The sequence below is a fragment of the Salmo trutta genome, chromosome 12 (assembly GCF_901001165.1).
Source record: "Salmo trutta chromosome 12, fSalTru1.1, whole genome shotgun sequence".
NCBI classification, from domain to species: Eukaryota; Metazoa; Chordata; class Actinopteri; order Salmoniformes; family Salmonidae; genus Salmo; species Salmo trutta.
Genome location: NC_042968.1, coordinates 26316997 through 26389085, shown reverse-complemented (window position 1 = coordinate 26389085; position 72089 = coordinate 26316997). Strand labels below are relative to the sequence as shown.

General features: G+C 43.8%; 3 protein-coding genes and 1 long non-coding RNA gene across 5 annotated transcripts; 2 read left to right on the top strand and 2 right to left on the bottom strand.

The window, feature by feature from the left end:
- Nucleotides 1-4944: 4944 nt before the first annotated feature.
- Nucleotides 4945-20987, top strand: LOC115203273 (xaa-Pro dipeptidase). Its single transcript, XM_029767819.1, has 15 exons — nt 4945-5040; nt 10305-10488; nt 11884-12011; nt 12164-12227; nt 12393-12440; nt 12562-12623; nt 12731-12775; nt 13506-13581; nt 15288-15334; nt 16809-16877; nt 17053-17130; nt 19196-19344; nt 19602-19786; nt 19933-20124; nt 20382-20987. The coding sequence occupies exons 1-15, from the start codon at nt 5000-5002 to the stop codon at nt 20496-20498; spliced, it is 1485 nt and encodes a 494-aa protein (XP_029623679.1). The 5' UTR covers nt 4945-4999; the 3' UTR covers nt 20499-20987.
- A 3368-nt stretch (nt 20988-24355) lies between these two features.
- LOC115203270 (thrombospondin type-1 domain-containing protein 4) lies at nt 24356-64372 on the bottom strand. 2 transcript variants are annotated; one of them, XM_029767816.1, is made up of 12 exons: nt 42290-42492; nt 30657-30864; nt 28743-28918; nt 28536-28626; nt 28189-28386; nt 27888-28017; nt 27402-27606; nt 26801-26974; nt 26236-26409; nt 25654-25833; nt 25360-25504; nt 24356-25105 (listed from the first exon to the last, which is right to left on the bottom strand). In XM_029767816.1, the coding sequence occupies exons 1-12, from the start codon at nt 42368-42370 to the stop codon at nt 24963-24965; spliced, it is 1905 nt and encodes a 634-aa protein (XP_029623676.1). In that variant the 5' UTR covers nt 42371-42492; the 3' UTR covers nt 24356-24962. The 2 variants fall into 2 exon arrangements, with proteins under 2 accessions (XP_029623676.1, XP_029623677.1); XM_029767817.1 differs by lacking the exons at nt 24356-25105; nt 25360-25504; nt 25654-25833; nt 42290-42492 and adding exons at nt 62759-62895; nt 63918-64020; nt 64290-64372 and having other exon boundaries at nt 26072-26409.
- Nucleotides 26344-29986, top strand: LOC115203272 (uncharacterized). Its single transcript, XR_003880137.1, has 2 exons — nt 26344-26429; nt 29083-29986. It is a non-coding gene; the product is annotated as an uncharacterized LOC115203272 (long non-coding RNA).
- Nucleotides 64373-65150: 778 nt separating the features above from the next.
- On the bottom strand, nt 65151-69242 carry LOC115203271 (thrombospondin type-1 domain-containing protein 4-like; the record flags this gene model as incomplete). Its single annotated transcript, XM_029767818.1, has 5 exons — nt 68997-69242; nt 67904-67960; nt 67618-67687; nt 65968-66335; nt 65151-65460 (listed from the first exon to the last, which is right to left on the bottom strand). Coding segments are annotated over exons 2-5 (777 nt in total), but the record flags the coding sequence as incomplete, so codon positions are not given.
- Between the last annotated feature and the right edge of the window lie 2847 nt (nt 69243-72089).

Sequence of the window (72089 nt, the reverse complement as noted above, 5' to 3'; positions counted from 1 at the left end):
CATATATTAGAGCCTGATTAATTTATTTCAATTGACTGATTTCCTTATATGAACAGTAACTCTGTAAAATCTTTGAAATTGTTGGATGTTGTGCTTATATTTTTGTTCAGTGTATATGGTTTTATTTTTTCCTATTCAACAAAAGTGGGGCAATAGGACTTGAAATGACTGAAATTCTTTCTACATATGGTACCAATCAAATGATTTAATAGTGAATACTAGATCCAGTCCACAAGTCAGCTCTGATTAGAGAGTGGAAACGGAGAGCAGACAGATGGGGCTTTTTGGCATTATTTGTCAGTCAGAACTGGTCCAGAACCACTGAAAAACTAAACATCTAAGAGGGTATTAAAAAGATGATGGTGTTTGAAAGGGGAACTCTTGGACAGCCTCTTTAACATGCCCACTGGATTCTTCTTGAACGTTTGTCTTAGAGGTTGAAAGTTGAGCAGGTTTTAAATATTGATACACAGAAGATGGATCCTTTAGAGTCTTATATCACTGAGTGGCTCTCCCATGGGTTTACTCATAAACATAGCACAGCTTGACTGTATTTGAACTTGAGGCAGGCTGCTGTGTGTATAGGGATACTGATGGAGATTTAAAGTGGCTGTGTGGAGCGCCCATGGTGACACAACATGAGCACCTTTAAAAGGCAAACCGCCTCTGCTCAAAACTTTTATTCATTCTGATGTGCATGCTGGGAACTATTTATTTTCTGTTTGACATGGGTGGAGAAAGCACTCTATGAGGCTTTGCTGAACTCATCATGGACCATCATGGCTCTCATTAAACCAGGTCATTAAACACATGCACACTCACAAATATGTCTAAATCAAGTGTCAGCTCTCTTCATTCATATATGCTAGTGAGCAAATCAAATGGGCTATGCCTTTAATAGTGAATACTAGATCCAGTCCACAAAACGTGACTGGATGAGTCTTGTGTTTCAGAGGTCAAGTAGACAGAGATGCACCTTCTGGCTGACCGGGTTTGGCAGGAGCTGGTGAAGATTGGAATCCTGCGTGGGAGTGTGGAGTTCATGCTGAATGTCCACATGGGCTCTGTCTTCATGTCCCATGGCCTGGGACACCTGCTGGGCATTGACGTGCATGAAGTGGGCAGCTACCCAGATGTCAGTACTTCCTGAACCATCCAGGGTGACACTGACTGCGGTCCAAATACTTAAGACACACTCTCGTCCACTTACCCTTGCCTTATGCCCTTGGGGGAATCCCTGTCGCCATCTTGGAGGGCGGTCCAAATGATTAGCCAAGCAAGGGAAGTTTGCAACGTAAACCCCTCAACCCTCGTTTTTAGTTGGCTTTGCAAGTGTACAATTATGTTCACTCTGGGGCCTGAAACTCCACATACAGTGGCTTGCGAAAGTATTCATCCCCCTTCGCATTTTTCTTATTTTGTTGCCTTACAACCTGGAATTAAAATGGATTTTGGGGGGGTTGGTATCATTTGAATTACACAGATGCAAAAAATTAAAATATTTTTTATTGTGAAACAAACAACAAAAAAGACAAAAAAACAGAAAACTTGGGAGTGCATAACTATTCACCCCCCAAAGTCAATACTTTGTAGAGCCACCTTTTGCAGCAATTACAGCTGCAAGTCTCTTGGGGTATGTCTCTATAAGCTTGGCACATCTAGCCACTGGGATTTTTGCCCATTCTTCAAGGCAAAACTGTTCCAGCTCCTTCAAGTTGGATGGGTTCTGTCACATCCTGACCATAGAGAGCTCGTATTTTTCTATGGTAGAGTAGGTCAGGGCGTGACTGGGGGGTTTTGTCTAGTTTATTTATTTCTAGGTTTGGTTCTAGGTTCTTTTTTCTATGTTGGGTTTTATGTCTAGTTTACATTTTCTATGTTGTGTTCTAGGTTCTTTTTTCTAGGTTGGAGTTTTCGTATGATTCCTAATTAAAGGCAGCTGGTCATCATTGTCTCTAATTGGGGATCATATTTAAGTTGTTGTTTTTCCCACTAGTGTTTGTGGGAGATTATTTTGAGTTTATGCATGTAGCACCTCTTCGTCACAGTTTGTTGTTTTTGTTTATTGTCTGTCTTGCATAGTTTTGCATAGAAATAAAGATGTGGAACGATACGCACGCTGCGCCTTGGTCTCTTTCATACAATAGCCTTGACAGGTTCTGCTGGTGTACAGCAATATTTAAGTCATACCACAGATTCTCAATTGGATTGAGGTCTGGGTTTTGACTAGGCCATTCAGAGACATTAAATGTTTCCCCTTAAACCAATCAAGTGTTGCTTTAGCAATATGCTTAGGGTCATTGTCCTGCTGGAAGGTGAACCTCCGCCCCAGTCTCAAATCTCTGGAAGACTGAAACAGGTTTTCCTCAAGAATTTCCCTATATTTAGCGGCATCCGTTATTTCTTCAATTCTGATCAGTTTCTCAGTCCCTGCCGATGAAAAACATCCCCACAGCATGATGCTGCCACCAGCATGCTTCCCTGTGTGGATGGTGTTCTCGGGTGATGAGAGGTGTTGGGTTTGTGCCAGACATAGCTTTTCCTTGATGGCCAAAAAGCTACATTTTAGTCTCATCTGACCAGAGTACCTTCTTCCATATGTTTGGGGAGTCTCCCACATGCCTTTTGGAAAACACCAAACGTGTTTGCTTATTTTTTTCTTTAAGCAAAGGCTTTTTTCTGGCCACTCTTCCGTAAAGCCCAGCTCTGTGGAGTGTATGGCTTAGTGGTCCTATGGACAGATACTCCAATCTCCGCTGTGGAGCTTTGCAGCTCCTTCAGGGTTATTTTTGGTCTCTTTGTTGCCTCTCTGATTAATGCCCTCCTTGCCTGGTCCCTGAGTTTTGGTGGGTGGTCCTCTCTTGGCAGGTTTGTTGTGGTGCCATGTTCTTTCCATTTTTTTATAATAAATTGAATGGTGCTACGTGGGATGTTCAAAGTTTCAGATATTTTTTATAACCCAACCCTGATCTGTACTTCTCCACAACTTTGTCCCTGACCTGTTTGGAGAGCTCCTTGGTCTTCATGGTGCCTCTTGCTTAGTGGTGTTGCAGACTGGGACCTTTCAGAACAGGTGTATATATATACTGAGATCATGTGACACTTACATTGCACACAGGTTGACTTTATTTAACTAATTATGTGACTTCTGAAGGTAATTGATTGCACCAGATCATATTTAGGGGCTTCATAGCAAAGGAGGTGAATACATAATTTTTTGAAACAAGTAATTTTTTAAATTTCACTTTAACAAGTTGGACTATTTTGTGTATGTCCATTACATGACATTAAAATAAAAATAAATTTAAATTACAGGTTGTAATGCAACAAAATAGGAAAAACGCCAAGGTGGATGAATACTTTTGCAAGGCACTGTAATTCAATTCGCAACGATTGTACATCTGCTAAGAAAAGTTCAATTGTGCTACTAATGCCCTTGACCGCACAACCACGTCTCGTAAAAAGTAAATATGTTTTTGTTTGGTTATCTTTTGGAAATTGTAGAAATAAAACATTTGCCTTCTTCAGAAGTTCCAGCTAGGCAGGCTAATGTTAGTAAGCAAATTCATTTGTTAGCTATCATACAGTAGGCGTTTATTAATAATTATATATTTAATATAAGTAGACATGCACTCATAATTGACTGTAGCCCATATAAAGCTACCGGTGGCTGAAAACACAAATCACCAGGGGATGAACGAGTGACAAATTTCCGGCCAAGGGTGGTCCATTTAAAAATCATTCCTTCCTCCCTCGCCCCTTGCCCTGCAAGTGTATACTCGTCAGACGTCATGATGCGTCATCAGAAGTGTCCACTTAATTTGAGGGCTGAGGGGATAGGGTGTGTCTTTTAAGTGTTTGGACCGCTAGCACTGATTAATTAGTCTCAATTAAAGGCGCAGTCTGTCATTTCTCTGTACTCCGTAGCATTCAGGCAGAGTACAAGCACAAGCAACTCATTGATATGTTAATTATATTTCTTAATTATAGCAGTAGTTCTAATGGTGTATGTCTGGTGTTGGTCAGGATGTGGAGCAGGGTCCTTGTCAGGAGAATAATATATGCATTTACACTGGCTAGGAAGTACATGCTGTGCGGAGTAAAGTACTGAATTTAGCGGTGGAAAGTACAACTTTACTGCCTGTACTTATCTACCTAGTACACATTAACATGGGTTACTGCATTATAATTACACTGTAATAAGGTCTCTGAAATGGGTTACATTAATCTGTGCAGTTGAGACAAATTCACCCCAGTGCCCTCCTAATCCAAGTGGGGCATGTCAGTCATAGTCAATACTGTTAGGGCTGGGATGCAATTTCAATATATGACAGTCAGACAGCCCAATTCAGATCTTTTTGCCATTAATGGGTATTTTGACCAATCAGATCAGATCTTTTGGCAAAGATCAGAATTGGGCTGCCTGTGTAAATGCAGCCTGAGTCACACAGTATCTGCAAATGCTTTCTTGAACCTTGAACTAAGTGTTGAAATAATTGCTGCTTCTGATAAAATAAAAGGCCATAATAAGTTACATAACTTGTGTGGGATGGGCACTAGAACAGACTTCTGTAGAAGTTCTCAGTGAGAAAATATGTCAAAAATATTCACTGAAGAGTGACAATAAAATTGAGAATGAAATAACACCTCAAAAGTTGGTTCATAATAAAAACTAAAAGCTGAACACGAGGTATATATCCAACACAAACATATATTGTGTGATGTTTACTGATAAAAAAAAAAAGTGGATTTGAAACTGAAACAACTCCCTGAGGGGGTTCTGAAATACAGTTATAAAGACCTTGCCATGCAATACAACCCTAACATATATTTCAAGTTAGTGGATCAAATAAATGGCCATACTATTTCAAGCATCATTCAGGTTCGCCGCTTGATATCACATAATGCCGACATACATTTTGAAACATTTTGTTCAGCACTCTTCACTCACTTCAGCCAAAATCAGCTGATCGGCTTCACGAACGTAGCCACGTGTCACATGACACCTCTAGTCTTGAGCAACATGGCTGCACGACAGGAGTGAGTATATTCTGTTTTGTATTATTTCTGTGATTTCTCTTTGTGTTAAGCGTACTTGGCCACTGATTCTGAATTGAACAAATTATAATGCCAGAATTGTTAGCTCGCTAGCTATCTGCATAAACCTGATCAATTAAGATAACTCTCGTTACCGGAGCTAGCTGTCAAGCACAAGAAAATAGCGGCGTGCTTTTTGCAGGCTGGCAGTCAGGCATCAATGAGCAACGTTGCCATTAACTAACTATGCCTGTCTAACTTGACATTTATTCGTATAATAGGGAAAAAACAGGTGGTTACAGTTCCAGTTTGTGGATAATATTAGCTAGTATCTCTACAGACGGATTGTTTCCGGAATAATTGCCAGGGACCTCACGATACGATAGTATTACGATTGGTAGTAGCACATATTCAAACGAGAACTTTCAAGGGCGAAGTGGAGAAGGGTTCAATGTGAACAGCAGTTAAACATGGGTCAGTCGGTCCTAAGAGATGGGCGAACGTCGTTCGGAAGGGAGGGTCGCGACCGACCCCGGAGAAGCTGGCGGGAGCCCCGGGGAGAGTTATTTTCTTTATGAAGGGCAGGGCGCCCTGAGCAGTGAAAGGGACCAGAACATAGGACCCCACCACTTAAGAATGGTGATGGGAATACAAGAAAAGGGTAAAGCATTGATTGATAACCAAGATGCACACAACACTGAAATGGGCTGTATATACAGCAGCTGAACATGGGTTAAGGACATAAAATATCAAATAAACAAGAAAGATAAAGATAAGATGGAGGTCATGAAATAATGGAGGGCCGTCAAACTACACAGGTCTAAGCCAAGGGACCTTACCTTCTAGTGCATGAGAGGTTAAAGGAGAGCTCAGGATGCACTTCCTGATTATAGAAAAAAGGTGCCGCCAGTGGGTTGGGTTCAACTGGTGAAATCATCTAATGTTGACTCGGCACAGCCACAGAGGAGTGGTCACTCCGAGGTGCCCGGTCCTCCCAGGTTTTCTCCATTGGGCCCGACTAATAGGGAGTTTTTGTTCCTGGCCGCCGTATACTGACTCAAACGCGGTTAGCTCCAAGGAGTACAAGCTGGGTCAAGGGAAGCATTTGAAGTACAATTGTACCCTTCCGTCCAGCCCCGATATGGAGCGAACCAAATCAAAGTTTTTGTCACGTCCGCCAAATACAACCTTACAGTGAAATCCTTACTTACAGGCTCTAACCAATAGTGCAAAAAAGGTATTAGGTGAACAATGGGTAAGTAAAGAAATAAAAACAACAGTAAAAAGACAGTGAAAAATAACAGTAGCGAGGCTATATACAGTAGCAAGGCTATAAAAGTAGCGAGGCTACATACAGACACCGGCTAGTCTGGCTGATTGAGGTAGTATGTACATGTAGATATGGTTAAAGTGACTATGTATATATGATGAAAAGAGAGTAGCAGTAGCGTAAAAGAGAGGTTGGCGGGTGGCGGGACACAATTCAGATAGCCCTGTTAGCCAATGTGCGGGAGCACTGGTTGGTCGGGCCAATTGAGGTAGTATGTACATGAATGTATTGTAACGACCCTGGGTTTATAAGCGCGGAAATCGACTCTGCCGTGCGAGCATGCTTTTGCGGCACAGTCGATAGCGCGCCGGACTTCGGGCTTGAAGGTCGAGGGTTCGAGACCTGCTCCCTGCTTGCTGTTCATTACATTGGTGTCAGAAGTGATCCGACCTTGCATCCACGACAGTGCGTGTGCTTGGCCGGTGAGCGCGTTCCTGTAAGGCGTTGAGTCGCAAGCTAGCGCGAGGACGCGCTCTTTGAAAGGAGGGAGTAGTGTAACGACCATGGGTTTATAAGCGCGGAAATCGACTCTACCGCTTGAGCATGCTTTTGCGGCACAGTCGATAGCGCGCCGGACTTCGGGCTTGAAGGTCGAGGGTTCGAGACCTGCTCCCTGCCTGTTCATTACAGTATAGTTAAAGTGACTATGCATATATGATAAACAGAGTAGCAGCAGTGTAAAAGAGGGGGGGCACAGTGCAAATAGTCCGGGTAGCCATTTGATTACCTGTTCAGGGGTCTTATGGCTTGGGGGTAAAAACTGTTGAAAAGCCTTTTTGTCCTAGACTTGGCACTCTGGTACCACTTGCCATGCGATAGTAGAGAGAACAGTCTGAGGGCCCATTAGTAAGGAATTCCGCTTGGTTACTCAAACCACCGCTCGTTCAACTAACACGGAACCCAAACCGGCTGCGTGCGTGCGCCATCGTGCATAAATATATTTTGGCCCCCCACACTAAACGCGATCACGACACGCAGGTTAAAATATCAAAACAAACTATGAACCAATTATATTAATTTGGGGACAGGTCGAAAAGCCTTAAACATTTATGGCAATTTAGCTAGTTAGCTTGCACTTGCTAGCTAATTTGTCCTATTTAGCTAGCTTGCTGTTGCTAGCTAATTTGCCCTGGGATATAAACATTGAGTTGTTATTTTCCCTGAAATGCACAAGGTCCTCTACTCCGCCAATTAATCCACACACAGAACGGTCAACCGAATCGTTTCTAGTCATCTCTCTTCCTTCCAGGCTTTTTCTTCTCTTGACTTTTATATTGCGATTGGCAACTTTCATAAATGAGGTGTATTACCTCCACTGACCTCGTTCGTCTTTCAGTCACCCACGTGGGTATAACCAGTGAGGAGATGGCACATGGGTACCTGCTTCTATAAACCAATGAGGAGATGGGAGAGGCAGGACTTGCAGCGCGATCTGCATCAGAAATAGAACTGATTTCTATTTTAGCCCATGACAACGCAGACGATCGTTGGCGCAATAATTGAATAACATAGATTTCAAAATGTATTTTGTGAGTGAAGAGAGAACTCCAAACCCCACAAGTGTGTTGCATTGTGGGGAGTAAGTAAGGCCTCAGGTCGGAAGGAAGGCAGTTGATGCACAACTAACAACGCAGAATTGTCAAGCTCGTCGGGTTTGGCGCAAGTGGATGTCAAAGTGAAGAAATCCAACCAGCGGAACTCCTATCACGGTGCTGTGCTCCTCATATCAATATGTAAATATCAGCAACGCGCATGTTACGGCGAGAGCAACTATGACTCTGTTAAGGTAGCCACTTAGCTAGGTGCCGATACAATATGTACTGCGATTCTATATGTATCACAATTTATCACATTTCGATGTTAAATAAATAGTGCTCACTATATGTCTGCGGCAGAGGGACAGGAGAGAAGCATAATAATACAAATTCATTTTGATCAGTCAAGTGCTGAAAACATGTTGGCTCACCATTTAAAACTAAGATTGAAGCTAAATTAATGTTATAGAAAAAATATACGTTTTTGCGTAGGTACAGCCACTAGCAGGTAAAAATAAAGGGAATCGATACTTGGGAGTCATAGAATTGATATATTGTCAAAAATAGTATTGCAATACTCTACTGCAATGGTCACCAACCTTTTCTGAGTCAAGATCACTTTTGCAGTCAAAAAACAAGCGGAGATCTACCACTCAGATTCTTTTAAAAACATGAATAAAAACAGTTCTGTATGAATTAAGTTTGTGCAGTAGGTCAAAAACATTATTTACCAGACGCTCTTATCCAGAGCGACTTACAGTAGTGAATGCCTACACTTCATACAATTTCATACATTTTTTTTTTCTGTGCTGGCCCCCGTGGGAATCGAACCCACAACCCTGGTGTTGCAAACACCATGCTCTACCAACTGAGCTACAGGGAAGGCTATATCACATCATATTGGCTACAGTATATGTGCTTGACCTGGCAATGTTATTCTTCTAAGACCATATTATATTTAAAAACTCGAGCTTTGATAACAAAATAGATCAGTTGTACCACTTGCGAGGCATAGCTGAGCATACATTGAAGTAATTTGCTTTTTTATTTTACTGGACTGACAGTACCTGCATCTGATGGTCAGTCTCAGTGGAGGGAGGGAGAGAGCAGCAGAGGGTCCGCCTCTCACTGTCCCTACTCTCTCCTTTCCTCCGGTGAGACTGGCCAGAGAGAGGACACCATCCTATCACTGATGGTCAATACACTTAGCTACTTATTCATTGCAGCTGTGGCACGAGAGGAAGTAGGGAGAAGTGTGTTTTGTAAAAGTGTTGACAGTGCTGCATAAAAACTTAAACAAACTCACTCATGAAAACAGCAGGGCTTTTCTGTATTCTGACAGTTTATCCCTGGTCATGGTTTTAGAAGTTATGAAATCTCACATAGGCTAGTATCAAACTTTGCTGTGGGGTTGTGGAAGCGTTACTAGGCATGGTGATACAATTTTGAGCTATCTATTTGGCCAGTGCACTTGATTTAACGACAGCTCTTCTGGTCCGCCCGGTAGGTGGAGTTTGAAATGGTTCAGAACACTTTGCCTACCTGGCATGCAGGGCTTCTGAATCAAGTGCACCTTCCGCCAAAAGTGCAAAGTCAAATAAATAAAGGAGCGCAAGCCTTTATTGTTGGCTTTTCTACAGATATGTTTGGTGATCAACTAGGAATGCCTAGAAGATCGACTGGTTGGTGACCACTGCTCTACTGTATCGATTTCCCCCATCCCTACAATATGTCAATACTCCAATTGTTATGAATTAATATAGAGGTGATATGATGCATTATACTCTATCCTCCTATAATAGCTCATGTTTCTTGATTAAATGTACTACATCTCTAAAACAGGAAGTGCACATTGAAACCTACTCACATGATCACAGAAGTCTTATTGTCGAGTTGACAAAATCTGAGGCAGGTTGGTGATCAACAACTCTACGTTTAGTGACCTTTGATCATGTAAATCGGACTTTGTTGTTACTAAATCACACAAGGAAGGGAGCACTCTCCAGAGATCAAGTGTTATCTTTACCACACACTGGGGATCATTGAAACCAGATCCATTTAGGGCAATGCTGTTCTACAGTTTGTGCAAAATCATCTTTTTTGTTGAGTGTAAAACTCTTGAGTCCTAAAAATGGTCAACGTCTATGTCCTCACCACTTCTGCTAAAGTTTCACTAAAAATGTAACTTTCATAACTGTGTGCAGTATAATGATGAACAATGATTTTTTTTACATTGTATTTTTACTAAAGGGTTTGTAAGTATTTTTTTTTTATTATTGTTTTAGATGTTTCAGTTCGGCTGATTCTAAGGCAGGCAATTGGGTTAGCTAACTGAAAATAGAAAACTACTAGACAGTAATGTACAACATATTAACCCATTTCCCAATGCTGTCTTTCTGTAGACCTGTGTATTGGCTGGGTAAAGACACCCTGAGAGTGTCAGCAGCCCTGTTTGCTGAGAACCGGCGGCGGCTGTGCCAAGGCCTGAAGGCCAAGGATGGGGTGGCCCCCAAGTCTGTAGTCGTGCTGCAGGGAGGGGAGCAGAAGCAGAGATACTGCACCGATACAGACATGCTCTTCAGACAGGTACATCGGTGTCCCACTAGCGGGACAACTTCCTGTGAAATTGGAGGGCGTGCAATTCAAATAAATAATCATAAATATTATGGATTTTAAACATTTATGTACATATAAGTGTCTTATATTGGCTGAAAGCTTAAATTCTTGTTAATCTAACTGCAATGTCCGATTTACAGTAGCTATTATGGCAAAAACATGCCATGCGATTGTTTGAGGACGGCGCCTCAGATCAAAATATTTTTCCACCGGCACAGGTTTCATAAATTCACATATAACGATTAAATATTCACATAGTTTTTGAAAATCTTCCTCTGATTTGCAATCCCAAGGGTCCCAGCTATAACATGTAGTGTCATTTTGTTCGATAAAATCCTTCTTTATATCCCAAAAAGTCTGTTTAGTTGGCGCCATCGATTTGAGTAATCCACTCGTTCAACTTGCAGAGAAATGAATCTGAAAATCTACCCCTAAACTTTGTTTCAACAAGTCAAAATACATTTCTATTTACTCCTCAGATACCCTAAAATGTAATCAAACTGTAATATTTATTTCGGAAAGAAGTATGTTCAATAGGAAACCGATTTTAGCAGGTGCGTAATGTCTCCATGGCGCACGCAAACACGAATTTCCAAGACTGTGTCCCTGTACTAAAACTGTTATTTCTTATTCATTTCTAAAGTTACAAGCCTGAAACCTTGAACATAGACTGCTGACACCCTGTGGAAGCCATAGGAATCGCATGCAGGGAGCTAATTTTCAATATGACCTTTCTCTTGCATTTCTAAGAGGATGGTCTCTCCAAACAAAAACAAAAAATTCCAGTTGGTTTTTCTTTGGATTTTCTCCTACCATATCTATTGTTATATTCTCCTACATTATTTTTACATTTTTACACAAACTTCAAAGTGTTTTCTTTCCAATGGTACCAATTATATGCATAACCTGGCTTTAGGGCCTGAGCTACATTTACATTTACATTTAAGTCATTTAGCAGACGCTCTTATCCAGAGCGACTTACAAATTGGTGCATTCACCTTATGATATCCAGTGGAACAACCACTTTACAATACATTTACATTTTACATTTAAGTCATTTAGCACAATAGTGCATCTAATTCTGCTACAGGCAGTTTACTTTGGGCACGTGATTCAGGCAGGAAGTGGAGAAAAAAGGGGCCTAGCCCTAACAGTCAGTTACAGATATGCCATTGTTTATCCTAAAGCGACGTACAGTAATAAGTGCATACATTTTCATATTGATGACCCCAGCGACAATTGAATTCACTATCCTTGCGTTGCTCTACCAGCTGTGCAACATAGGATCACACATTGATGAGATGGATGGAGGTGTGACTGAGCGGACCCTGGCTGACTCTTTTGACTCGTGGTTCTGTTCTGTAGGAGTCCTTCTTCCATTGGGCTTTTGGAGTGACTGAAGCCGACTGCTACGGAGCCATCGATGTGGACACAGGAAAATCCATCCTCTTTGTCCCCAAGCTGCCTGAGAGCTATGCAACCTGGATGGGAGAGTGAGTCAGTGACTGTAACTCAAACTATATGTGAAAGTGATCAGCCTCAGGAGACAGCCTACCACTTTCAGCATCATGGACTCACAAAGACATTCTAAGAATACTCCTTAGGCCTGCTCATTAAAACCGATTGTGTCATTGTCTGTTGACAGGATCCATCCGCGGGAATACTTCAAGGAGAAATACGCAGTCGATGAGGTGCAATACACCTGTGATGTAAGTTAGTGTGTCACGTTTGCGTGCACATACTGTACACCTTACCCATCTTTGTAGTGTTGTAGCTTAGCTTGTGATCTTGTAGCTTCACTCGTTTCCCTCTATTTGAAAGTGTCAGTTCTCTGATCCCTCAACAATTCTGCCTTTCTGTCTGAACTCTTACAGATTGCTGATGTCTTCTCCAAGATGAAGCTTGGAGCTCTTCTCACTTTGGTATGTCCTTAATATATCATGTTGATGCTATGATAGTGGTTTACAGTAGCAATTCATTAGATAAAGTATAATTTTAAGAGACATGAAAGTGGGCCTGGTAATTGTATTATGTTTCTTCCAGCGTGGACAGAACACAGACAGTAGGAGTATCTGCCGCGAAGCCTCCTTTGAAGGAATCAGTCAGTACGTTTAATTGGCATCAATTAATGTCCATTTGAAAGTTGGTATTTCTCATTTTTTTGGTTGAATGTTTTACCTTGATAAATATGATCTTGTGTCTTATATTTCAGATTCCAAGTGAACAACACTCTTCTGCATCCAGTCATTGTGGAATGGTAAGTACTGTATGATACTATATCCAGCTCGTAACCATTGGATACTGCTTCTTTTCTGTTATGTGGAACTATTTTTGTAAAACCTTATTAGTCTACTGTGGCTGTTTCACACTGAGTCATCTGAGGTGGTGACTGCATCTCTAATGTGAAGAGAATCATTAAGACATAAATGGTGGTAGAAACCATAACCAAGAATAGAATCAGAAAAACACCTCACTAACAATATGGTAAGAAGCTGATTTTCCTGAAAGATAAAGAGGTGAGTGTAAGGCTCCTCCAGCAGTGAGGAATGGATGAGTAATACAGGTATTATTTCTGCATTCATTATGAGATACCAAATATAAAGCACACACATAAACACAGAGCTTTAGCTTTGATCATCGTTCTTTTGTTTCTGGCTTGGTGCTATAAGCCAGGCCTAGTATGTGTTAGTGCATGATAGAATTAAGCAAAAATGCCTGAGGGGGTGCGGTATATGACCAATATACCACGGTTAAGGGCTGTTCTTATGCACGCCACAATGTGGAGTGCCTGAATACAGGTTGGTTACCAACGTTATTGAACAGTAAAAAGTAATGTTATGTCATACCGGTGGTATACGGTCTGATATACCACGGCTTTCAGCCAATCAGCATTCAGGGCTCGAACCACCCAGTTTATAATATAGAAATATACACCTGGCCTATTGATCTAAGAGGCCCTTGACTCCTTGTTCCTTCTAATCCTGCAGCCGACTGACTAAGACTGACATGGAGCTGGAGGTTCTGCGATACACTAACCGGATTTCCAGTGAAGCCCATAAAGAGGTTAAATCCTGCAGGACAGACAGATAGACATACCTGCCACAGGGGGAGAAGGAGCTCCAGATTCTGACTCATCTCATTTGATCTGTGCATTTTGGATATTAGGGGATCAAAAGTATTGGGACAAATTCACTTATGTGTATTAAAGTAGTCCAAAGTTTAATATTTGGTGCCATATTCCTAGCACGCAATAACTACATCAAGCTTGTGAATCTTCAAACTTGTTGGATGCATTTGCTGTTTGTTTTGGTTGAGTTTCAGATTATTTTGTGCCCAATATAAATGAATGGTAAATAATGTATTGTGTCCTTTTGGAGTCACTTTTATTGTAAATAAGAATAGATAGTTTCTAAACACTATTACATTAATGTGGGTTCTACCATGATTATGAGTAGTCCTGAATCAATTGTGAATAAAGGTGAGTGAGAAAGTTGGACACACAAATATCATACCTCCCAAAAAAGGCTAACCTCTGTTATTATAATGTTGAGAGGTTAGCATGTCTTGGGGGTATGATATAAAAGGCTAACCTCCGTTATTATAATGTTGAGAGGTTAGCCTGTCTTGGGGGTATGATAGAAAAGGCTAACCTCCGTTATTATAATGGTGAGAGGTTAGCATGTCTTGGGGGTATGATATAAAAGGCTAACCTCCGTTATTATAATGTTGAGAGGTTAGCATGTCTTGGGGGTATGATATAAAAGGCTAACCTCCGTTATTATAATGTTGAGAGGTTAGCATGTCTTGGGGGTATGATATAAAAGGCTAACCTCCGTTATTATAATGGTGAGAGGTTAGCATGTCTTGGGGGTATGATATAAAAGGCTAACCTCCGTTATTATAATGTTGAGAGGTTAGCATGTCTTGGGGGTATGATATAAAAGGCTAACCTCCGTTATTATAATGGTGAGAGGTTAGCATGTCTTGGGGGTATGATATAAAAGGCTAACCTCCGTTATTATAATGTTGAGAGGTTAGCATGTCTTGGGGGTATGATATAAAAGGCTAACCTCCGTTATTATAATGTTGAGAGGTTAGCATGTCTTGGGGGTATGATATGTGTGTGTCTAACTTTCTTACACATCATTATTCACAATTCATTCAGGACTATCCGTAGTCATGGTAGCATCCACATGAATGTAGAAGTGTTTTAAAACATATTCTATTCTTATTTACAATAAAAGTGACTCCAAAATGACACTACTTTATTTACCATTCATTTATATTGGGCACAAAATAATTTGAAACACGACCAAAACAAACAGCAAATGCATCCAACAAGTTTCTAGAGACACAAGCTTCATGTAATCATTGCATGCTAGGAATATGAGACCAAATACTGAACTTTTGACTTCTTTAGAACACATATACAGTATATATTACTTCATTTGTCCCAATACGTTTCGTCCCCTAAAATGGGGGGACTATGTACAAAAAGTGCTGTAATTTCTAAACGGTTCACCTGATATGGATGGAAATACCCTCAAATTAAAGCAGGGAGTCTGAACTTTAACCAAAGTGCTGGAGTACACAGCCAAAACAACCAAAAATGTCCCAATACTTTTGGAGATCACCATGTTGTTATATCATGATTAATATATGAATATAATCAAAGCTAAAAGAATACATCTCAGAGGCATCATTGCCCACTTGCAACCTTGTATATCACAGGTACAGCCAACCTGAAGTGCTGTTGTCTTTCTCCTCAGATCATGAAGCATGTGAGACCTGGACAGAAAGAATATGAAATGGAGAGGTGAGGGGTGCTTTTTATCATGAAGGGTATGCCAGCTATATTGAACTGTTTGTACCATATAAAAGTATATTGTGTGACGAAAGGCTATGTGGTGTACTATGTCCCGTCTGACCATAAAGGTGACGGTAAAACAGTATGTTCCTTATCTATGAAGGTGTGTTCCTCTGGATAAACTACATTCACAGCATGTCTGATCTGATCACTACTGAAGTCATAAGTATTTGGACAAATTCACTTATAGTGTTTTCAAGTAGTCAAAAGTGTAGTATTTGGTCCCATATTCCTTGCATGCAATGACGACATCAAGCTTGTGACTAAAAACGTGTTGGATACATTTATTATAAGTAAGAATAGAAGATGCTTCTGAAAACGTCTATATTCATGTGAATGCTACCATGATAATCGACCATCATGAATGAATCGGGAAAAAGGAAAAGGTTACAAGGCACAAATATCACCCCCTCCCATTTTTAACCTCGTTATTGGTAATGGTGAGGGGTTAGCATGTTGTTTTGTAGCCTCTGAACAGCATCTCACTGATCATTATTCATGATTCATTCATGATTTTTCTTAATCATGGCATTATGAGGATTTATTTAGAAGAAATATCTTTATCTACTCACGATGAATGATGACTAATCATTTTCTTTCTGTTACTATTGGGCAAAACATAATCCAAAACAAACTACAAATGCATCCAATTAATTTGTAGAGTCACAAGTTTGATGTAGTCATTGGATGCAAGGAATATGGGACCAAATACTAAACTTTTGACTACTTTGATACACTATAAGCACATTTGTCCAAATACTTATGACTTCTTCACATGGGGGGGACAATGCATGAACTGCTTTCATTTCTAAATGGTTAAACAGATACAGTATGCATGGAAATACCCTCAAATAAAAGGTGACATTCTGTACTGTCACCTCATGTGAAACATTTGATCTCAAACCTAAAATGCTGGAGTATAGAGCCAAATGGAAAAAATGGCTTCACTGTCCAAATACATATGGAGGGGAGTGTATTTTACAATGTAGTAACAGACACCCACTGAGCTGAATCAATTTCCTGTTTCTAGCTGGCAGCTTTTTGTGTTTTTAATTAAACCTTCATCTGGGTGGCTGAAGAATGTAAATAATCTGAGCTACTATAGCAGTGCCCCTCGCCAGCCCACTATCTGACTAATTGACTGTAGCAAGAACGTGCAGCAGAGAAGATGTAATCACTGACTCAAGTCTCCAGTGAATAGACCAATAATCAAGTGAAGATGAGTCCAAATGCTTTTATCATACTATCCTCCAGTTAAGTATCAGGCGATGGAGATCTTCAAGGTGGGAGGTTTAGATGACTCCCTTCTTGTATTCTAGGCTAATCAATATCAAAAAGGAGGTTAACCCTTGATTACACTTCATTGTTAGAGCTGTGGAGATTCTTGTGTATAGTTGTTCATGTCAGTGCTTTTCTGTTGCAGCCTGTTCCAGCACTACTGCTACTCTCATGGGGGAATGCGTCACACCTCCTACACCTGTATCTGTGGAACGTAAGGCACTTCCCTTTGCTACACAGAAATGGGTTAATTTAATGGAGAACATATCTGAAATGCGTGACATCATCTGTGTTACATTTTGACGTACAGAAATGAGGTGCTATTGTTCTATCTGACGTGTGTTCAGTGCCTCTATAATGAACTACTCGAATGCTTAAATCTTCAACAGTGGAAACAACGGCTCAGTCCTGCACTACGGCCATGCAGGAGCTCCCAATGACAAGACCATCGATGACGGAGACATGTGGTAAGTCGCCGATCATTTCACATGATGTGAAGTTATTCCACTTCTCAATTGTCCTTTTTGGGTTGTTTGCTTGGTTTTATTAGATTCTGTGTTCATTTTGTCTTGGATTTGTATATCAAAAACACTTGCAGTGATCTGTTGTTTTGTTTAATGGAATACTGGACATCTCAGAGAGCTACACCTCCCCTGCTGTCATTAGTATAGTAGGGTGTTGTTTTGTTTAATGGAATACTGGACATCTCAGAGAGCTACACCTCCCCTGCTGTCATTAGTATAGTAGGGTGTTGTTTTGTTTAATGGAATACTGGACATCTCAGAGAGCTACACCTCCCCTGCTGTCATTAGTATAGTAGGGTGTTGTTTTGTTTAATGGAATACTGGACATCTCAGAGAGCTACACCTCCCCTGCTGTCGTTAGTATAGTAGGGTGTTGTTTTGTTTAATGGAATACTGTACATCTCAGAGAGCTACACCTCCCCTGCTGTCATTAGTATAGTAGGGTGTTGTTTTGTTTAATGGAATACTGTACATCTCAGAGAGCTACACCTCCCCTGCTGTCATTAGTATAGTAGGGTGTTGTTTTGTTTAATGGAATACTGTACATCTCAGAGAGCTACACCTCCCCTGCTGTCATTAGTATAGTAGGGTGTTGTTTTGTTTAATGGAATACTGTACATCTCAGAGAGCTACACCTCCCCTGCTGTCATTAGTATAGTAGGGTGTTGTTTTGTTTAATGGAATACTGTACATCTCAGAGAGCTACACCTCCCCTGCTGTCATTAGTATAGTAGGGTGTTGTTTTGTTTAATGGAATACTGTACATCTCAGAGAGCTACACCTCCCCTGCTGTCGTTAGTATAGTAGGGTGTTGTTTTGTTTAATGGAATACTGGACATCTCAGAGAGCTACACCTCCCCTGCTGTCATTAGTATAGTAGGGTGTTGTTTTGTTTAATGGAATACTGGACATCTCAGAGAGCTACACCTCCCCTGCTGTCATTAGTATAGTAGGGTGTTGTTTTGTTTAATGGAATACTGGACATCTCAGAGAGCTACACCTCCCCTGCTGTCATTAGTATAGTAGGGTGTTGTTTTGTTTAATGGAATACTGGACATCTCAGAGAGCTACACCTCCCCTGCTGTCATTAGTATAGTAGGGTGTTGTTTTGTTTAATGGAATACTGGACATCTCAGAGAGCTACACCTCCCCTGCTGTCATTAGTATAGTAGGGTGATGTTTTGTTTAATGGAATACTGTACATCGCAGAGAGCTACACCTCCCCTGCTGTCATTAGTATAGTAGGGTGTTGTTTTGTTTAATGGAATACTGGACATCTCAGAGAGCTATACCTCCCCTGCTGTCATTAGTATAGTAGGGTGTTGTTTTGTTTAATGGAATACTGGACATCTCAGAGAGCTACACCTCCCCTGCTGTCATTAGTATAGTAGGGTGTTGTTTTGTTTAATGGAATACTGGACATCTCAGAGAGCTACACCTCCCCTGCTGTCGTTAGTATAGTAGGGTGTTGTTTTGTTTAATGGAATACTGGACATCTCAGAGAGCTATACCTCCCCTGCTGTCATTAGTATAGTAGGGTGATGTTTTGTTTAATGGAATACTGTACATCTCAGAGAGCTACACCTCCCCTGCTGTCATTAGTATAGTAGGGTGTTGTTTTGTTTAATGGAATACTGGACATCTCAGAGAGCTACACCTCCCCTGCTGTCATTAGTATAGTAGGGTGTTGTTTTGTTCTCCCTGTCAGCTGGATCCACTGAGTGGCTCTCCCATGGGTTTACTCATAAACATAGCACAGCTTGGACTGGGTTTGAACATAAGTCAGGCTGTGTGTATAGGGATACTGATGGAGATTTAAAGTGGCTGTGTGGAGCGCCCATGGTGACACATGAGCACCTTTGAAAGGCAACTTGTATTCATTCTGATGTACATGCTGTGAACAATTTCTCTGATTTATGTTTGGAAATAATGATGCCGGAATGGCTGTAGAGCCCTGTGGGTGAGCAGTAACACTGGTCTAACTGTGACGTGTGGTTTTTCCTTGCAGTCTGTTTGACATGGGTGGAGAATACTACTGCTACTCCTCTGACATCACCTGCTCCTTCCCAGCCAATGGAAAGTTCACTCCAGACCAGAAGGCCATCTATGAGGCTGTGCTCAAGTCATCACGGGCTGTCATGGCTGCCATTAAACCAGGTATGATCCTACTGTACACAGGCAGGACAGAGGAAGCATTCACTAAACAGTACATACTTAGCTTGGGCACAAGGAAGGATTATACATGTAATATATTCATTTGTTCCATGGTTTGAGTAGTGAGTTGTTGAAGACTGAAGACTACCACAGAACATGCCATATCCTCACCACTAGTCATTATCACCTGCATATTAGGCTGCTTTGAAACTTTTAACCTCCGATTTAAAAACCTGACTGAAGGTGGTCTTGTGTTTCAGAGGTCAAGTGGACAGAGATGCACCGTCTGGCTGACCAGGTTCACCTAGAGGAGCTGGTGAAGATTGGGATCCTGCATGGGAGTGTGGAGGACATGCTGAAGGTCCACATGGGCTCTGTCTTCATGCCCCACGGCCTGGGACACCTGCTGGGCATCGACGTGCACGACGTGGGCGGATACCCAGAGGTCAGTACCAGAGAGATGGATACAGTATTCTATTTATCAATGATCAGTGCTACAGAAAGTTCTAAATACACTTCCAAAAAGACACGTCTCTTTCCTTCTAGACAAAGCTAACGTCGGTGTCATGCCGCTTGTTCTTGGTTACACAGGGTATTGAGCGGGTCAACGAGCCCGGTCTGAAGAGCTTGAGGATGGGCCGTCTGGTGCAGGAACGCATGGTCCTGACTGTGGAGCCTGGTATCTACTTCATCAACCACCTGCTGGACCAGGCCTTGGCCAACCCAGCCCAGAGCTGCTTCATCAACAATGAAGTGCTGGCCCGCTTCCGTGGATTTGGAGGGGTACGTTTACCTATCCACAGACAGTTTGTACTTATTAGTTTATGTGCTGGTTTTACTGTCAATGTCAACCACCCAAAGCTTGCACATACAAACTCCTTTGTCTCAATCTACTCCATGGCAGCAAATAATATACACATTATGCTGTTCTGTTAAGTCTTCTGCTATAACTGCTTCCCCTGATTATTATCTGCTGTTGATTATTAACCTTGGCTCTGACCCTCAAATGTGTCTTACTGGATATTTCCCCCTCTGTCCAGGTGCGTATTGAGGACGACATTGCAGTGACTGCCAGCGGAATGGAGCTGCTCACCTGTGTCCCTCGTACAGTGGAGGAGATTGAGGATTTCATGGCCGACCGTGGAAAATCCTTCTAAATAACGTCGCTCATATCCAAGCTGATCTAACCAAATGGTATTTTCACTCCTAAATCTGGAGAATATCTGTCTTCTCATGTAAGGGATGCAGTTTCTCTAATGATATCTTGCCAGTCTACATTATGCCATATATAATCAATAATGGATGCACTAGATGCAGAACTTTTCAATCTTGAAAGGTGTCTGTTTAATCTCAGTGAATGCAGTATCAGTAGCATAACACACTAGTACATAAATGCAGGTTAAACTACCTATACTATTTGAAGCTCTTAGTGATAAAGATGATTATTGTGAAAATTAAGAGAAATGCAGTGAATTAAACTGCTGTGGCCATCTTGCCACGTAAAAACAGTGTTGACGGTTGACAATATTTCAGTGCCTGGTTAATTGCTTTATGACTGTGCGTAATAGAGACTTTATTTTCTTGGACGTTTATACAATTCTCATAAAATACAGTTTAATTGAAGTAAATAAACCCCTCAATTTGCAGTTTTGCGTCCTGTGACATTTGTAGACTGTGCTTCCATTTGTAGATGCCAGGGAACATAAAGTGTCGTGGAACAGAGGGTTGGTTTACTACAACTTTGTAGTAATACTGCCAGTCTTCACTAGATGGGGTCCTTAAGTCATTCTGAAGTTCATGTAGCTCCGGTAAGAGTTGCCTTGCATCGATGCCCTTATTTGTTCCAGATTTGATTTACAACACCAGTGAACTGGTGTTCAAATAAATGGAATGACTACAAATATGCACTAAATAAGTATAAACAGACATTTATTTATTTACCTATTCTCTCCAAAACGGTGTCAATCAAACCTTTCCCATTTCAATAATGAAGTAGTGTAGAGTACATTGCAGATGTTTGCATTAGAATTCCAAATACTAAAGTATAGCATTTCAGTCATACACCATGTCTCTGATTTAAAAAAGAGAAAGATGGTGTTAAATCATAAACTTAAATACTTGGCAGCTGGCAAATTCAGTTAATTCCCTTTAACTCAAAGTTGCATTGAATACACTGTATTATCATGTCTTTAGCTATTGAGTCCATCTGAGACGTAGCATCTCATTACACATACAGTACATACAGGATGAGAACACATCAACCATGATAAATATGTCCTCAAAACCTTTTTTTTTTTTTACAGTGAATGTTACTAGGATGGATGCAATCAAAAGGGAACTCCTTGCTCTTGAGGTACAATACAGGATAACGGACAAAATAATGGGGCATAATACTTTACTGGCGTGATCAATTTATCACCTTTGTTTAGATGTTTACCAGGCCTACGTGAGTAAAAGTTTAAATTTACTCAAATGTACTTTTTTTTAAATTATTTGGGAAAATTGTGGTACATTACTGCAGTTATAAAGTGTCATGAATAATCCAGTATCCTTTTAGTGAATTAATGTTTACATTTTCACATGAGCATAAAAATGTATAATGGTGTAATCTTTTTATCTCACGCAAATGTAGTAGCTCTTTTACCTTCTCTTTAAGAAGTATAGTGTTCTAGAACTTGTAACCATCTGCTTTAACCATCCAGTGGGCTCTGGAATGCCTACATCCCTTTCCTAGGCAGCGATTGGTAGAGAGGTAACAGACGTTTTAACCCTGCAGCCAAAAGGGGCCACTGGTGCCGATAAACCAGCACCCTCCCTGGGGACCCCAACAAATAAATAAAGAGGGCTTTCTGCTCTGTTCAGTCACTGGGAGAATTGCCTTCAGTTAAGCAACTTCACTCAATCATATATATATATATATATATAGTACCAGTCAAACGTTTGTACACACCTACTCTTTCCAGGGTTTTTCTTTGTTTTTACTATTTTCTACATTGTAGAATAATAGTGAAGACATCAAAACTATGAAATAACACATATCGACTCATGCAGTAACCAAAAAAGTGTTAAACAAATCAAAATATATTTATATTATACAAAGTAGCAACCCTTTGCCTTGACAGATTTGCACACATTTGGCATTTTCTCAAAGAGCTTCATAGCTTCACCTGGAATGCATTTCAATTAACAGGTGTGCCTTGTTAACCTGTGGAATGTCTTTCTTTCTTAATGCGTTTGAGCCAATCAGTTGTGTTGTGACAAGGTACATGTACAGTAGGGGGGGTATACAGAAAATAGCCCTATTTGGTAAAAGACCAAATCCATATTATGGCAAGAACAACTCAAATAAGGAAAGAGAAATGACAGTTCATCATTACTTTAAGACACAAAGGTCTGTCAATCTGGAAAATATCAAGAACTTTGAAAGTTTCTTCAAGTACATTCGCAAAAACCATCAAGCGCTATGATGAGACTGACTCTCATGAGGACCGCCACAGGAAAGGAAGACCCAGAGTTACCTCTGCTGCAGAGGATAAGTTCATTAGAGTTACCAGCTTCAGAAATTGCAGGCCAAATAAATGCTTCACAGAGTTCAAGTAACAGACACATCTCAACATCTGCTGTTCAGGGGAGACTGCGTGAATCAGGCCTTCATGGTGTAATTGCTGCAAAGAAACCACTACTAAAGGACACCAATAGAAGAGACTTGCTTCGGCCAAGAAACACGAGCAATGGACATTAGACCGGTGGAAATCTGTGCTTTGATCTGATGAGTCATTGTGAAAATGCGGAGTAGGTGAACGGATGATCTCCGCATGTGTGATTCCCACCGTGAAGCATGGAGGAGGAGGTGTGATGGTGCTTTGCTGGTGACACTGTCTGTGATTTATTTAGAATTCAAGGCTATCCCATCTGGTTTGCGCTTAATGTAACAATTTTTTTTACAACAGGACAATTACCCAACACACCTCCAGGCTGTGTAAGGGCTATTTGACCAAGAAGGAGAGTGATGGAGTGCAGCATCAGATGACCTGGCCTCCACAATCAACCCAATTGAGATTGGGATGAGTTGGACCGCAGAGTGAAGGAAAAGCAACCAACAAGTGCGGGAACTCCTTCAGGACTGTTGGAAAAGCATTCCAGGTGAAGCTGGTTGAGAGAATGCCAAGAGTGTGCAAAGCTGTCATCAAGGCAAAGGGTGGCTACTTTGAAGAATCTAAAATCTAAAATATTTTGATTTGTTTAACCTTTTTTTGGTCACTACATGATTCCTTGTGTTATTTCATAGTTATGATATCTTCCCTATTATTCTACAGTGTAGAAAATAGTAAAAATGAAAAACCCTTGAATGAGTAGGTGTGTCCAAACTTTTGACTGGTTCTGTATATACACAGTACATACACACAGTGATGCAAAATATATGATACACTACAACAACACATTAACATTTTGGAGCTTAATTTGTTAGAGGGTTGCAGTGTAAAACTGGTGAGCTGTCACTTAAAAACACTTTACAACTTAAGTTGTCTTAGCACCATAACTTGGGGCTCTATTCAATCCGTATCGCAGACGTTCAGCGTGTTTGAAATTTAAAGGCAATGTTCCGTATTAGCGGAGACTGCATCACGGTAAACACCGCATATGTTGGCTCAATCAGAAATGACCTTAACATTTATATTGCGCCATCTGTAACGCTTCACCGGTACAGATTAAATAGAGCCATAGATCTGGACTGATTGAGCAATTACTGTTTGACACGTCCTCCTGTGAAATAGTGAAATCTTTGGTCAACTAAACTGCTATGTAGGAGAGTATTGAATAGAGCCCTCATGATACGTAATTGGGGATGATTTAAGAGCAAGCTTGGGCAACTTAATACTACATGTAGCTAATTAGATCATAAATATTGTGGATTTTAGAGCGTAAAGAAGCTTATTAAAATGTGTACAGTCTATACATTATGCAAAACAAACAATCTTGCTTTCCTTTCATACTGTATCTTCCTCTCCTTTAATGTAATCCAAGAGAGCCATGGTAGTCAAGAGTCTCATCACAGATGCGGTAGCAGTCCTTAGTTATAAGAAAGATAACTCCCTCACACAATATTACCTCTGCACCTTGTTTATTTTGTCAACGTTTCGGCCAAAGACCTTTTTCAAGACCTTAATCCATTCAGGTGAATGGCAGCGGCAAACTGCTTCCCACGAAACACAAAAACCCAGACGGGAACTTTTATTGGAGGGGATTCTGGTTACAGTCCATAAAGTGGTTCCAGATTCTTCGGTTTGGTGTTCTGTCTATCATCTCGCCTCACCAGAGCTCCTCCACTCATAGCCCTGTTAAACGTGTCCTTCACAACCATCCTCCACGAACCATTCAGTTTCCCGTATCTCCTCACAAGCCAAAAACAAGTTGGGCTTTCACTTCCTTTCTTTGCAGTCTTTCAGTTTTTCAGTCTGTATTTTCAGCACTCATATTATAGTGTCCAGTCAGTGTCCACCCAGAGACAGGTTCTAGGCTGTCCTCTCCACTGTGGGTCAGTGTGTTTGGCCCAGGGACTGAGGGCCTGCTCTGGGCACTGTGTCAGGCCCCCTAGAGGTCTGAGGCCTGGGGAGAGGGGGCTAGCTGAGTGCCCTGTGTTGTGACTGTCTGTGGGCCACTCGTGTGCAGGAGGCACAGCAGGTTGTCTTGTAGTAGTCGTACACACAGAGACGTGCCTGGACCACCACATTGCAGTTGAAATACTTGTCTCGACAGTTCTCGTCTGAAAATCAATCATATTGAAAGTCAGTGATGATAAGTTTTAGAAATCTTTAAGTATTTTCACAAGTTTGCTGTATGGAATAATATCTTCATAAATGTTGAACCATTTTAGACTAAATTCCCCTCTAACCCTCATTAAAACTGTCTGACAGTAGTTAGGACCAGACCAGCCATCATTAAACAATCCAACTGTATGACATTCCAGAGTTGGTGCCTTGGCCACAGATCCATGTTTACTATTCAGTAGTAACTGACCTATGTGTGGGATGCAGGGCTCTGGGTTGCACTCCTCTCTCCCCACTGGTTTCAGCTCCTCCTTACAGCCCTCACTGGAAAGCATGTCATCAGACAGACAGCGCACCTCCCTCACACGGAAGCCCCCCTCACACATCTTAGAACACTGCAGGGACAGAGAATACAGTGCAAACCTCATTCTCCCTTTCAAGAGAGTATTTCACAAGTATTTCACAACTCCACATAAAAGCGTGTGTCTGTTTTCTCATGTGTGAGTGCGCGCATGTGTGGGCATGTGCGTGTACAGTTACTCACAGCGCTCCAGTCTGTGTGGTACCACATGGCCCCGCAGGGCTTGAGGTGGCAGCTCTGCTGATTAAGAGGCTTGTCTAGAGAAGAACATTCGTAGGGCGGCATTACATTGAACCCCTCGTCAGACTTCATCAGACACACCACTGCCCTCTGCTGGCTGCCCGAGCCACACTCCGTTGAGCACTGGGGGAAGGAGAAAAGACCATAGGTAATACTACACATGGGCATGACATGAGACATCGGAACTGTTTCAACATGTTGTTTTTTTATTAAGAAAAAGAAAGACATCATTGGCTCAGTTGATTGGCCGACCTAAGTTATAGAAGGTACACCTTACTTAGAGGGCCGGCTTCCCGGACAGAGATTAAGCCTAGTCTTGAACTAAAAAGCTATTTAAAATGGAAATAATGGACAATGGCTTTGTAACATCTGAGTGTTCCTCTTTACAACACTAACATGAGACATCAGCAAAAATGTAAGTAATGGATAAGAGACATCTGTAAAATCAGCAGCAAATCCTCATCCTAATCTTTCCCCAGATGTGTCCCTACAAGCCCAGTTTGACCCGGCGTTGTCCTGTCTTACCTGACTCCAGGGGGCTGTAAACCACTCGATGCGACTCTCACAGGGGCCGTGATTACAGACCTGAGAGTCAGTGGGGCGCTCATGGCCACACCCCTCCAGAGGCAAGCTGCTGATGTGATTGGTCAGGCACAGTACGCCGCGGGTCCGGATGCCCATCCCACACTCAGCAGAACACTGCAGAGAGCAAAGACATGGTAAGTGACAATACAAACTGTTGACCTATGCCGTGATTCAATCCGATCAGCGGCAGATCCGTGTATAGTGCACTTGACATTCAAAGGTCATTTCCAATTGAGCCGACATATGCAGCGTTTACTGTGAATGTGGAACATTGCCTTTAAAAGGTGCAAAGCTGACAAAATGCCAACTGATTGAATCCCGGTCCTAGTATCACCCCCATTTTTAACAGTAGTATCAAGTCAATTTGTATTCAATTATAATCTTGCATCTACAATACTGTAGTGGATGCAATCCAATCAATGTCAACAATTACTACAGTATTAGGTTAGAAAAGTGTTAGACAGTGATCTTGAGAGCCCATGTCCTCAGTCCTACACATACATGCCTTATTCCCCCACTCAGTGAAGAACCAACTTTTAGCACAGGGCCCCATGTCACAGTTCTCATTGTCACTGGGTCGCAGCTTCATGTTGCACTCCTCGTCCGACACAAAGTCTCCCACGTTGCTGACACAGTGCACCTCCCTGGTCCTCTGGCCCACGCCACAGGGAACAGAGCACTGGGGAAACACAGGAGGGACAGTAAAATACTATAGGGGTAGTTTTCAGTTCATCTCACACTGTAAACATGGGTCAGTTCTCTCTGATGAATGTAACCTGTTGTCTGTGAAAACAACTGGGAAAATGCTCCATAGAATACTTGCTTGGGTTTCATTTATGATAAGGAATGCTAGCAACTTTAGAGGAATGCTAACATTTATCTAATTGGGGTTCATGTACTGTCTGATACTCCATACTGTATTAGAAGAATGTATGTTAAATCTTGTCTGTGTACTTAGAACTTTTGATTGAGCCTGCCTCAGATGGGTGGGGTAGGTTTACACTTTTAAGACTATTCTAATAGTTCCATGCAAGCGCAAACAAGTGCAGCTAAAGTATTTCAAACAAATACTATTTGAAGCATATTGATTGACAGCTGTCACTCACTGCGCTCCACTCGGTTCGTATCTGCCACTCGCTGCAGATTTTCAGCTGGCAGGTGCTGGTGGTCTCGGGCTGCTCCAGGTGGCGGCAGCGGCTGGTGTGGACGTTGAGGGTCCGGTTGGCATACACCTGCCTGCACAAGACTTGCCGGTGCTGCATACCCAGGCCACATGTCTTACTGCACTCCGACCACTCACCAATGTCCCAGCTGCACAGTAGGACACACAAGGCCCCATGTTCAGAGGGACACAATAGCTATGTGGTACCAACATAGCTAATAAAACATGTGGTCAATTGTCCAATTAGATTCTAATTATGATCTAATTATTAGACTATAAAGAGGATGGGTCAGGAACCTTTCATGAAGAATATAGAAATCTGGGTCCTATGACTTCTGCTAAAGCTCTGTGTATGTATTGAACCAGTGTGTGTAGTGTCTAAGAGCCCTGTATGTAATGTACGTGTGGTTGAGACAGAGGGGTCTCTCACAAGGCAGGGCAGGACTGAAGGTTGCAGGGCTCCTCCTGTGAACTGGGCCTGGTGCTGCTGTCACACTGGTTCTCTGGTACATGCTCATGGCTCAGTCTGTGGACACAGCGGAAGATGGTGTACCTGCTACCTGAAAACCAATACACAGGAGAGCATTAGATGTTCATGCTTCAATACTGCATCGTCACTACTCACTGTGGGAATCTGTTAAACCTAGTTGATTAACTAGTATCAATCAGAGCATCAGAGGTTGAGACCTTTCGGGGCTTCAGTTCAGACAAAGATACATGCCATGTCTTACCTCTGCCACAGGAGGCGCTACATTCTGTTGCCCCAGACAGTTTCCAGTTGTATTCTCTCTGACGTCTGGGTGGCTGGACTGCTGGCACCTGGTTGTTGGGTACCTGGGGAGGGTACTTGCCCCCTCCTGCTGGATCGTACCCATCCTGGTTGGGGTTGCCCCGGTGATCATTCCCACTTTGCCCATGCAGAGTGTTCCCTGGGAGATCGAACATGGTATTTCAGCCAACAAAACCAGGGGAAAACTCAGTCATTGAGATGCTTGTGACCCCCTCCCTTTGTGGACTAATAGTTCATTTAGGCCATACAGTCCCAGTCAGATGCATCAGTAACTATGGGGAGCCTCACCTCCAGGTCTGTGGTCGGGGTGCTGTGGAGGGTTGTCAGAGGGAAGGATGAATTCATAGCTCACTCCTGGGTTGGGCTGCTGGTAGATCACCTGAGGACAAAGCAAAAATTCTTCAGTGAACAAGTTAATTACAACGTAATGTGCCAGTGTAAACTGCCAGAGAAATATGTGCCATTATGAGCTACACAAGTTGACTGATTACATACATAAACATCCAGGATCTCATTGGTTGGCCCCTCAGCCAGGAAGGACTCCCCGGCAGTGCTGGTGACCTCATTGGGTCGTCGGTAGGTGAACATGGTGCCCACCCCCTCATACTTCCCCGGCCGGTCAATGGCCCAGTTCCCATTGATGATGGAGCGACCTGAGCGGCTTTTCAGAGCTGCAGACAGACCATGAGTTGATGGTTGACCGTTAATAAAACTCCACCCAAAAACTATCTTTTGGTATTTGTTTCATTAGTCCATTGTTGACATGGTCACAAAATGTTTTGCTTGCCAGCACTCAAGTTTTCAAGATATGTAACTTTTCTGTAATGTTTTTCAGATGGCCTGTTGCCCTAACCATGGAATTCTCCAATGTGGCTGTAGAGTTGGGATATTCAGCTACACAATTAACATAAAGCTTTGCCAGCTCTTTACTAACAGGTTTGCTCATTTACAAAAGACACTGCTTTTTTCCCTGAGGATTTCTGTATTTTGAAAGAGTGAGCTATTTTTCTTTAAATGCTGAACATTAGACAAGTAACATTAAGACTACTGAATATAAGAGTGTTTGGACAATTTAATGCACATATTAGGCATGCAGAAATAAACTAGAACAGAAGTCTGTTGAGGAGAGTGGGGCAAACATCAGGGGATAATGGTAACGATAAGTAGGTCCATGGAAGAATCCTGTTTATCCCCAGGATGTTGCATCACAGCATGCTTTTACCCACTGATATATGAACTCTTCCAACAACAACGCCAAACGACGCAGGAACAGCAGTCACAGAAAGGAGCCATTGTTCACGCATACTCTACATTTCCTGCTTAGGTGCTACTCACTGAGTAAGTATTGTGTAGGGGTTGAGTGGGGACTCATATTAAAAAAGCAAGGCATAACTACTACCCCCAGTTAGTAGTTTTGACTTAGAAAGGTAGTTTCAAAGTAGGTTTCATCGCTGGGCTCAGTCAGTAGTGGTGGTTTTCTAGGCAGCAGTGAAATTCCTCACCTTAATTAAAAAGGATGGGAAGGCTGGAGGAAAAGGTCCTCTAATGAAAGCTTGTTTATATACTTTCCCCTGAGGGGAGTGGCCAGGCCAGGGGAAGTGGGGGCCACTCTCTCACTCTCACACTAAAACACTGACATTCCAGAAGTCATTCTTGACAATAGACCCACTTCGGTGTCACACTGTTATGCTCCTATAAAGACAAGATCTTATTAATTAAATAAAAGATTGTAACCAGAAGTGCACTGTGTGGTTACTGACAACATAGAAATGCTCACATCCAAAATTCCGGAAAAATCCCTCCTGCTCTGTATTTGAGCTGCCTTTTAATTAAATGAATCAAATCAATTTAACAAGCAGCTGTTCCGTGCTGCCTGATACCAGGCTCACAGCACGGATGTAGCAAGACATGACCTAAATTATATTGAAAAAAATAGCTACTACTGTCAGATGTTTTATAACCTGAAGCTTATCTTTAACTGGTGACTTTTTATTAGTACCGTTAATGTAATATGAAACATAATCTAACGTGGTCGAAGGGAAAACCTAAAATTGCTATTGCATGTGTCATAGCTCATGGGCCTGATTCAGGCAGAGATGTATGGAGCCTTAAGGGGCAGTGGATAAAGAGCTGGTAACTCTGTAGTTAAACAGAGGTGGTTTGGAACCATGCTTGTGTGTTGAGTAACCTTGCCTCGGACATGAAGACTTGCCTCCCAAGCTACCCACTGGGCACACACTGGTCGAATCAACGTTGTTTCCTCATCATTTCAATGAACTTACATTGAACCAACGTGGAATAGACGTTGAATTGACGTCTGTACCCAGTGGGTAATATCTAGGCTTTAGTTCAGCGGGCTAACACATTCTGACCCGGGTTAAAACACTGGTCAGTCACAGTCCTACTCACCCAGGTAATTCCTGCTCTTCAACGTCTCGGTGACGTTGATCTTGGTGGCTCCCTCTGGGATCTCCACTATCTTGTGGTAGCCCACCTTGTTCAGGCTGTGCTGCTGGAAGAGCCCTGACACCAGCTTACAGGCCGTGTTGTCCCCGCCACACACCCCACACTTGTCCATCACCTTGCCTGAGCCCAGGTACTCATCGCAGCCCAGACTCTGTCAGAGAGGGAGAAGGAGGTTAAAGGAGGGGACAGAAGACATGTATTGCATCTCACTAATCAATACCGGTACATTACAAACAGTACAGTACGCTTTTTGTTGTAAGCAGAGGATTTTTGAGGTGAAGCAATTTTCAACTGTTGAGCTACTGAGACATCTGTTTTAACAGGCAACTGTTTTACCACTGAAGTGCATGGAAAAGTAAATAACATGAGCAACCTCATTAATCAAGTAAAGAGGGGAGAAGGAGAGATAATAAACCAAAGCCTATCCCAGCATATTCATAAACAAACCCATGTTATTTCACCTCTCTAATTTGATGACCTGCTGCACATAATTAACTACCATAACACAACAACCAATTAGCCTGAGCCGGCTTCATTCCAACAACAGGCATATTCTTGGCACGATGCTAGAGTAGTAATGGCTCCCAAAGCAAATCCTCGGGGGTGTTAGCTTTCTCTGTCAAATTGGCACTCATAAATTACAGGAAGCATGGATAAGGTTAGTATAGAACACTCAAATCAGCAGTCGATAAATCCAGCCAATTCTGACATAAAAGTAGCTTGCTGTGTGAACAGGTGCTGCAGGCAGGGGCCTGGTTGGGACTGATCCCAGCAGGCCACCGTATTTCTATAATTGCAGACCCCTGGGCAGTAGAGAGTAGACACTGGTGTGCCAGAATCAGGATACGCCCTCAGGATACGCCCTCCGTCACCACTTGAACCTTGAACCGAAGGAACGACCGAGGGAGGGGTCAGCAGGAGACAAAAAAACTGTTTAGTTTTAATGACACAAAGCTCCTCTGTGATTGGACGGCTGCCAACATTAGTCTTTAGTCAGTCAGTATCTCTCAGGGAACGTTACGTTCAGCAGTCCAGTCAATAATCCCCCCCGTTCCTATACAAAACCCAGTCACAAACAATTTCCTCCCAATGCCAAACCAGGACTAATGGGGATCTTGCCTTGCTAAACCGGCATATTTTCTCAGACCAACTGTATATATTTTGTCCCAACATTCATAAAAAATATTACACAACATTTTATGTGTGGTCCTTAAGCATGGGACATAGGCTTACATAGAATAATCACACAAACAAATGAAGAGCAGACTACAGTGGTAATTAAAAAGGGTTTTGCTGTAGATTCATGCTCTCTCAGCGGACTTAGATCTTCCTGGAGTTGCAGTAAGACAGTCAGCTGCAGGCTGGATGCAGGCTGGGACATGGGGCTGGAACAGGGGAGATGGTAGCCAGGCCAGGGCTAGGGGTGGACTGAGGAGATTGGGGTAGGCTCAGGAGACAGAAGCCTGGCTCTCACCCACCCATTGCAGCGAGGTCTGCATTGGGCCAACACTCCACCCAGGCCAAAACAAATACACACCACCTCCTTCTACACAGGAAATAAGCGATGAGAGAGGGAATAGCAAACTAAGAGCCCTGAGAAATGACCAAACAGGGCAAATGTTATATTGGCCAATGTGGAATTATGGATACATACTGTAGCCTATAGGCACTCAAATGTAAGAATGGTATATGATGAAAACCAGATTGTTCCATATGAGTTTACACATATTTTCATACATCACATATACAATATGCAAGGCTATCACAAACAATTGGGATACCAAGTGAGTGGTATCGGCCTTCTCAATTTTCACCATAAAACACCCTGAATTTAAGCAACAACATTATCACAGATATAATTTCAATGTTTAGCCTTAATCCCAGGAGAAAGAAAACTGTTCCTTCCTTCCCCTCATAAACTACAGCTTGACAAGCTCGGCGAGTAATGGTTATCAGTGGCCATTTGCCAGAGAAAAGCTCTGAATCACTGTGTGTTAACGTGTGAATGGAGAGTCACATCATTTATTACCCGTAATCTGAGTAATCCGTCAATGTAGAAAATATCATGTGACTAAGAGGCGTCCGTAGTGTTTTTAGAAAAATTGTGCAATAAGGTTTTCCAAGCCTTTTAATATGGTAAATTGACTTAAGGCATGGGACCTATACACGAAGTATTGAAGTGTGTGGGTATTATTTGATATCAAATAGATTCACTGTTAATGTACAGTATATCTTTCAAATCATAAACTGTCAAAACAGACTTTGGAGAACAGATGATAGCCCATGCAAAACAGTGAAGCCAGCAGTCATTTGTCTCCCAAACCTGAAAACAGTTATCCAGGCTGTCCTTGATATATCATATATAAATGTTCCTGCATCACGAATCCATCCAAATGAGGTGTCTCACTGAACCAAGTTTGGAGGAATCCTAGTTTTTCCCTTTCAAGGGGATCCACAGTGTTTAAGTACTCAATTTATTAAGAGACCACATCATTGCTTTTTTCTAATCTGCTCTCTGTGGGTGGTTTATAATTATGCTTGGCGCTGGACGACATCCCCTTCCAGGAGAACTATAATGGGCCTTTAAATGTCACTAAAATCCACCTCATCTGGAAATGGTTAGACGTGTCAGGATGGTAGTCAACTACCAGTCAAAGTGAGGAACGTCGGATGAAAACATTAGACTTCCAATAAACCCCAGCAGTACTTTTCCAGATACAATAGATGTAAGGTCTTGTGCTTTTAGGAATTGGCTTGTCATGAAAGGGATAATAATCCCTTGTTGAGTTCAATTAAATTGAATTTATGAAATTCTACACAACTGAACCAGCAGACTATTGGTATCTTTCCATCATACAAGTAACCACTTTATAACAAATGTTTGAGTTTGCATTTATAAGGTTATTAGATACCCTTAAACTACTGTCTCACTATGATGGCTATCCCAATTCCAAGGCTGTCCTCAGCTGTGCACAGAGGCGCCTCTTCTCAGAAATCAAGGTTTGGGAGCTTTAAAATAAGTGCCTAATGCACTTTAACTGAGTGGGTAAAGAAGGAATGAAAAACCAACATTTATTTCATTACAAACATGCACAAACTGTCAATAAACAGTTGCAAAGACACTCCATGTCACTTGATCCTTTTCCCACAGGCGTAGGTTACACTTGCCTTGCAATAATGTTGCTTTTAACTGTGTGGGGGACCTTGGTTTGTGGTTTCCCACAAGGAATGCAAATATGAATATAAAAATGAGTGGTCACAGTGACTTTATGCTGGAGTCAACAGGAATGTTGGAAACATCTTACAGTCCTTAAATCGACCAGCCCCCATCTTTCTTTGACTGTAAAGACTTCGGGCTAGATTCTATTAGATCTGCGCTAGCCAACACCTGCATAGTAATTGTTTTGGCGGTGTTGTTGGTGGAAATACGTTAGAGCTGTCAGATCAACAAGCGGCTCCTTGCATTAGCTTATCGTGGCAACGAAATCACTCAATTTTATAATCCGACAAATCCCATGCAGCCACATTACAAGTTGAAATACTCAAATGTGTTATCTTCTATTGTCTACACCTCGATTAGACTGATAAATCCCCCCCATTCAAATTAAAATGAAAACATGCATTAGAAACCTACACTTTCTATCGACATTTTGAACTTCTAACGCAGTGGGGATAATAAGGAAGGGAGTGGTTTGTGACACAAGAGCAGCCACTCATCTATTTGTCAACTCACACCACAGTTAAACCTCCAACACCGCCAAACATCTGCTATGCGTATGTCTGCCAACGCCGGTTAACACTAGTTCTGACTGAATCGAGGCCTTCATACACCCCATCTTCTGTAAATGAAGTTATAGATGTGGTGAAAAAAGTAGTCAGTGGACTGATTGCTACGGTTTCTCACAGGCGTGGGACTGGGATCCTTGGTTTAAATGGAGAGTGTTTGTGAGTGGATGTTTAGACAGAGAAATCCACTAATGACAACGAGATTTAAGCTAACGTGATTGACATTAACATGTGCAGACAGCTGTACTGTATAGGCCTATCAGGGAGCACTATGGTGCACAAATACATCCAGATTCATGCAGCTGTTTCAGGAGCCCCATCTACACAAATGATCCATTATCATCCACACACTCTGCATATCACGGACTCCAGACACTTTTAATCAGTCATTGCTGTAACTGATCCTAGACCATAACTCTTCGGATCTATGATCTCTGCCATGTCCATGGCTTGAGGTCAGAACATACTTGGGTCTTGTCAGAGCTTAGACTAGGGGTTCCCATGATATTATACTCTGGGTGCCATGCCAGACCCACCAGCCTGGAAACCACCAGGGAGTCAGGAAGGTAGATCGATAATGAGTCCCTGAGAGAGCACCAAGACTGCTCACTGTATACATGATCCTAAACTCGGCAACAAAAAGAAACGTCCCTTTTTCAGGACCCTGTCTTTCAAAGATAATTCGTAAAAATCTAAATAACTTCACAGATCTTCATTGTATAGGGTTTAAACACTGTTTCCCATGCTTGTTCAATGAACCATAAACAATTAATGAACCTGCGCCAGTGGAATGGTCATTAAGACACTAACAGCTTACAGATGGTAGGCAAATAAGGTCACAGTTATGAAAGCTTAGGACACTAAAGAGGCCTTTCTACTGACTCTGAAAAACCCCAAAAGAAAGATGCCCAGGGTCCCTGCTTATCTGAGTGAACGTGCCTTAGGCATGCTGCAAGGAGGCATGAGGACTGCAGATGTGGCCAGAGCAATGAATTGCTATGTCCGTACTGTGAGACGCCTAAGACAGCGCTACAGGGGGACAGGACGGACAGCTGATCGTCCTCGCAGTGGTAGACCACGTGTAACAACACCTGCACAGGATCGGTACATCCGAACATCACACCTGCGGGACAGGTGCAGGATGGCAACAACAACTGCCCGAGTTACACCATGAACGCACAAACCCTCCATCAGTGCTTAGACTGTCCGCAATAGACTGAGAGAGGCTGGACTGAGGTCTTGTAGGCCTGTTGTAAGGCAGGTCCTCACCAGACATCACCGGCAACAACGTCGCCTATGGGCACAAACCCACCATCGCTGGACCAGACAGGACTGGCAAAAAGTGCTCTTCACTGAGGAGTCACGGTTCTGTCTCACCAGGGGTGATGGTCGGATTCGCGTTTATCGTCGCAGCAATGAGCATTACACCGAGGCCTGTACTCTGGAGTGGGATCGATTTGGACGTGGAGGGTCCGTCATGGTCTGGGGCGGTGTGTCACAGCATCATCGGACTGAGCTTGTTGTCAATGCAGGCAATCTCAACGCTGTGCGTTACAGGGAAGACATCCTCCTCCCTCATGTGGTACCCTTCCTGCAGGCTCATCCTGATATGACCCTCCAGCATGACAATGCCACCAGCCATACTGCTCGTTCTGTGCGTGATTTCCTGCAAGACAGGGATGTCAGTGTTCTGCCATGGCCAGCGAAGAGCCCGGATCTCAATCCCAATGAGCACGTCTGGGACCTGTTAGATCAGAGGGTGAGGGCTAGGGCCATTCCCCACAGAAATGTCTGGGAACTTGCAGGTGCCTTGGTGGAAGAGTGGGGTAACATCTCACAGCAAATCTGGTGCAGTCCATAAGGAGGAGATGCACTGCAGTACTTAATGAAACTGGTGGCCACAACAGATACTGACTGTTACTTTTGATTTTGACCCCCCCCCCTGTTCAGGGACACATTATTCCATTTCTGTTAGTCACATGTCTGTGGAACTTGTTCAGTTTATGTCTCAGTTGTTGAATCTTGTTATGTTCATACAAATATTTACACATGTTAAGTTTGCTGAAAATAAACGCAGTTAACAGTGAGAGGACGTTTCTTTTTTTCTGAGTTTATAAGGTTTGAATTTGAATATATTAACACACTTGGACACTTAACACTATTATAGGGTACATACATTTTGAGTGCACAAACTTAGATATGCATCCAGCTGTATCTGGTCACCGATACTAAAACGTTTTTGTTTAATGTTCCAAGGTTGAAATCTTGCATATTATTTAACATGACATCTAATATTTTAACACCTAACATGTTGTCACAACATATTAATCAAATAACAACAAACTAAATGAATGCTGCATTAATGGAATAAATATTAATAACAATAACAGGCTCTAGAATGAAGTGTCAGCTCAATGGTTTGGCCTCGCTTCACCAATGACATTTGATTCAACTTAAATTCTTATGAGAATATCTTCAGATTAAAGGAATTGTCACGTCCTGACCAGTAAAAGGGGTTATTTGTTATAGTAGTTTGGTCAGGGCGTGGCAGGGGGTGTTTGTTTTGTGTGCTTCGGGGTTTTGATGTGTGTTCAATATTTTCTATTTCTATGTTCATTCTATGTTCCCTATCTATGTTTTGTATTTCTGTGTTTTGGCCTGGTATGGCTCTCAATCAGGGACAGCTGTACATCATTGTCGCTGATTGGGAGCCATACTTAGGTAGCCCTTTTTCCACCTGTCTGGTGTGGAAAGTTGTTTTTGCATTGCTGTGAGTAGCCTGAGAAACTGTTTGTTCGTTGTGTCTTGTTTTGGTTTTTGCTGGTTCACCGTTTATATTAAAGTATGATGAACCCAACCCACCCTGGGTCTTGGTCTCATTCCAACAACAGACATTACAGGAATTCTCAATTTATTTTCAAATGATAACGCTCCACTTTGTTTTATGTCAAACACACACAAACCCTGTCGACCAAATGTACGACCAAAGAGTAACAGAGGTTGTTTTGTGAACATTATGAGAACATTTTCAACTCTTCACTTGCTGTACAGCCAGCAGAGAGTTCTGCTGGAGCGTTGCCATTGCTGTTATCAAGACTTGGCTTGCAATGATACGCCAGCTCATCTGGAAATGTAATATTTACATTACTGGGCTTCCAAGCTGAGAATTCTGGGGCAATGTCATACCAGATAATAATTCATAGCGGAGGTGACCTTACAGCAAGATGACCACTGAATGGAAATCACATTATGCTGAAATCTATAGAAAACTCAATGACTGACAACAATCTCAACATTAAAAAAGATGAGTGGGGATCATTGTCTGTTTTATAAAAAAATGTGACTCATTGCTCTAGAAGAAATTGTAGTTGTAAATAGTAAACTGGGTCATACCGTATATTAGAAGTGCAGGCAATGAGAAATATGTGGGTTCTAAGCGTTTAAAATCAAATCGAATGCAAGATATTATGTCTACATAATCCTACATCAGTTGGGCCAACTTAAACTCTTTCAGTTTGACTCCCCAACGTACAAAATAATACTTATATTCAATAAACATAGTTAACTACTACTGACTGGGTTGGAAAGACAAAGGTATAGATCTATAGAAATGCCAAAATAACATCCCCTCTGAGACGCATTATGGTTTTCTATCTACCTACCCACTCACTGAGGATGCCTTCACTGTCTGCCTGGTTTGAAATCGCAGAGCACTTTGGCACTGTGGTCAAGGAAATTAAAGAGACCTTCCTCTAACCTTCCTTGACTGTGATGTGAACGGCTAGAAGTGCTCTCACCCTGACATCCTGTCAGTCTCCCATGCTAGACTTGCGATAGTGGTACAGTATCATAAGGGCTTGGTGTAGACTTGAAGTTAGACATGCCATAGTGGTATCATCTGGGGTTGGTGTACGTATGGTACGCCAGCCAGCTACCGCTGAGTCTCCCAGGCAGGCAGCCCTGGGAGTTGGTGTCAGGATGTCAGGAAGCGGTGTGGCTTGGCTTTGGAGCGGGCAGCAAACCTCAGCTATGCGTCAGTCATTCCATTCATTTAATTTAATCTCCGTCCATGTATGCTTTCCTTCCTGTCTGTTTTAACACTACAGCACAATGAGGTGGAGGTGCTCTCTGCCACGGCAGGCAGGCAGGCAGGCAGGCAGGCAGGCAGAGGCAGGCAGGCAGGCAGGCAGGCAGAGGCAGGCAGGCAGGCAGGCAGGCAGGCAGGCAGGCAGGCAGGCAGGCAGGCAGGCAGGCAGGCAGGCAGGGAGGGAGGGAGGGAGGGAGGGATTCAAGACAGAGGCTCACTCTACTATGTTCATTACTGTCTGATGAGCTCAACTTCTGACTAGCGGCTAAAGGTGTTCTAATGGGAAAGGGAAAGGGGGATACCTAGTCAGTTGTACAATGCCTTCAACTTAAATGTGTCTTCCGCATTTAACCAAACTCCTCTATGCTGCTGCTGTTGTTGAATAGTATTCACAATACAGGTATAAAGTAAATGGTAAATGTGATTATTTAGAAAATAACAAAATGCTGAATTCCATCAGCTTTTATATTGTTACCAAGGCTAGGACTAATGCAAACCCTGTGAACACTGAATATTGGACCTGCTGAGTTGAAACACTGGCCAGCTTTTAGAAAAGGACCATACTGGCATCCTGTACATCATTAGAAATACAGAGCCACATGTCCCATATAATAGTGTCTGTCTGTGTTTTACCACTGATTCCTATTTCATTTCTCACACAGAATCCAGTATAACGTCATAGTATGGCATGACAACCCACCCCCTCCGTTCGTTCGGTAGGTCGGTCCATGTGAAGTGCATGTGGCCGACCGTTGGCAGTGGCGTAGACCACAAGCATCTGTCTCCCACATGGTGAGATGCTGTCCTTTCTACCTTCCCTTTAGAGGCTCCTTTATCAGAACAGTGTTTAATGAGGGTGAGGTCGCTAACGACACACACTGCCTTCAACACAGTCAGCACTGGAAACACATCTGCAGCTGTGGTGGAGGTAGGCTACTGTAAGGGGTGCATAACTGGTGGCAGGGAAGTCAGACGCAGGAGAGCAGACCTTGGTAATAGCCGGAGCAGTTTAATAGTAAAACCAACGGCATAAGAAAATACAAAATATGGGCACAATAACCGGACGCGCACCAGTCAAACAAATGTGCACAAGCACTTAAAACAAACAATACCACACAAAGGCATGGGGGGAACAGAGGGTTAAATACACAACACGTAATGAGGGAAATGAAAACCAGGTGTGTGGGAAAACAAGACAAAATAAATGGAAAATGAAAAATGGATCGGCGATGGCTAGAAGACCGGCGACGTCGACCGCCGAACACCGCCCAAACAAGGAGAGGCATCGACTTCGGCAGAAGTCGTGACAGCTACTGCAGTGCTGGGGACTGCTCAGTGATCACAAGGTGAAAGGTGATTTTCACTTGCATACAGTATAATGAAGTCACTTTGTAAACTACATCCATCAGACATTCAAGGGCAGCTCCCAATGAATAGTGCTAGACCTGTTATGGTACTGTACAACTTCCAATACCAATTGACCTGTTATGGTACTGTACAACTTCCAATACCAATTGACATTTCCATATCAGATTGCAGCACTAAAAGGAGATTAGGAAATATGGCCGTTCTGGCTGCTATGACAGAAGGGAGGGAAAATTGGCAGCCTTCAACAAAGAACTTGAAAATCTATTTATGTCTTATAACCTTTAAATGGAAGAATGGAAGACATACTTTCAAGAATCACAGACTTTTCCTCCGATTTCATCTCTGGAATTTGTATCAATAAAATGAATTTATAAAGCCTTTTTACATCAGCCGATGTCCCAAAGTGCTATACAGAAACCCAGCCTAAAATGCAGATTTTTTTATTTTATTTTAACCTTTATTTAACTAGGCAAGTCAGTTAAGAACAAATTCTTATTTACAATGACGGCCTACCGGGGAACAGTGGGTTAACTGCCTTGTTCAGGGGCAGAACGACAGATTTTTATCTTGTCAGCTCAGGGATTCGATTCAACAACCTTTCGGTTACTGGCCCAACGCTCTAACCACTAGGCTACCTACCGCCCCAGATGTAGAAGCATGGTGGCTAGGAAAACCTCCCTAGAAAGGCTGGAACCTAGGAAGAAACCTAGAGAGGAACCAGGCTCTGAGGAATGTGTTGGGAAGTCAACCAAGCCAAGGCAATAATCTGAGCTTGTAACCACTAAAAGAAGCACAAACTCTTGGTTTTCTTGGACCAGACAGTGATAACTCATGGGTTCTTTCCCACTACATGGTGTTTCCCAACATCAATCATTACATGTGTCAAACCCCAAGTGGGTATCCAAAACAACCAGGAATAATGACTGAACTGTGGGGATAACTCTTCCCACTGAGAGGAGTAGGGCTATTGGGCTCCTCCATCCATTTTAAAGACACACTCTACAGTAGCACTTCACATCAGCACAGGATACAATGCAGGATAAAGTGGTAATAACATGGTAATAGTATGGCAACAAGCTAAAGTAACTCCAATACTTTTTGTTGCCCGGATAGGAGTGGGGTCCTCAACAGTGAAGAGTAGAGTGATATATACTGGTCATGACTGGGGGATGTTTTCTCACGTACCCCACAAACTTGTCAAACCTCTCTCCCAGCCTGAGGCTTCAGGTCAAGGGCACAGCAGCCTCATGAATGCCCACTGCTTGTAAACGTCTCTGAAATAGCACAAACCGTGTTGATTCTACAGTCTTTAAAACACTGAGGATTTCCTCTGTCATCAGTATCTGTTTGTAGAGGTTCTGTGTTGGGAACATAATGAATGGATATTAAAAAAAATGCCTAAATACAGGGTAAGGGACAACTTAAGGACACACCTACATGTTTACATGTGGAAATGAAAGGTGCCCTATAGTGAGAGTATTATGGAGGGAACACGTAATCCTATACAATCATTCTCTAAGACACCAATCTCAACTCCTGCCAAATGACCAACTGCAGCTTCGCCTGACGTCACACATTTTAGATGTTTAGCAGAAGACAAAGCAAACCGGTTGCATGGACTCCATTCACATGTAACATTTTCATGTGGCATATGACCTTGATGAACAGATCAAACCAGGATACTGTACACACAGAACTAGAATGAGCTATTTTATTTCTATGACCGTACATCACCTGTCTGCAGCAGTATCACAGTGATGTCACAGCCATGTAGTCAATCATCTACACACACATGGAGCTGTGCCAATCTATGCCCTATTACAAGCCAGAAATCCCCCTTTCGAGTTTCCACAGTTATACTAAGTACAACTTTGAAGGACACTGTCCTTTATAGCTATATAACAGCCTGCCTTGTATGTGCTATAGAGTCAACAGCACAGAGTGCCAAAGCTGCTTAACAGTGAAAACAGTCACACAGTAAATACCTAATCTGATCCCTACTTGCTCCTCATGATCTATGGTCTGCAGTCATAGCCAAGACATGAACTAACTTAGAACTTAACCTATCTATTAGAATCCGACTATCAACTTACAGTTCAGCAGCTCGAGAATGACTTAAGAAGAGCACCGGGCTAAACAGGCTAATTCCATTCATAATACAGGTTTATACAGGTCATAGTTTTAGAGGGAGTCCCTCTTATGTCTGTTTGGGACGTGTAAAGGTGCTGGGACTGGGAGCGATGAGTAGCCAGTCCCAGACGGTCAGTCTCAGCCCAACCTGTGGAAAAGCAGAGAGAGGGTCCATAGTAAGACCATGGTATGGTTTAAGTCTTACCTGTGACCACGGGTTCCCCTGCGCAGTCACAAACATGTGGAGGAGGCAGACAAGCAGCAGAAGAGCCAGACCTGATAGCATTCTCTCATGTGGCCAAGAACTATTGACCAGCAGCTCTCAGTCATGCATTCAGACAGGTCCAGTAGAAAAAGGTAGCTGCTCCTGGCTGTTTCGCCTTGGCCCTGTAGTGCAGTGAACGCCAAAACCACTACTCTGCTGATCTTTATGCACAGCCTTGTAAACTGAGCTGGAGGAGGCGCAGCTGGGGAGGCTGGGGCATTTAAGAGGAAAAGTTAGGGGCGGGAGGGGGGAGGGAGAGAGAGGGAGAGAGAGAGAGAGAGAGAGAGAGAGAGAGAGAGAGAGAGAGAGAGAGAGAGAGAGGGAGAGAGAGAGAGAGAGAGAGAGAGAAAGGTATATCTGGGAAGAAAGAAGATTAGTGGGGAGATGTTTAAAAGAAAAAGGAAATATTTGGGAAGGGAAGTGGAAGAGTATTTATTGCTTATATATGGTGGAATATGAAGCCTCCTACTGTGTAGTCAACAATGGACAGGTGTTGGTGAGACAACTCAACTGGATACCTTTGCTGAGCATTATTTAATAGGACTTGATGGAATACCATTGCAATGTAATCTAGACCACTGACAATGGAACACAGCAGACAGCCAAAGAAAAGTAACATAACAGCCCAAAACACTTTGTGGTCAAGTGGACATTCTAACACTGAAATAGACAGACTACGGACTGCATTTCATATTCTTAAACATGGAGAAACCACAAACTCTGCAACAATACGATCCCTTTGCACTCTCTCTTATACAAGCATACTCAAGCACTTAATTGCGAGCCACGTCGCAAGGAAGGCTGGAAGTAAAGAAGCCGGAGCCAAAAAGACTGAACTCATCATATGGTTTTCCTATTGCTGCACCATTGTTTCCACAACATTAAACCCTAATTCATCAGGACACACTGTAGTTAGGAGTGCGCTCTTCATCAGACTATGACAGTTGGTTTTCACATAAGATTATATGACCATAGTGGGTGCATCAGGGCATTGTGGCTGTATTTGATTCGTAGACCAAGAGCATTTTTGCAGCCATGTTCACAACCATGAGATAACGCAATATTTTCCGATTTTAAAGCAGTACAGGGAGACCACAACAGGCACATGCAGCAAACTACTGTATCCACTACAATTCTGTATTTCAGCTGGGCTATGAGGAGCGAGAGAGAGAGAGAAAGAAAGAGAGAGAGAGAGATTTCCAGCAGGCTGTTAGTGGACACACCCTCTTCTTTGGGCCACAGGTGCTTACACACCATTAAGAGAAAATAAGCTTTTTTAGCACAGAAAATGGCCTGTCCCTGTTAAGCCAAGCCAGCAGTGAGTCACTGCATAATATGAATGAGAGTACTGAGAACACTGAACAGGATAACAAGTCATATCAGCACCTATTGAATGCATCTAATTCCATTACATCTCCAATTGTGTTTAAATCTTTCACAGCGGCAAGCAAAGGCATCATGGACAGACAAAAAGCCAGAAAGTTTAGATAGTGGCGTCTCAACACCTGGACTTGGCTTGGCTTCTGCTGGCACTCTCTTGTCTTTCCCCACTCGCTGGCACTCTCTCTCTCTCTCCCAGAGGCAGACTGACTGACAGCCAGTGACTGAGCAGTGAGCAGCCTCTGCAGCAACACAACAGCTGCACACATGTTTACAGGGAACGTAGTATATGGGGAAGAGAGCTTTTCAACAGCATATCTATCTCTATAATCTCAGACACATCAGCTACTAATGCTCTCCTGATATACTGTATACTAATCTGGACTGATATTGAACAGTACGCTTAACGCCCGAGACCGGCTGCTGGATCAGACAGACTGAAAAGTAAAGCATGTCTTGGTTCTGGATGGAGTCGTGTTTCCTTCAACATATGGGTCAGGTCAGCAGCCTTGGCTCCCAATGTCTGATTCCTGAAGTCTCCTACCCACACACATCCACACACACCAGAGACATGCACTAGCCTACAGCATCAGGTGGTCTTACCATTACTGTAAGGTATTATGATGCATTACAAAGGGATTCATACAATGGGTGTATTCATGTTTGCTTCCCATTTACTGTCATATTTCCATCATGTCTTAAAATACAATGTAAGCATGACCTGGACAAATTTTTTCACATCCTGTCAAGTTGAGCAGACATATTCAAAAACCATTTTCTAACCACACACTACTCTGGATTTCAATTCAATCTGTCTTATATTTAAAAATTCTTTCTCCATATTACTATACATTTCAAACCCGAAACCCAAACATGAACTGCTTGTACATTAGAAATACCTATTGGAGTGGACTGTGTCAGGAAGAGCACAGTTTGAAGATCGAGCAGTAGAGCAGAAAGAGAGAAAAAAACAGATTTTTGTGCATCTGGGATACATATTAGCTGCAGCAAGGCCAGGCATGTAGGTCCCTTGATTGTTTCCTTCAAGCAGTCTTTGACTAAGGAAGGCAGAGAGAGTGGGTTGTTAATGAATAAAACAGGTGAGAGTGTTAGGATAATGAGAGGTGTGGTGGAGGTGAGGTTAGGGATCGGGGAACATAGCTGCAATCACTATTTATTCTTTGGCCTGTTTGGCTCATAAAGCCAGCTGTCTGTGCATAACAGGGTCATCCCTGTGGGGAGGACAGTGGTATGGAGATCCACGGTATGCTACATTATCACTGCAGGTTCTTTGTGGGGCATGGGACTGTGACTGACTGACTGACTGACTGATAGAGCGATGCGCCCCAAATGGCACCCTATTCCCTTTATAGTGCACTACTTTTCACCAGAGACCATAGGGATATACAGTTGTGGCCAAAAGTTTTGAGAATGACACAAATATGAATTTTCACAAAGTCTGCATCCTCAGTTTGTATGATGCCAATTTGCATATACTCCAGAATGTTATGAAGAGTGATCAGATGAATTGCAATTAATTGCAAAGTCCCTCTTTGCCATGCAAATGAACTGAATCCCCCAAAAACATTTCCACTGCATTTCAGCCCTGCCACAAAAGGACCAGCTGACATCATGTCAGTGATTCTCTCGTTAACACAGGTGTGAGTGTTGACGAGGACAAGGCTGGAGATCACTCTGTCATGCTGATTGAGTTCGAATAACAGACTGGAAGCTTCAAAAGGAGGGTGGTGCTTGGAATCATTGTTCTTCCTCTGTTAACCATGGTTACCTGCAAGGAAACACGTGCCGTCATCATTGCTTTGCACAAAAAGGGCTTCACAGGCAAGGATATTGCTGCCAGTAAGATTGCATCTGAATCAACCATTTATCGGATCATCAAGAACTTCAAGGAGAGCGGTTCAATTGTTGTGAAGAAGGCTTCAGGGCACCCAAAAAAGTACAGCAAGCGCCAGGACTGTCTCCTAAAGTTGATTCAGCTGCAGGATCGGGGCACCACCAGTACAGAGCTTGCTCAAGGAATGGCAGCAGGCAGGTGTGAGTGCATCTGCATGCACAGTGAGGCGAAGACTTTTGGAGGATGGCCTGGAGTCAAGAAGGGCAGCAAAGAAGCCACTTCTCTCCAGGAAAAACATCAGGGACAGACTGATATTCTGCAAAAGGTACAGGGATTGGACTGCTAAGGACTGGGGTAAAGTCATTTTCTCTGATGAATCCCCTTTCCGATTGTTTGGGGCATCCGGAAAAAAGCTTGTCTGGAGAAGACAAGGTGAGTGCTACCATCAGTCCTGTGTCATGCCAACAGTAAAGCATCCTGAGACCATTCATGTGTGGGGTTGCTTCTCAGCCAAGGGAGTGGGCTCACTCACAATTTTGCCTAAGAACACAGCCATGAATAAAGAATGGTACCAATACATCCTCCGAGAGCAACTTTTCCCAACCATCCAGGAACAGTTTGGTGACGAACAATGCCTTTTACAGCATGATGGAGCACCTTGCCATAAGGCAAAAGTGATAACTAAGTGGCTCGGGGAACAAAACATTGATATTTTGGGTCCATGGCCAGGAAACTCCCCAGACCTTAATCCCATTGAGAACTTGTGGTCAATCCTCAAGAGAAGGGTGGACAAACAAAACCCCACAAATTCTGACAAACTCTAAGCATTGATTATGCAAGAATGGGCTGCCATCAGTCAGGATGTGGCCCAGAAGTTAATTGACAGCATGCCAGGGCGGATTGCAGAGGTCTTGAAAAAGAAGGGTCAACACTGCAAATATTGACTCTTTGCATCAACTTCATGTAATTGTCAATAAAAGCCTTTGACACTTATGAAATGTTTGTAATTATACTTCAGTATTCCATAGTAACATCTGACAAAAATATCTAAAGACCCTGAAGCAGCAACCTTTGTGGAAATTAATATTTGTGTCATTCTCAAAACTTTTTGCCACGACTGTACAGTGCATTCTGAAAGTTTTCAGACCCCTTGACTTTTTCCACATTTTGTTACGTTACAGCAGTATTAAAACATTTCCTCATCCATCTACATACAATACTGCATAATGACAAAGCGAAAACAGTTTTTTTGACATTATAGAAAATGTATTAAAAATAAAAAACAGAAATAGCTTATTTACATATTTATTCAGACCCTTTGCTAGGAGACTCGAAATTGAGCTCAGGTGCATCCTGTTTCCATTGATCATCCTTGAGATGTTTCTACAACTTGATTGGAGTCCACCTGTGGTAAATTCAACTGATTGGACATGATTTGGAAAGGCACACACTTGTCTATATAAGGTCCCACAGTTGACAGTGCATGTCAGAGCAAATACTAAACCATGAGGTCGAAGGAATTGTACGTAGAGCTCCAAGACAGGATTGTGTCGAGGCACAGATCTGGGGAAAGTTACCAAAAAATGTCTGCAGCATTGAAGGTCCCCAAGAACACAGTGGCCTCCATCATTCTTAAATGGAAGAGATTGAACTCTTTGGCCTGAATGCCAAGCGTCACGTCTGGAGGAAACCTGGCACCATCCCTATGGTGAAGAATGGTGGTGGCAGCATCATGCTGTGGGGATGTTGTTCAGCGGCAGGGACTGGGAGACTAGTCAGGGTCTAGGGAAAGATGAACACAGCAAAGTACAGAGAGATCCTTGATGAAAACCTGCTCCAGAGCATTCGGGACAAGTCTCTGAATGTCCTTGAGTGTCCCAACCAGAGCCCGGACTTGAACCCAATCGAACATCTCTGGAGAGACCTAAAAATAGCTGTGTAGCGACGCTCCCCATCCAAGCTGACAGAGCTTGAGAGGATCTGCAGAGAAGAATGGGAGAAACTTCCCAAATACATGTGTGCCAATCTTGTAGCGTCATACGCAAGAAGAGTCGAGGCTGTAATCACTGCCAAAGGTGCTTCAACAAAGTACTGAGTAAAGGGCCTGAATACTTATGTAAATGGGATATTTAAGTTTTAAAATGTGTATACATTTGCAAAAAAATCTAAAAAGCAGGTTTTGCTTTGTCATTATGGGGTATTGTATGTAGATTGATGAAAATATAAAACTATTTAATCAATTTTAGAATACGGCTGTAACGTAACAACATGTGGAAAAAGGGAAGGGGTCTGAATACTTTCTGAATGTACTGTATAAGGAATAGGGTGCCATGTGGCATGTAGCTGAGAGACAGACAGGATATAAGCTCTGTGGGAAAACTGTTCCTGTTTGTATGCTGGTGGTATTTTCCTGCTTGACACACCTGCTAATAGCCTGATGGTAATGAAGTCGTTAGGAGACACAGATAAGGTGATTATTTATGACCAGGTTGACCTCTGGGGGCAGCCCACCTGCAGCACTGATGACACATTCACTTAGACACGACAAGTATGTACCAATGCACTTACCCCCTTTTTCACACACACATGCAACGCACACAAACACGTGCACGCTCAAACATGCACTTTCACACTCGTGTGCGCTCACACACACACAATGTCTCCCTCTGAATTGACCATAAATTCCTGCCATTCAGCGAACCTTGACCACTCATTGAATGGCCTTCAGATGAAACAAACAAACTATTGAAGCTTCAAATCCATTCAACTAGCTCCTCAATTGACATTGACAACCACCCAGACAACAGCCAATCCAATCACTGTCAACAGCAGTCAGTCAGTGTGTGCGCCTGCTGACTGAATGTAAGAATAACACTGTATGACCCTATAGGGTCCCCTCATAAATCTGTTCACCTCTCAGGTACAGCTGCACTATGGCCCATAACCACATACTACCAAAAGTATAATATTACTTAGGCTATGGTATAGTGAAAAACAATCACCATAGGATACCAAAAACCAATCACTAGAGGAGTTCACCATCCTTGGACAGTCTCCCAGAAAACGAAAAAAGATTTTTTTCTATTGACTCATAAGAAAGACTGATGAGAGAGTATTAGTATATAACCTGCCCTGTACTGTACTGTTAAAGATACTGTTCCAGTCGAAAGTGACAGTTTAGCACTCGTTTCAACCTGGCAGAGGAAGCAACAGCAGTCAGAGAGTCTTTAACACTACCGTGGCAGTATTCTGTTCTGCTCCACTACCTGTCCCCAGAGGTGTGTACTATAGTTCAGGTCTACAGTATCTTGCGCTCATGTATGGCTTGTTCAAGCTCAGTGGAGCTGACAGCTCCCCTAGTACAAAGGAGACATATATTTCAGCTGAATACCAGGGGCAGGAAATGAGCATGGAGGTCCGGGGGCTGGACAGACAGCCTGCGTCTCTTTTAGAAAGTCAAGCCAGAACATCAGCAGCTGTCACAGACAGTAAGCAGTCAGCAAATGGATGAGTCCAAATGGTTCAGCCCTTTGGTGGAGATACATGTAAATTACCGTATTATTTCAAAATTGAATCATGATGGAAATATTAAATGCACATCGTTTTGTACAGTGTACTGTATTTAGAGTAAATAGTCTATCTCACTTTATCAACCAAACAAAGCATCAAACAGGGAAAACATCTCAGACTTCAGGGACACAGAGCTAAAATGTATTTATTGTATTCAGAGGAAATGAGTCTTCCTAAATGTAAAAGCCAGGAGGTGGAGACCGGAACTAACAGAGTGTTGGAAATGCATCAAGTTTGAGTCTTATTGAAAGCAGACACTTTCTGTTCACAGCGTGAAGGATTTAACGTGCCCCTACTCAGAGGGTCAAAGACTCCCTTGTCTCCAGACACATCTTTTATGAGCTCTGTGCTCAACCCCTGAGAATTGGTCAGCAGAAGTCTGACCCACAGATCCAGCCGGCACATTACAGGCCAGTCACCCAGAATGAAACAGGTGGACCAGGGGCTGAACGGGACCAGGGAGGCTGAGATGACACACTTAGGGGAGAATCCTAACTTCTGCTTAAATCAAATGTTCACTTAGTCTCCCATTGACATTAATGCATGACTAAAATGGGATTTAAGTGGAAGTTAGGTTTCGCCCCTTCAACTATCATCTCCTTCTCATCCGGCTGGCCTAAACCATATACTGTACAGTAACACCTCTACTTTAACATGCATGGCATTCTACAGTGAAAGAACAAGCTACCTGCTGTATTTCACTGATTCACACATGTTGTCTGTCCTACTGGAAATTATTTACAGCACGTATACTAAGTCACCCAATCACTGACTGTTGTTGTTTTGGTAATCAGTGACTGTATTGGAGGGGGGAGTGATTTCACCTCTTTTCTGAGTATATAACCAGCTTCTCAGGCTCCCTCTCAACATGCTTCATTCTATAACTAGAGGACTCCTGATATCTCCAGGAGTGATAAGTATCATTTTTGTCTTTATCTGCTGTTGTCTAGTACTTTCTTTTTCCTAGCTAGGGCCATCTACTTTAAGTGCTGCCTGTCTTCCCAGTAGCCTACTTGGTGTGTGACCTGCTGACTGCTCATAACTTGCAGATGATTGTTGACAGATCAATCAGAATTAAGGGAAATTTGTGACTGTTGTTGTTTGGATAATCAATGGCTATATTGGAGGGGGAGTGGTTTCTCCTTTCCTAGGCAATCAGCAATTAGTACAGAGAGATGTGCTCTTCACCTTTGCAAGGAAATTAGCAATTAGTACTTCAGTCTCCCCTGTTTTCTCAGCGGCAGCTGTTAGCAGCGTGCCAGAGGCCGTCACCGTAACAAAGACGGTTCTGTAGAGTTGTTCTGCCGAGTTATTTGAGAAAGGAAAGAGAGGAAGGATCCACCCCACTAGGCTCACTTGAGTATCTTACATAGTTATTTTCAGATCATCTCCTTTTGCTCTTGCTTTGGCAACTATGTGTGTGTTTTCTATACCTGTTCGCTTCTCTCCCTGTAGGCTTTACAGATGCTCCACACCCCTTGGCTGCAACCCTTCTAATTTAGTGTATCCTGCACGCACAACCCATGTGGAATTCCTGGTCTCTGGCACCGGCTGGAACTGCCGATCTGCGGTCAAGAACGGCAAGTTCATCTCAGCCTATGATGCCCTTCAGTCCCTTGACCTTTTGGCCCTGATGGAGACTTGGATCACTCCAGAGAGTGATCTTCATCGGACTACATTTTCTCTCATAGTCCAAGAGCATCTGGCAGTGGTGGCACAGGGCTACTAATTTCTCCTAAATGGAAATTTTCTCTCTAACCTGTTCATCTCCTCACTTGAATTCCATGCTGTCACTGTCACTAGTCCCCTCAAGCTCAACATTGTTGTTATCTATCACCCACCAGATACCCTTGGAGAGTTCCTCAATGAGCTTGACACCTTGATAAGCTAATTTCCTGAGGATGGTTCACCGCTCTTTGTACCTGGTGACTTCAACCTTCCGATGTCTGCCTTTCGATTAATTTTTTTCCAACTCTCTTTTCCTCTCCTTGCCTCTTTTGACCGTACCTTTTTCCAGTCGCCTCCCACTCACAAGGCAGGGAATATGCTTGACCTCATCTTTCATAGAGGCTGTTCGCCTACTAATCTCACTGCAACCCCCCTCCAGGTCTCTGATCACTACTTTGTTTCCTTTTCTGTCTGCCTCTCCTCCAACCCTAGCCACTCAGCCCCTATCGAAATGGTAATGTGCCCTCGCAATCTTCACTCTCTCTCTCCCACTATTCTCTCCTCTTCCATTCTATCATCTCTCCCTTCAGCTAAATCCTTCTCCCTCTTGTCTCCTGATTCTGCATATTTGACCGTACTCTCCTCCCTTTCCACATCCTATGACTCGCACTGTCCCCTTTCCTCCCGGCCGGCTCGGTCCTACCCTCCTGCTCCGTGACTCATCGCCAGATTATAGAACAGGGCTGCGGGTAGCTGAGCAAAAATGGAGGACCTATCATCCTTTCACTCCCTCCTTTCTACCTTCTCTTCCTCTGTATCCGTTGCTAAAGACACTTTCTATCATTCTAAATGTCAAGCTTCTGCCTCTAACCCTAGAAAACTCTTTTCCACCTTCTCCTCCCTCCTTAATCCTCCACCACCTCCAGGTTGATGAAATCAGCTCCTCATTCTCTTAGCCTATTGAGTCCACTGGTCCCACACAGAACTAACCTACGCCTTGACATCTTTCTACTCTCTCTCTCCAGATGAAATCCTGCAACTAGTAAGGTCCCGCCGCCTGACAACTTGCCCGCTCGACCCGATCCCCTCCTCCTTTCTCCAAACCATCTCTGGAGGCCTTCTCCCATTCCTCACTTCCATCAACTCATCCCTAACAACTGGCTGCGTCCTCTGACTTCAAAATGGCCCGAGTCGCTCCCATCCTAAAGAAACCAGCACTCGACTCCTCTGACGTCAAAAACTACAGACCGGTATCCCTTCTTTCTTTTCTTTCCAAAACACTTGGGTGTGCGGTCTCTGACCATCTCTCTCGCTCTCTCAGAACGAGCTTCTTGACCCTAACTAGTCAGGCTTCAAGACGGGTCACTCAACTGAGACTGCTCTTCTCTGTGTCACGGAGGCTCTCCGCTCTGCACACTCTTGGATTGCATCCTACCTAACAGGTTGTTCCAACCAGGTGACGTGGAGAGAATCTGTGTCTGCACCACGTATTCTCACTACTGGTGTCCCCCAGGGCTTGGTTCTAGACCCCTTCCTCTTCTCTCTGTACATCAAGTCACTTGACTCTGTCATATCCTGACATGGTCTCTCCTATCATTGCTATGTGGATGACACTCAATGACTTTTCTCCTTCCCCACTTCTGACACCCAGGTGGAGACATTCATCTCTGCGTGCCTGGCAGATATCTTAGCTTGGATGTCAGCCCACCACCTCAAGCTCAACCTCAACAAGACAGAGCTGCTCTTCCTCCCGGGGAAGACCTGCCCACTCAAAGACCTCTCTAATACAGTTGACAACGCCACAGTGTCCCCCTCCCAGAGCGCAAAGAACCTTGACGTGACCCTGGACGACACTGTGTCATTCTCTGCAAACATCAAAGTAGTGACTAGCACCTGCAGGTTCATGCTCTATAACATCCGTAGAGTACGACCCTACCTCACACAGGAAGCGGCGCAGGTCCTAATCCAGGCCATCTGGACTACTGCAACTCGCTGTTGGTTGGTCACCCCACTTGTGCCATCAAACCCCTGCAACTTATCCAAAACCCTGTAGCCCGCCTTCCTAAGTTCTCCCATATTACCCCGCTTCTGGCTTCCAGTCAAAGCTCGCATCTACTACAAGACAATGGTACTTGCCTACGGAGCAGCAAGAGGAACTGCCTCTTCCTACCTTCAGGCTATGCTCAAACTCTACAACCCAAGCAATCTGTTCTGCCACCTCTGGTCTCTTGGCCTTCCTTCCCCTACGAGAGGGCACGGCAGCTCCCCCTCAGCCCAGTCCAAGCTCTTCTCTGTCCTGGCTCCCCAATGTTGGAAACCGGTTTCCCCCGAAGATAGGACAGCGGAGTCCCTACCCATCTTCCGAAAACATCTGAACCCCTACCTCTTCAAAGATTATCTTAAAGAATTCCACAGTACTCCACTTGCACCCCTCCTCATTGTTTGTAAATTATATAGATTTTTATAAATTAAAAAAGCCTTTTGTGAACTAACACTCGCACTTGACTTTTTTCCCCCCTTACTAGCTCTGACTTTGCTGATAGCTACTTTATTGAGGAAATATGTAGTTACTATGACTGAGATGTGGTTGTCCCACCTAGCTATCTTAAGATGAATGCACAAACTGGATTAAAGCATCTGCTAAATGACTAAAATGTAAATGTAAGACCAGGCTCTTTTGACTAAAGTGCCTCTTCATACCCAGAAAATGGTGGATAACATGCTGGGGCCTGTAGCTGGGGCCTGTCGTGAGAGAGACAGGGTTGTGATCTCTTCACCAGTCTGTACCAGCCGTATTTCAGAACCTCTCATCCCCATTTTAACAAGTCAGTCACTCCCCGCACGGGGAATGCCTAAAACAGATGCAGCTGTCTGTTGGTCGGTGGAGGAGTTTTGCAGGGAGCGACGAGAGGCTTGGCTGTGTTAGGGTGAGCCTGGCAGAGAGGGATGCAGAGGGATGCAGGCCAGCCACAGCAGCACTGGGGAGGAGAGGAGAGGGAGCCACTGCAACGGCCAGCCAGCCAGGCAGCCAAGCTCCTGACCCAGGACCCAGGGAAGGACGGACCCATAGACTCACACAGACACACAATCTGGCCTCACACACATAATGAAAGTGAGATATGGAACAGAGACAGAGCACTGGCAAAGACACCAGTGGAGGACCTGGATCAGCAGAGCTGACTTCGACCGCCAAGACAAGGCTCTGGGGAAGAGACCGCTAAATTAAAGTAGTAGGAGTCTATGGTTTTACCCTGTCAGAACTGGGACCTGTGTTAGCCTACATGTTGAAACCACACTATTTTCAGCCTTTAAGAGGTAATTTTACCCTTATACTCTTGTTGCTTGAAACCATATGGTACTATTGAATACATTCACAGAGAAATGTTTCTTTAACTGGTGTAAAGAAAGTTTAAAGGAAGGAACAAGAGGGCCATCTGTTATGTAAATGGTATAGGGCCTAGGCTAGCACTCTACCCTCAGTGTTCAATAAAAACACAGCAAATGTGAAATAAAAAGAGAGGTATAATGCATGTGAAAGTCTTGACCAGAATGACCAACAGTGGATGTTGAGGATTTGGGGGGGAGGGGGGGGGGGTTCATTAAGGTAATGCTACGGTGGATGTGGTAAAAGCTTTACCTCCTAATTATCCGCAGAGCACTCAGAACACACCCTCCAGCTATTGAGGTGGATCTTCAGCCCCACCATCACCTGCCAGCAGAAAAGTGTGTGGTCAGAGATTGCCCTTCAAAAATACACACACCCTTCTCAAGTGCCTATCCTTGGCATATAAAGAGAAAGAGCAGCTCAATGGAATTCCAGCCATAAAAGCAGCTTTATTTTAGCATCCATCTGAAATGTGTAACCACTTTCAACATTTTCTATGGCTCAAATCTGGGTTTTCCTTCTTTCAGCGTAAAACCTGGATCGTGTATGAGGCGCACCGTATTCAGTGACAAGGTCCAAGCCTTTCACATTAAGCTCATGGTTCATAGGTAGGGCTCAGTCTTTCCACTGTTAAGAGACAAAGGGGTATCCTAAAGAGACCTCGTTTAGCCTCTATGCAGTGCACACTACACTAATACTGTTGTACTCACTCTCATGATGAAGGCTCTTTATGAAGACATAATTCTGTTAAGTAGAGATATCCTGACTATAATATAAGTAGGAAAATCTAACAGTCCTCTACAGAGGACAGGCTTTTCCTCTTTGTATTATACAGAGGGGAGAAACAGCACCTGAAATAACACATTTCTTGGTAGGTAGAGTCAGTAGCACATGCACTGAGGATCATGACAAGTTCAAACAGTTCTGACCAAATTTTTCTGTTTCGAGGAAAATACAGGAAGCCATATAAGAAACCACAACGTTTTTCAGCTGCCATCTTTAGTAGTAATGCTGATCAAAAGAGCAGCTTCCAGCTCATTCTCTGTTCTTTGCTTACTCTTTGCTTCCTCATGTCAAAGACCCCAAATAACTCTGTCACTTTACAATACCTATAGAGATATTCCTACACCCGATGTAAGATTTTCCTCTACTGTACTGTAGAAATACCACATCAACTCAACCAGAGTAAACAGTAGCGTATGGGTACCGTGTCCAGTAACAAAAAGCCATTAGACAAGAAGGGTGGATTTGAGGATTTCTCCCATGGATCTGAGTGAGATGTGTGTGAGCCCCGTGGAATTTAAGGCAACCCATGGAAAGTATCAACTAAAGCACCCGTGTAGAGAGAAGAACTTAGCAGTGTTCTCAGTCTGCTAAAGTAATGTACTGTGGGCTCCAAAATTACTGGCACCCCTGACTGGCAATGCACAAATAATACTTAAAAAAATATAAACAATATAATTATAGAGATAAACTCAAAATACCAACATGTGAGAAATACTGTACTTTAATGTTTCAATGGAACCAAACAAAATCATACAACTATTTAATACAAAATACATTTCACCAAAATCAAAGTTTCATAACTATTGGCACTCCTCATTTAGTACTCTGGCAAGGATAACAGCATGGAGTCTTTTCCAGTAATGTTTGACAAGGTTAAGGAACACATTTGGAGGGATTTTGGACCATTCCTCTATGCAGATCCTTTCAAGATCCTTCACATTCTTGGGTTTGCGCTTATCAACTGCCCTCTTCAACTCAGCCCACAGGTTTTTGATTGGATTGAGGTCCGGCGACTGAGATGGCCATGGCAGAACATTGATTTTGTTGTCACAGAACCATTTCTACATGGATCTTGAGGTATGTTTTGGGTCATTGTCTTGTTGGAAAGTCCACCTACGGCCAAGTCCCAGCCTTCTGGCAGAGGCAACCAGATTGTCAGCCAAAATTGCCTGATACTTGGTGGAATTCCTTATGCCTGTCACAGGTGTAGCCGAGTTGAATAGACCAAATCGCAGCCGGGATATGAATACTCATCTTTTAATTACTTTAGAATATTGCATACACGGGAAAACAATAAACAAGAATGACTAGACAGTTTCACAGGCTATGTACTTACATACAGCAGTGCGAAATAAAACAACCTACAAAAACCAGGTGACAAACACACTCCTAATATACGACTCCCAAGCAGGAACAACGATAACCAGCTGTCCCTGATCGGGAGCCACACAGACCAACATAGAAACAGAAATACTAGACAAACACATACCCAGTACTTCTGCCACGTCCTGACCACAATACTAAACAACTACTCCCTCTGCTGGTCAGGACGTGACAGTACCCCCCCCTAAAGGTGCATACCCCGAATGCACCTAACAAAACAAAAATATCCCCAATACCACAACAAAAAACAAAACCAAATACCCCCCCTAAACAAAAAGGGAGGGAAGGGAGGGTGGCTGCCGTCAACAATGGCACTTGTGCTACCCCCCCCTCCCCAACCCACCTATCCTGGAGGTGGCTCTGGTTCAGGCCTACTGCCCTCCAGACTGTAGACATACTTGCTTGGCTTCGGACCGTAGGGAGACTCACTCAGTTCCAGGTCGTAGGCAGACTCATTCCGTTCCGGATCGTAGGCAGACTCATTCCGTTTAATGCTGTAGGCAGACTCATTTAGTTCACAGTTAATCAAACACTTATTCAGTTCCGGATCCCATACAGACTCCCCCAGTTCCGGGTCGCAGACAGACTCCCCCGGTTCCGGGTTGCAAGCAGACTCCCCCGGTTCCGGGTCGCAGGCAGACTCCCCCGGTTCCGGACTGCACACTGGTGCCGGATACTCTGGACTGCACACTGGTGCCGGATACTCTGGACTGCACACTGGTGCCGGATACTCTGGACTGCACACTGGTGCCGAACTCTCGAGGCTGGGCTGACGCACTGGAAGCCTGATGCGTGGGGCTGGTAGAGGAGGTACCAGGCTGGGTACACGCACCCTAGGGCGGGAAGCAGGAACCGGCCGAGAGAAACTACTATTATGCACTATAAGCCTAATGCGTGGTGCTGGTACTGGAACTGCCAGTTTTAAACCACGCACCCCATGGCTAGTGCGAGGAACGGGAACAGGCTGAATAGGAATAGGCTGACTCATGGGAAGCTTGATCCGTGGTGCTGGTACTGGTCGTGCCAGACTGGAGGTACTCACTTCCGGGTCAGCACGAGAGGCGGGAACAGGAAAAACTGGGCCATGGAGGCGCACAGGTGGCCTTGACCGCACCTCCTGCACAACCCGTCCTGGCTGGATGGAACAAGCAGCCCTGTACGAGCGGGGTGCTAGTACAGGGCGAACTGGGCTGTGCAGGGGCTTGATGGTTACCGTGCGTAGAGCGGGAGTAGGGTAGCCTGGTCCTAGAAGGCGTACCGGCGACCAGACGCGCTGCGCAGGCATCCTCCTACCAGGCTGGATGCCCACTCTAGCACGGCATCTGCGATGCGCTGGAATAGCTCGCACCGGACTGTGCGAGCGTATGGGCGAGATCCTGCGCACTTCTCCAAACTTCGGCGCCCTCCACTCCATACGTTTCTTCCTATAAGCACGGGTAGCTGGCTTAGGGCTCATCCTTGACCCAGCCAAACTACCCGTGTGCCCCCCCAAAAACATTTATTGGGGGTGCCTCTCGTGCTTCTCCCTCAGCGCGTACATGGCCTCATATCGACGCCTCTCTGCCTTGGCCTCCTCTATCTCTTCCCGTGGGCCACGGTATTCCCCAGCCTGGTGCCAAGGTCCTGCCCCGTCCAGAATCTCCTCCCACGTCCATTTCTCTCGTTTGTCCAACTCAAAGTCCCTTTTCTCCTTCCTCCGCTGCTTGGTCTCTTTATGGTGGGTTGTTCTGTCACAGGTGTAGCCGTGTTGAATAGACCAAATCGCAGCCGGGATATGAATACTCATCTTTTAATTACTTTAGAATAAAGCATACACGGGAAAACAATAAACAAGAATGACTAGAGACAGTTTCACAGGCTATGTACTTACATACAGCAGTGCGAAATAAAACAACCCACAAAAACCAGGTGACAAACACACTCCTAATATATGACTCCCAATCAGGAACAACGATAACCAGCTGTCCCTGATCGGGAGCCACACAGATCAACATAGAAACAGAAATACTAGACAAACACATACCCAGTACTTCTGCCACGTCCTGACCACAATACTAAACAACTACTCCCTCTGCTGGTCAGGACGTGACAATGCCATCAATCTTAACCAGTGCTCCTGGACCTCTGTAATTAAAACAGCCCCAAAACATCACTGACCCACCACCATATTTCACCGTGGGTATGAGGTGCCTGTCCTTGTACGCATCTCTGTTGTTTTTTTACGCCAAACATACTGATGCTGTATCTGACCAAACCGTTCAATTTTGGTCTCATCTGACCAGAGCACCTTCTTCCAGTCATAATTTAAATGATGTTTGGCAAGCTCCAAGCGCTTGCGTCTGTGTCTTGGGGTCAGAAAGAGCTTTCTTCTGTCAACCCTTCCAAAGAGCCTGTGGTTGGCGTCTGATAGTGCTTTTTGAAACCTGGTGATTCCAAGACGCCACCAAGGCCTGCAATTCTTTCACAGTGATTCTTGGGGATTTTGTTGCTTCTCTCACCATCCTCCTCCCTATCCTTGGGGGCAAAATGCATTTGCGTCCTCTACCCGTGAGGTTTTTAACTGTTCCATACCTGTTGAATTTTATACGAATTGCCCTGACAGAGCTCAGTGGTATATTCAATCGTTTGTGGATCTTCTTGTAGCCATTACCAGATTTATGAAGGTCTACGACCATCTGTCCCTTTTGAACTGCCAGTTATTTTGTTTTCTTCAAGGTGTTGGATGACAAAGGGATATTGCATGTGTGTTACCTCATTTTTATACCCTAGTGAAACAGGAAGTGATGTAATGGCTCAATATAGTTCCTTAAGACTTAGATAAACTTAAATAAGTGGAAATTAATTCCTGGTTTAATTTTGGTAGATGTGATTTATAATTATCTTTAAGGGCGCCATTAATTGTGAAACCTTGATTTGGAGGACATAGATTTTTTATTAAATCAATAAATTATTTTTGTGGGTTCCATTGAAACATTAATAAAGTACAGTATTTCTCACATTGGTATTTTGAGTTTATCTCTAAAATAATATTGTTTATATTTTTTTAAGTATTGTGTGTGCATTGCCAGTCAGGGGTGCCAGTAACTTTGGAGCCCACTGTATGTAATACATCTATAGCATTTAGCAAAGCCTTTTGTCCAAAGCGTGCATACAATGTTATGTGTGGGTGGCCCCGGGAATCAAACCCACCATCCTGGCGCCATGCTCTACCAACTGAGCTAACGGGACTGTAGTAGTAGAATATGGTTTACTACTCTCTCACTGACAGAGATAGATGTCTCTCTAGCTCTGAGAATACCTCCATGCCGGATGGTTCTAGTGCTGCTATGAAACCTGGCACCATTCCGTTAATTTTCTTACGAGCCTTAGGAGATCACAGTAGGCCACATGCCAAGAGTCATTCAACGTCATTCACTTCACCGTTTATGTTGAGCTAGCTAATCAAGTGTGTAGTGCAATTCCACAGTTATGTTGAGCTTTTTAACCAAGAGTGCATTGCATATAACCCAGTTCCACAGCCCTGAGGCGGCTCATTGGAGCCAAGGCATCACAGCTGTAGGAAAACCAATCTTAATACAAAGCAAGACTCTGAGCACAAAGAGACTACAGAACAGACCAAGTGTTTAGCCAGCTAAGCTCTCTTACATTCAGCATGCAGCCTGCCTGTCTCACAGTAAGCACAGAGACTTAATAGGGACCAATACAAGCAGGCATTACTGACATTTTTAACCTATGACTACTGGATATCTGCCAAATCCTTTTTTCATACTATCTAGGGCCATTTTGAAGAAAGAAGATGTTCAGTTTTTCTGACATTGTCTAATATTCTGATACTCAACTCACTGCCTGACTAACAGTATGAGCTCTGAGACATGGACCTAAAGGAAATGTCACCGTGTTTACTGAGCTATAAAGTCTGACTGATATATCATCAAAGTGGGTCAGGAAAATGAGCAAGAGGCATGCAGGGACACCTTAGGTCAGAGGTCAGATTGAGAGCTAGGTTGTTTATCATATTGATCAGGAATGGACCACACAAAAGGCATGTGTTTAGCCCGACTAATAGAAAGAGTAGGGGATCAATATTTATTTATTCAACCTGTATTTAGCCAGGTAAATCATTGAGAACAAATGATCTACTGCAATAATACAGGGATTGTCACAGAGCCTAATTTAGGTCAAACCTGTCTGTGTCTACAGTGTGTATTTAGGACTGTAGAGCTATAGGGGTGTGAGTGGGCAGGATGCCAAGCTCTCCAGGATCTGCAGTGGGAAACTCTACTTATCTATTGGTGTGTGTGGTACATATAAATAAACACGCATACTCCTGCATTACTCGCTCCAGCACCACCTCTCATCACACTTGAAAATCACCCCCATCTGCACAGACACACATACACACTCACACACACCTTGAGCTTATTAAAAACAGCAACACAGAGTTCAGGACAGGTCTGCTTTCTGTAGAGCAGGACCACAGGAAACAGACAAGGCAGAAACAGACCTGGACTCTACTCTATGCAACATATCTATAGGCGAAATCTGATTGAGCTCAAAGAGAACGCAGCCATACGCCTCTGCAGACACCTTGTGAAATAACAGTCAAAGTTTGACCATTCAAAACAAAGAGATGCCTGCTGCAAACTGACTCCAGCTCCACACAGAGGGCAAAATAAACAGAGCCTTGGGTTACAGCTACAGTAGGAGATGTGGTTTTATTGTATGCAAGCAAAAAGGGCCAAGGCAGGAAAAGCAGATGTTTCTGTGTCTATGTCATCAGTCTACTTTGGTCTCCTCGATATAATTTATGACAGCATCTCACTGCTACTATGGGATGTGCCCTGACCTGCTGAATATATTCCCTAGGTGAGTATACACAGAAATCAGGCCTCAATATGTTCCCTAGTAGTGAGAGAGAGAGAGAGAGAGAGAGAGTACAGAATGGTCCCTGGTTGGTTTAGCTCACAATGTGTAGCAGATGGCCAAGTTACTGTCGGAAATACTAAAGCACTGTCGGAAATGCCTTGGCTTTCTGGGTAAGTGGTGTTGACGTTGAAGTCGGTTCAAATCCAGGGTCCGCCTTGGACAGAGATGGACCGTGTTATACACAAGTAAACCTACTGGGCAACTCACTACAGGGTATCAGAGACAGAGAGCCAAAAAGGACCCAGACACATAGAGTAGAGTACAGTACACACTGCAGTTCATACCACACCCACAGACCACAGCAGTATAAGCTACAGTAGAGTACAGTCCAGTACAGTAGAGTACAGTAGAGTCCAGTAAAGTCCAGAAAGTCTAGTCCAGACTACTGTCCATACCACAACAGTATAAGCTTCAGTACAGTCCAGTCCAATACAGCGCAGTACAGTATAGTAGAGTACAGTACAGTGCACTCTGCAGTCCATACCACACCCGCATACCACAGACCAGCTGCATGAATACTGAGTGAGATCCCACCCCGGCCACATAAAAGCAGACCACTCCCTCCATGGGGTCAGCTAGTCCCCACACTGCCCAGAGATCTATCGGCTGGAGGGCTGGAGGTCTGGTGAGAACACTGGCCCCTGTGATAAATCACAATTTCACTGGTATTAAAAGTGGAAATTACTCAAAGCTAATATGAGATCAGAGAGACTCTTTATCTTGATTAAATCTTAATATAGTAAAGATCTCCATGGGGGGAAAAATGTGGTTGAGAGCGCAGCAAATTGGGCTGAAGGGAGACTCAGAGGCAAGCACGAGTTCCTATAGCGCAAGTTGGAAAGGGTTCACTCAGAATTATGGCTTAAAATCATATTGGAAAAGCATCTCTAAGAGTTCAATCCTGATGAAATGAGAAGTAAAACGTATCCAGCTGCACACTGGACACATAGCCAGTCAATAAAACAGGTTTACACAGGGACTGTTGTCTTTCCAAGTTCTGGCCACAGGTGTGTTTTAGAGATGCATATAAAAAATCAAGTCAAAGGAACAAATATGTCCGTCATAATCCTTCATTGAGATCCCAGATCCTGGACTCAGAACCCAGTCACCCCAAGCTGACCTCTGTTTCACTCCTTATGGACAGATAACAGTGTTATACTCTGCTGCCCTCTGCTGGTTATGTATAATTTATTAAATGTCTTTAATAAAATGTACTGTATCTTGCATTTGGATGCAGTTGATCTTGAGAACTCTTTTGGGGCCGTGTTTTCTCGTGTTTGAAGGTTTGTGTGGAATGATGTCAACATTTCATCTCAATGAATTAAGCTTTTCTTTCCTCTGATTCCACCCATCCTGTCACTGTTCTGTTCTGTTCTGTTCTGAGTGGTTCGGCAGGAGTCCACAGGCCTGTCCACAGGCCTGGCCAGGCCACTGGTAAATGAGTTAAGTGTCCTACCTGACACCTCCCTGCCACACAGATGGAAGTCTCGTTCTGGCCGCACGGCGTCCCATCGATGACCCTATCCGACTGACGCACGTAGAAGCGGAAACCGGTCGCACGACAGTTGAGTTCACAACGCTGGTCCCCTGAAACTGTGACAGAGGAGACACAGAAACAAATGATTTGATATGATTTATGAGTACAAAACATTATCTCTCTCTAGTAGGGTGCCTGGCAGGGCTGTAAATGTACATTGTTTAATGTAGGTGGACAAACTGGGTAGACTGCTGCATTAGAATTGTGATGTAGTGCAGTAATTGGTGAAGAGATGCAGAGTTGTTTTCTTCCATTGAGCCATGCTGCCATCTAGCAACTGATGCGAGGAGTGGACTAAATACAAGCACGTCCTCACAATTATCCTGTGATTACAAGTGATGAGTAAATCAATGTTTGCAGTGTGCCTTCTACAGTAATGCTGTGTGGTGAAAGGTAATGCCAAGCAACAACGAGGGATTCAAGGAAAGCTAACCAAATTCCTAATAAATCCAAGGGATCAAGTGAAGTTAACAGGTTATTTTCTCCTCTCTGGTGATCCATTAGTGCTAATTAGAACCACAGATCTCTGGGTGGTGTCTCTTGTGTGGGAGGGTGGCAGATGCCCTCCAGGCCTGGAAACCACTGGGAGTTGGCAGGCAGTGGGGTGAATGTAACGTCAGGTTTGTAATCCACCTGCACTTGGACTTCACTCAGATGTTTTGTGCATTAGCTCATGAGGTTTACAAGGACAGCTATTGCTAAAAGTGTTGTAATTGCATGTTCATGTGTTTGAGATAGGTATCAAGCAAACTTGACTTGTCCTCATCAACTAAAGTGAAGTTATTTGAGCTTTAATCTAGTCATACATCTGCAGTAAATGCCATTCACTCCAACAGAGAGAAGAAAAACATCAAATGTTAATCAGTATCCTAAAAGTAATTGTCTATCCTTGAGGTGTTTTGACTGTTGCTTGGATACTTAAGACACCTAGATCTCTAAACAGCTATCTGGCAGCTCAGGACATTCATCAAAATGGCCGAGACAGGTGACATACTTTGGCGCTTACATCACCTCACACCTTGGATAATATTGTCCAACACCAAGGCAATATGAAAAACATGGCGAGACACACCCATACCTTCATTGAAAGGCTCCCACTCGTACAGTCGACCCATGAAGGGATAGCTGTTGTAGGAAGAACACTGCACCGCTCTGATGTGTCTACTGGCTGGAGGACAGGCCTGGACAGACATATAGACAGATAGAAAGAGAGTGAATATGTGTCCCCCGGCCTGCTAAGTCCAGAAGTGGCCACATTCCCCCCCAAGGTAAATTCCAGTCTAGCAAAGTCAACCATCGCAACATCTCCACTATATCTGTCTTATCAGACCTCATCTTCCTTAATAACCTCCATATTTTACCCTTCATGATTGATTTAGCTGTTTATCTGTGGGTTACAGTGAGGGATTAATTCATAAATGATCATAAGTGATGGCTGAACCGTTCTTACATTGTTGTTGCAAATCTTGTACTGGTTGTGCTCTCCCACACAGGAGGAGGTGGGCAGGGGGTTGTAGGGCCGTCCAAAGGATTGCTGAGCTGCTGAGGCCTGGCTGGATGAGTGCAGCTGCTCCTGCCTAGGTTGATGCCTCTGGCTGGGCTGGTAGAGTGAGGAGGACCAGGGTGGGTTTGAATTAGGGTTAGACCTGGGCTGGGGGGCTGGGTTGGGGTTAGAGTTAGGGTTAGCCCTGGGCTGGGAGGCTGGATTAGGGCTAGACCTGTGCTTGTGGGCTGGGTTAGGGTTAGGGTTAGAGTTAGGGTTAGCCCTGGGAGGGGAGGCTGGGTTAGGGTTAGAGTTAGGGTTAGCCCTGGGAGGGGAGGCTGGGTTAGGGTTAGCCCTGGGCTGGGAGGCTGGGTTAGGGTTAGGGTTAGAGTTAGGGTTAGCCCTGGGCTGGGAGGCTGGGTTAAGGTTAGAGTTAGGGTTAGCCCTGGGAGGGGAGGCTGGGTTAGGGTTAGCCCTGGGCTGGGAGGCTGGGTTAGGGTTAGAGTTAGGGTTAGCCCTGGGAGGGGAGGCTGGGTTAGGGTTAGCCCTGGGCTGGGAGGCTGGGTTAGGGTTAGAGTTAGGGTTAGCCCTGGGAGGGGAGGCTGGGTTAGGGTTAGCCCTGGGCTGGGAGGCTGGGTTAGGGTTAGGGTTAGAGTTAGGGTTAGACCTGGGCTGGAAGGCTGGGTTAAGGTTAGAGTTAGAGTTAGGGTTAGCCCTGGGAGGGGAGGCTGGGTTAGGGTTAGACCTGGGCTGGGAGGCTGGGTTAGGGTTAGAGTTAGGGTTAGCCCTGGGAGGGGAGGCTGGGTTAGGGTTAGGGTTAGAGTTAGGGTTAGCCCTGGGAGGGGAGGCTGGGTTAGGGTTAGACCTGGGCTGGGAGGCTGGGGGCTGGTGATGGACTGGGCTGTAGCTGTGGAGATGGGGGTTGTTGTATGGCAGACGATAGGGGTTTGACCTGTGGCCTCCGTGCCTGGTGGCTGACGGGCTGGGGTCAGAGAGCGGGGAGCGTCTCTGTCTGTGGGAGCGACCAGCCCCTGTCTCTGTCCCAGACGTCTGGCCTGTGTCTGTCTGGAGAGACACAACGTAAGGCATCCTCCCATAGCCATACTTCCCTGGAATGATGGGACTGTCACTGCCCCTCCTGAAAACACACACACATACACACACGGGTAAAGACAATTGTCTGTGCTAAATAGCCTCCACTTACGGCACTTGTTTACGTTCAAAATGTGTTGACTGGACTATCAAAGACTGTCAAACAAAATGTCAAAGATACACATCACAGGTGCAAATAACTTCTGAGAAGCGGATGGATATTAGTGTCAGCAAACAAGCACCGAGCGGAGAGCGCTTTTGTCTGGAGGCTTGGATTCCTACGTCAACAACCCCCATTACTCAACTGTCAGCTCTATTTATTTAAAAGCTTTTTAACTCGAGGCCACAAACCCGCCAAGCACAAGCCGAGCCATTGACTCCATCCATAAAAGAATAGCTTTACACTGGAGGGGAGTCCAATGGACCATGGGGTGAGCTGGAGCTCCACAGAGACACTTTTAGACTGGGCTGCTCAGCATGCAGGGCATTAAACACAGGTCAGACTGAAAGACAGAGACAGGCCCCTGTCTATATGGTGTGATAGATACTGTACCTGCGTCCAGCATGGGCCTCTCTGTCTCTCTGCTGGTCCCTCAGCTCCCCTCGGCTGGCCAAGCTGGTGTTGCTGTTGGACGGTGGGGGTCTCCCAGAGTTGGTGCGGTGCAGCGGGACAGTGGGTCTTAGGGCAGACACTACATGGCCTGGGTTCTGGTTGGGGTGGTGGCCATCCGGCCTGGAGGGGTAGTCAACAGCACCCATGGAGAGGGTGTGGGAGGGTAGGCAGGGTCGGTTCTGTTCCTGAACCCCTCCCCCACAGGAGCGGGAGCAGGAGGACCAAGGCCCCCAGGAGCCCCAGGAGCCTGGGGCCCCACCCTGCACTCCTCCAGCCTCCTGCTGCTGGGGCTCTGCCCTTTGAGGAACCTGCAGGAACATCCTGAGTTAAAGCCCTACACCACCCACAGCATGGATAACATGAAACAGACATGAGAGCAGAGCAGAGTAGAGAAGCAAAAGAATAACATCATTATTCATGAAAGACTTGAAGCCAATGAGACAATGACCTCATGTCATCAACAACGGTTTTCTCTCTCCCTCGCTGTGTATGCGATGAGCTTCTGTTCATGTCGGATAAAGCCCAGATTTGTCTGATTAGAGGTAGTCTGTTACTTTCCCATCCCCTACTGACTACCTGCATATCCCTCTGTTGACTCTAACCCTCTGTGTAACGCTGCCAGAGACGTATTAGCGCCTTAGTGGCTATCACTGCACTCTCTGTCTCAGGACCCTACGCCAGCCAACCCTGTCCTGTGCCAGCCAGCTTTGCCCGAGGAGCCGCAAAGAAGGAAATCCAGCTCTTTAAGAGCCACTTTGTCTACATTCATCCTGTCCTCTGTGAGCTTACACATGCACATGGTAAAGGCTCAGCCGCCCATTGGCGTTGAGAAGACTGTAAGAGAATACCCAAACGGTAGGGATAGTAGGGAGACTTGGCAGATAGCTATCCTTCTGTCAGTCACCGACATGGGGCTATTCAGAGATCACTCAGACCATGGCCTCCTCCTCGCTGCAGCCTTTGTAACTCTACTCCACTGTCATCTCCAGGGTCAGCCATGGGTCAAACTGCTGGACTCCTGGAAACGCAGAGGGCCAACAGAGACAAACTCTCTCCCAGAGAGGAATGCCCCGTCAGACAGTTAGCCTGTCCATCAACACTCTCCACAAAGTACAGTTATAAATATTGGTCCATCATTCATTTGCTCGCTCTCGCTCTCGCTCTCTCTCTCTCTCTCTCTCTCTCTCTCTCTCTCTCTTCATTTCTCATAGCACTGAGGTTGAAGGGGATGTATTGCTGACTGCTGGCATGATCCTCTATGTGTTGTATTTAATGGCTTTGTGGTTGAACAATATCATCACGGCAGCAGACACTATAAACTTCCCCTGTACAGTTGAAAGGATATGCATCCTCTGCGAACTGGAGGGTGTTAATTGGCTACGGTTACGATCGGAAGACAAGATCGTGCCTTCTTTGGCAGTGATAAATTGATTCTCAGGCTGCAAAAACGAGGGAGGTCTATCGCCCTGGGCTTGGAGATGTCAAACAGACCACACACATGTTAAAACACGGATATCGTGCCCTCCACCCAGCACAACCCCCTCCCTGCTCCCCTTCTCCCCTCTGTTGACCCCCAGCCACTCTACTGACCTTCCTGTGGTCTATAGTGAGTTGGCAATCCAGGGGATATGGCCTGAGCAGCAGCAGAAGCATGGAAACTCTGTGTGTGACAGATAGCATCCTGAGCTATAATACATTTAACAGCATTTTTTACAGAGAAAAAGTATTATAATCTAAAATGGAGACAATTAAAACAAAATTATGAAATTGAGTCATGCATAGTGCATGATCAGCAGCTGCAGTGTGATACAACATGTTTAAGATGAGTCTGTTCAGTGTACACCAACGTGATTGTAAGTGGCAAGTGATATCTCACCTCAGAATCCAGATACAAAGTTCCCTCATATCTCCTAGATTTTGAGGGCTACAGCACCTAAAAAAAAATACATGTTGTACTTGCAGACATAATGACACAGCAATAAAGCAGTAATATCCTATTTAATACAAAGCTTTCACCTCAAGACCACATGCAGTGTCAGGTCTGCTCTTTAGTGTCTCAGTTTGTCTGAAGGTCCTGCTTCTACCCACTTGACCATGTGTGTTGACCCTTGACCCTAACCCTGGTCCTAATGAGTGGCCACCCACTGAAACAGGACTCCATTTTCAGATGGCTGGACTGCAGTGACACTTTTATCACTGTGCTTGTAGTAAAAACTCATCTGTGATGCATCTCTCAAAATAAACCACACTTGGTATGATGAATGTGGGGGTTTAAAGATCACTTCAACTTAAACATAGACCTATCTGTTTTGTTGGTGCAATTCCACTCCATGTGAGGTTTGGAAAGTTCCGTTAAATAAAAAATATTCCAATATCTATTTACTTTATTTTCACAATAGCCTAGATTTTAATTGATCCAAAAACATGTAGGCTATGCCTATTACTTAAAACGTCTTTAAAACGTATTATGAGGCTGGGCTATTACAAATATTATTTCGTTATGTTAAACAACATCACAGTTGCAGGCATGTATATATCTGTGCTATCAACAAATAGAAAGCTGGCTGCACCCTGCGCAAAAAGATCGACATTCTGTCAAACCCGACAGGGACGGGACAGGAGGCTCTCGTCCAGGCTGAGGGATTTAAAGTGTGAGCGCGCAGTAGTGAGCCAAATTAAATTACACTTTCAAATCTGAAATCCTTTGCGATTTATGAGAAACATAACATGTAGGCTACCATTTGAATTCTCTTTGAAAGAAATTAGTCGACAAACAAAAACATTATAAGCATATTTATGGATAAATTACTAAAATGTCAATAATTTAATCAATTGCATAATAATGTTTCCTAATGTATTATATCATTACGATTAGGCTATTATGATTATTATTAGGCCTATATTATTACACTTTCATAAAACGTAAATGGTCTGTTCCTACCTTGGATGACTGTGCTTGTGTTTTCTACCTTGTTGCTTTCTCCAGTGCAGTATTGCTGCTTCTCAATGGTAAATTGTGGCGCCAGTTATCCTCATAATCCAAACTATCGACAGAGTTCCATCCAGGTGTAAAAAAGTTACTACCACCGAATCAGTTAATCCATTTTAAAACCGCTCCAAATATCCAAACGTTCTGTAAACGTGCTGGTCACTGATCAACATTACATTATTCCGTTCACGTTCTCTCTCTCTCTCTCTCGCTCTCTCTATCTCTGGCGTCTTGAAAAAACAATTCTACTCAGAGAGAGAATGAAAGTCATGGGAACGACAGAGAAGAAAACAACTTGTTGCGCCCCCTGCTGCCTCTCTCACTCTCTCTACTGTATAAACTGAGTGTACAAAACACCCTCGCCTCAATTCGTCGGGGCACGGACTCTACAAGGTGTTGAAGGTGTTCCACAGGGATGCTGGCCCATGTTGACTCCAATGCTTCCCACAGTTGGGTCAAGTTGGCTGGATGTCCTTTGGGTGGTGGAGCATTCTTGATACACACAGGAAACTGTTGAGCGTGAAAAACCCAGCAACATTGCAGTTGTTGACACAAAACGGTGCTCCTGGCACCTACTACCATACCCCGTTCAAAGGCACTTAAATATTTTGTCTTGCCCATTCACCCTTTGAATGGCACACATACATAATCCATGTCTCAATTGTCTCAAGGCTTAAAAATCCTTATTTAACCTGTCTCCCCCCCTTTATCTACACTGATTAAAGTGGATTTTAATTGTAAATTTTTATTTCACCTTTATTTAACCAGGTAGGCTAGTTGAGAACAAGTTCTCATTTGCAACTGCGACCTGGCCAAGATAAAGCATAGCAATTCGACACAAAACAACACAGAGTTACATATGGAATAAAGAAAACATACAGTCAATAATACAGTAGAAAAAAAGAAAACAAAAAGTGAGTGCAAATGAGGTAAGATAAGGGAGTTAAGGCAATAAATAGGCCATGGTGGCAAAGTAATTACAAAATAGCAATTAAACACTGGAATGGTAGATGTGCAGAAGATGAATGTGCAAGTAGAGATAATGGGGTGCAAAGGAGCAAGATAAATAAATAAATACAGTATGGGGATGAGGTAGGTAGATAGATGGGCTGTTTACAGATGGGCTATGTACAGGTGCAGTGATCTGTGAGCTGCTCTGACAGCCGGTGCTTAAAACTAGTGAGGGAGATATGAGTCTCCAGCTTCAGTGATTTTTGCAGTTCGTTCCAGTCATTGGCAGCAGATGTAACAGTGTAGGTTCCGTCCCTCTCTTTGCCCCAACCTGGGCTCGAACCAGGGACCCTTGCACACATCAACAACTGACACCCCACTAAGCATCGTTACCCATCGCGCCACAAAAGCCGCGGCCCTTGCAACGCAAGGGGAAACCCTACTTCAAGTCTCAGAGCGAGTGACGTCACTGATTGAAATGCTATTAGCGCGCACCACCGCTAACTAACTAGCCATTTCACATCGGTTACACAGAGAACTGGAAGGAAAGGCGACCAAAGGAGGAATTGGCTTTGGGGTGACCAGTGAGATTGTCACGACTTCCACCGAAGTCGGTCCCTCTCCTTGTTCGGGCGGCATTCGACGTCACCGGTCTTCTAGCCATCCCCGATCCACCTTTCATTTTCCATTTGTTTTGTCTTGTCTTCCCACACACCTGGTTTCAATTCCATCATTACATGTTGTGTATTTAACCCTCTGTTCCCCCCATGTCCTTGTCCGGAATTGTTTATTGTAGTGCTTGTGCACGTTATGCTGGTGTGCAACGGGTTTTGTTTACCCATTGATTTATTGTTCTGTTTATGGTGGTTTATGTTTATTAAACTGCGCCGTTGTAAATCAGTTTTGCTCTCCTGCGCCTGACTTCTCTGCCGCCAGTACGCACCCCCTACAGAGATACACCTGATAGAGCGCGTGCTATGAGTGGGTGCTGCTATGGTGACCAGTGAGCTGAGATAAGGCGGGGCTTTACCTAGCAGAGACTTGTAGATAACCTGTAGCCAGTGGGTTTGGCGACGAGTATGAAGCGAGGGCCAACCAACGAGAGCATACAGGCCGCAGCGGTGGGTAGTGTATGGGGCTTTGGTGACAAAACGGATGGCACTGTGATAGACTGCATCCAATTTGTTGAGTAGAGTGTTGGCGGCTCTTTTATAGATGACATCGCTGAAGTCGAGGATCGATAGGATGGTCAGTTTTACGAGGGTATGATTGGCAGCATGAGTGAAGGATGCTTTGTTGCGATATAGGAAGCCGATTCTAGATTTAATTTTGGATTGGAGATGCTTAATGTGAGTCTGGAAGGAGAGTTTACAGTCTAACCAGACACCTAGGTATTTGTAGTTGTCCACGTATTCTAAGTCAGAGCCGTCCAGAGTAGTGATGCTGGACAGGCGGGCAGGTGCGGGCAGTGATCGATTGAATAGCATGCATTTAGTTTTACTTGCATTTAAGAGCAGTTGGAGGCCACGGAAGGAGAGTTGTATGGCATTGAAGCTCATCTGGAGGTTAGTTAACACAGTGTCCAAAAAGGGGCCAGAAGTACAGTGAGGGAAAAAAGTATGATCCCCTGCTGATTTTGTATGTTTGCCCACTGACAAAGAAATGATCAGTCTATAATTTTAATGGTAGGTTTATTTGAACAGTGAGAGACAGAATAACAACAACAAAAATCCAGAAAAACACATGTCAAAAATGTTATAAATTGATTTGCATTTTAATGAGGGAAATAAGTATTTGACCCCTCTGCAAAACATGACTTAGTACTTGGTGGCAAAACCCTTGTTGGCAATCACAGAGGTCAGACGTTTCTTGTAGTTGGCCACCAGGTTTGCACACATCTCAGGATGGATTTTGTCCCACTTCTCTTTGCAGATCTTCTCCAAGTCATTAAGGTTTCGAGGCTGACGTTTGGCAACTCGAACCTTCAGCTCCCTCCACAGATTTTCTATGGGATTAAGGTCTGGAGACTGGCTAGGCCACTCCAGGACCTTAATGTGCTTCTTCTTGAGCCACTCCTTTGTTGCCTTGGCCGTGTGTTTTGGGTCATTGTCATGCTGGAATA

Bases quoted from the DNA above. Each gene is read 5' to 3' on its own strand.
- LOC115203270 (XM_029767816.1), bottom strand. From the start codon at position 42,370: ATGCTATCAGGTCTGGCTCTTCTGCTGCTTGTCTGCCTCCTCCACATG. The intron at 28,018-28,188 runs GTAAGACATGGC...ATTGGTTTTCAG, and splicing joins TAGCGCCTCCTGTGGCAGAG to GTAGCAGGTACACCATCTTC. The intron at 26,975-27,401 runs GTGAGTGACAGC...GTGTTTCCCCAG, and splicing joins TACGAACCGAGTGGAGCGCA to TGCTCTGTTCCCTGTGGCGT.
- LOC115203273 (XM_029767819.1), top strand. From the start codon at position 5,000: ATGACACCTCTAGTCTTGAGCAACATGGCTGCACGACAGGA. The intron at 12,012-12,163 runs GTGAGTCAGTGA...GTCTGTTGACAG, and splicing joins TATGCAACCTGGATGGGAGA to GATCCATCCGCGGGAATACT. The intron at 20,125-20,381 runs GTACGTTTACCT...CCCTCTGTCCAG, and splicing joins GCTTCCGTGGATTTGGAGGG to GTGCGTATTGAGGACGACAT.